General features: G+C 47.0%; 5 protein-coding genes across 5 annotated transcripts; 4 read left to right on the top strand and 1 right to left on the bottom strand.

Annotated features, from left to right (window-relative positions):
• The first annotated feature begins 7140 nt into the window (after positions 1 to 7140).
• Positions 7141 to 8909, top strand: LOC149340638 ((3R)-3-hydroxyacyl-CoA dehydrogenase-like). Its single transcript, XM_089551155.1, has 3 exons — positions 7141 to 7306; positions 7787 to 7980; positions 8496 to 8909. The coding sequence occupies exons 1-3, from the start codon at positions 7141 to 7143 to the stop codon at positions 8907 to 8909; spliced, it is 774 nt and encodes a 257-aa protein (XP_089407281.1).
• Positions 8910 to 21155: 12246 nt separating this feature from the next.
• LOC149340637 ((3R)-3-hydroxyacyl-CoA dehydrogenase-like) lies at positions 21156 to 24950 on the top strand. Its single transcript, XM_089551313.1, has 3 exons — positions 21156 to 21321; positions 23715 to 23908; positions 24534 to 24950. Exons 1-3 carry the CDS (start codon positions 21156 to 21158, stop codon positions 24948 to 24950), a joined length of 777 nt encoding a protein of 258 aa, XP_089407439.1.
• Positions 24951 to 28287: 3337 nt separating this feature from the next.
• LOC149340635 (uncharacterized) lies at positions 28288 to 55887 on the bottom strand. Its single transcript, XM_089551312.1, has 3 exons — positions 55843 to 55887; positions 29304 to 29492; positions 28288 to 28503 (listed from the first exon to the last, which is right to left on the bottom strand). Exons 1-3 carry the CDS (start codon positions 55876 to 55878, stop codon positions 28288 to 28290), a joined length of 441 nt encoding a protein of 146 aa, XP_089407438.1. The 5' UTR covers positions 55879 to 55887.
• Positions 37810 to 45165, top strand: LOC149340636 ((3R)-3-hydroxyacyl-CoA dehydrogenase-like). Its single transcript, XM_089551311.1, has 3 exons — positions 37810 to 37975; positions 41715 to 41905; positions 44136 to 45165. Exons 1-3 carry the CDS (start codon positions 37825 to 37827, stop codon positions 44550 to 44552), a joined length of 759 nt encoding a protein of 252 aa, XP_089407437.1. The 5' UTR covers positions 37810 to 37824; the 3' UTR covers positions 44553 to 45165.
• Positions 55888 to 58161: 2274 nt separating the features above from the next.
• Positions 58162 to 67625, top strand: LOC149340634 ((3R)-3-hydroxyacyl-CoA dehydrogenase-like). Its single transcript, XM_089551310.1, has 3 exons — positions 58162 to 58338; positions 64361 to 64554; positions 67080 to 67625. The coding sequence occupies exons 1-3, from the start codon at positions 58188 to 58190 to the stop codon at positions 67494 to 67496; spliced, it is 762 nt and encodes a 253-aa protein (XP_089407436.1). The 5' UTR covers positions 58162 to 58187; the 3' UTR covers positions 67497 to 67625.
• Positions 67626 to 68512: the final 887 nt, after the last annotated feature.

The following is a 68512-nucleotide window of genomic DNA, read 5'->3' as shown; positions in this document are numbered from 1 at the left end:
GGACACCCTGTATATACATGGTGTCCCAGCTAAATGTAACCAAGGTTTTCAAACAGCCGAAGTCCCCTAGCCCCGTGAGACCAACTGATGGTTGTTGCCAGTCGCGTGTCCTAGTCTGCGGTAGTTTTTCATTATCGAAAAGTAATTAATTAGCATAGACAAATTAGCTAACTTTTTAATTATTGCCTTCAGAAAGAAAGTGCCAATGCAGGAGTTGTAGATCCTATAGAAAAATAACCGGTTGCCGTGTTTGCAACCAAGTACCACTCATGCAGTTTCTTTTATTTGCCTTAAAAGAAAGCCCGCGAAATACAAAAAGAACCACGTGATAGGGGAGCAGTCTCAGCGCTCCCAAACGACCGGTCAAGCAACGACAATCGCTTATCTTTGCAACGCTGTCTCGAACGGGGTTCGACGTTTTGCGACGGTTGCGAGATATACGCCAGCAACTCTCGCATGGGCGCCAGGGCGACCGCTTCTTCAGAGCGTGATGGTGCAAGTTCGGCGGCACGGCCTCATGCCTATCACTCAAGGCAGGGTTTCGTGTGAAAAAGGACTCCATGCGAGCCGCGCTTTACGCCCGCTTACTTTCCATGACGAATAAACGGTTCCTGGCGCATATCTCGCCACGATCTCAAAACGCTGAACCCTGTTCGGGACAGCATTGCAAACATAAACGGATGTCGATGCTTGACCGGTCGTTTGGGAGCGCTGAAACTACTTCCCTATCACGTGGTTATTTTTGTATTTCGCGGGTTTTCTTTTAAGGCAAATAAAAGAAGTGGTATCAGTGGTACTCGGTTTAAAACACGGCAGACGGTTATTTTTTTAGGGGATCCACAACTCCTGCATTGACACTTTCTTCCTGAAGGTAATAATTAAAAAGTTAGCTAATTAGACTCTGCTATTTAATTACTTTTATACAATGAAAAACTGCCACAGACTAGGACATGCGACTGTCAACAATCTTCCGTTGGTCTCACTGGGCTAGAGAACATCCTATTTTTTACAAGCTTGGTTACATTTAGCTGGGACACCCCGTATATAACGCCAAGCTATCGAGATCGGAACTGGCCAAAGACTTTATATCGATCAAAAATTTTATACTCAATGCATTTATTCAAGCCGCGCGTCGTTAGCAAGAGGTTCTTTTTTTCTTTCCCTATCTTCATTGGTAAGGTACAAATTAAAAACTGTGTGTTTTGCATTGCAGTCGCTTTCTCGGCGCATAGCGAAAGTGGTTTCTCTGATTCCATGTTGTCTGCCTTGGTTCCTGTGCGACGAAATGTGACAGTGAAACATGAGAAAACAGAAAGCAGATTGAGGTTGGAAGGAACCTCTCCCGCTCCACTAAAGTGCCGCGGGTAACATGAGGAAACAGTGGGAATTAAGGAAATGCGAGGCCTGCGGCGTCGTCGTGACACCATCGGTATTTAATCTCTTTTGAACAAACCTGACATCGGCTCCATATATTTGCCTCTTTTGGACGGCAAAAGCGAAATTAACGTCTCTCTAATACAATGGTAGCTTTGGAATGCTTGGTTCATTGGGGTTTAACGCAGTGATGCAAAACTATCGATAGTACTATCGATACTATCGATAGTTGAGTCACTATCGAACTATCGATGGCAAGAAGGACTATCGATAATACTATCGATAGTTAGTACTTTCGATAGTAGTACCGATAGCACCATCGATAGTAGTTTCTATAGTTCTATTGATAGTACTATCGATAGCTGTATCGATACTATCGATAGTTGAGTCACTATCGAACTATCGATGGCAAGAAGGACTATCGATAATACTATCGATAGTTAGTACTTTCGATAGTAGTACCGATAGCACCATCGATAGTAGTTTCTATAGTTCTATTGATAGTACTATCGATAGCTGTATCGATACTTGTTATATATAGTACTGGGTGATTCCATAAAATCAACCACGCGTAGCCACTGCAACCTAAACTTGGTTTTCCGAGTGTGTGGTAGGGAGGCGATGATATACGAGTAAGTGACAGGAATCGCCCCTTTTCGCGGCCTACGCGCCACCGAGTTCTGCAGACTTTCCAGTTGCTGGATAAATGTTAGTGTGCGAATGTCCTAGTTGCAAAGCATGTGTGCGAAAAGCATTTCTGCAGCGGTTACGTCAGCAAGACGACGTCTGCAGTCCACGATAGTGTCGTGTAACCCAGCACAACTTGTGCTGTTTGTTCTTTCATCGGATGCCGTTCTAGGTATATTTCCGAACTGTACCAGTGCTTGTTCTTTCATCGGATGCAGTTCCAGGTATTTTTCCGAACTGTCCCAGTGCACGTTAATGACCCACAGCTGGTCGAAATTTATCCGGAGACCTCCACTACGGATCCCTTATAGCTTCAGCCTATTTGGGACGTTAAGCCACATGAGACCGTGAAACCAATCAGGTATCGCAAATGTTTTGGTTATATCGCTGGCCAAGAAATGCATAATATCAGTCTTGTTACTATCAATAGTCTTACCATCGACAGTTTCACTATGGATAGTCTTGCTATCGACAGTAATACTATCAATTATACTTTCGATAGTAGCACTATCGATAGTAATACTATCGATAGTGCTACTATCGAAAGTATAATTGATAGTATTACTATCGATAGTAGACTATAGATAATACTATCGATAGTCTATCAGTAGTAGCACTATCGATAGTTTCAAAAAAACTATCGATACTGTCGATAGTCAATTTTCCGATAGTTTTGCATCACTTGTTTAACGTCCTAAAGCGAGTCAGGCTATGAGGGACGCCGTAGTGAAGGGCTCAGGAAATTTCGACCACTTAGGTTTCTTTAACGTGCAATGACATCGCACAGTACGCGGGCCTCTAGAATTTCACCTCCACCTAAATTCGACCGCCGCGGCCGGGATGGAACCCGCGTCTTTCGGGTCTGCAGCCGAGCGCCGTAACCACTGTGCCACCGCGGAGGCTGCAGCTTTCGAATGCAGAATTTGGAATGCGACGAACAGTGTGCAACAGCTGGTAGAATGAAAAGTTAGAGCTTGCAGCTTTTCTCACGCGGCACAGAGAGCGCCTGGGCTTGCTAAACATTTGTGCTCCTCCCCGCAGCTTGTACCCTCAGTCACCGCTTCACCACATGTCAAATACATGCTTCCGCCGCTCACCTTGGGGACAGTTTTTCAAGCTTGGATGCAATACTAACGGGGACAGAAGTGGTGACGATGTGCTGCCGCTGGCTGAAATGAGTCGTTGTGGTGCCACAGTCACTCAGTGGTCCGAGATTGGCGCGTCCATTTTGCGCGCCAAGGGGTGGTCGTCTGGAAGCGTCTGATCTGCCTCCTTTGCGCTTGGTGTTGGAAGTAGCCGACACGATGAGCCGACAAGCTGGCGCGCTTCACGGCGTATGTCGCCATTTTGATAAGGCGTCAGCAAGCTGCCTTTTCTTATGGATCATAACAGCGTCTCGCTGCGGTCGGCGGCCGTAGAATTGCGTACCAATCCGGAAGCTTTAAACATCATTCCGAGAAAAATTCTTTGGCCACCGTCCCTCAGGAATGGAAACGACGATAAAACTTTTACAACGCCGTCAGCGATACGTATTTTTTTTTTTTTTTTTTGCGAGCGCTTGCGCGCTCTGGGCGCTTCTGTCCACGATAGGGCGTATTTCACAAAAAAGCCGAGCGTAAACCAAGACATTCATTGTGGTTCAATGTACCAAAAGCGAATTAGGCAAGGAGAGACACCGCAGTGAAGGGCTCGGGAGATTTCGACCACCTGGGATTTTTTAACGTGCGCTGACACCGCACAGTGCACGTGAGCCAAGAGAGGCAAATGACATATGTACGGTGTGCAAATTCGAACTTTTCTTTCCCCCTATGGTTTCGCAATAAAGCAGTGAAAGCATCTAAAAGACCATAGACATTTAAAATAATAACCGAAATTTTCACTAGCGTGATGCACACATCGACATCACTACGGATAAAATTCTAGAAGTGACCAATGTGTTTAAAAACACCTGACAGAAGCGTGGAAAAGGCGGCACATGTTTTGTGGAATCGTGAACCATGTACAAGACCTTTTTTAAAGGACTTACGCCAGTGTCATAATGTAATTATAGCACGAGCTGAGTCGACTGCGCAAAAAGGCGCCTGAGCGGAATAGGAGTACAAGGAGTAGAATAGTAAATCCGGCGTCGCCATCGGTGTCATCGGCGCCGTTGACTGTGAGCGAAATATCCACGCAAAATCCCCAGAGGAGCATCCTAGGAGGCAGGTGGGCCGCCCAGGTCACGTGACCTTGTGGCGTCATCACAACCTGCCCACCGGATAGCGAGGAAACTTCCCACCGTGGCAGATGGCAGTTAATGACTGCTCGCTCGGGAAGAACAACATGGGCCGCACAAGGACCAGCGCTGGTAGCACATTCCGGGGCAGTGGCGCATCGCTTAACCACTGCATCATACCGCCAAGAGGAATGTGAGGACTCCCAAGAATAGATGAACGAAGAGAATGAGCTGCATCTGTGGAAATCAACCAATTACGCTATCGCGTGATAGTCGTAAGGCAGAGCTGAAGTGTGCCCTCCAATTTTTCTTCCTCATGTGCAAAAATGTCAGCTCATGCTCGCCTCAAGCGTCCATTTACCAGCAAAAATCCCGCCTCATAATTGCGCCATATTTTCATATTTTCTAACCGGAGGCCGCCGGATGAATCACAAGTTTGCTGAAAGCACATGGACAGCTGCGCTCAAAAAGCTAGTTCTATTTATTTACTTTGCTTTATTAGCCGCCAGCCATCTGTGCTTCTCCACAATCCTGAAAAAATATCGTGTCATCAGCATTGCACCCCACAGTTCATACGGTGTTTATGACACCTGTTAAGAGGCCCCTTCAGATGGGCTGTATCGCTTTGCAATTGTTAAAAATGTGGCACTCATATTTAACATCCGATTCTCCTATACATCTATTTACAGTTATCACCCACTCCTTTCGATGACACCGGAGGCATGCGTGAGACATATAACCTCGTTGATACGCCTGCACTTAAATGTGCCGCTGGTTACGACTCCATTAAATTAAAATTCTAGAAAATGGCTGCGCTGCCAGTTTACTCACAAAACAAATGGCTTAGTAGGCAATTAAATCCTCCGTTCTTACACACAAATAGAAATATGGAAGGCTGTTATGGTCTACGCATTTTTCGAAATTTAAGTGTGCTCGCGACTGATGTTCTCGTTTTCCATATCGTGATCACTTATTATTTATTTGTTCTCTCAACCAAAAATCACACGCATTTCCTTCACTGAATTCATTTCTCGGCTCAGCCAACCGAAATTTTCGCCTGTCACGTTTGTGAGACACTGAGGTTGCTTCTTTCAATCACTCATTGTATCCTACTCAATACCGGTAATCAATTTTCTTTTTACATATTGTCAAAGCATGTAGACTCCCTGTATACGAAAGCAGCATTTTTTTAGCTTGTGAGCTAATCCTAGTCGACTCTCAGAGTGCCCTTCATAGGATCTGAATTTTCCTGCCCAAATTTTCACAATTTTTCAAGTCTAGCGATTTTATTCGTCCAATTGGTACGAGTCACGCTGGTAGGGCATGTCAGTGGCCTCTACGACTGGCCACTGCTGCTAATGTACGCAACTTATATGACGTTTCTTCTTTCTCGTACATTCATGCCACATTCCATGAAATAGTCACGATCAGCTGAACTTATTCATTCAATCTCTCAATCGAGGATGGTGTTGTCGGCAGAACTTGAGTGATGACACACATATAAGTCCATAAGATGCCTTATTAATAATATTCCAACAATACACTACACACTTTGAAGTCGGTCGTTAGGCGTGCGAACATACATTAACGGTGGTAGATTAAAGCAATCAATATTGTTGTTGAACAATTATTGTCAGCACAGACAATGAATTTTTCTTTTCTTCCTCGTACTATTGTGTGAGGCTGCAGCATGTGAAAACAAATAAGAACACACTAGAAGCGATAAAAATAATCAGCGTCATAGAGGTTTCTGATAGCCTGAAGCGGTCATTACTGACCCCTCAAAATGAAACAAGGTGCTTCAGACACAGAAGCATCAGCCCACTAGACAGCGCTTCGAAAAGAGGATTTTTTCGTTCAAGCCCCTTTGTTTATTTTTCGTTATCGAACTTCCCATCTTCCGTGCCTTCTCTTTACCGTGGATCCTCTGCACATTAGTTGTCAACTTTAAAAAGGAAATGAGCGTTAAGCAGTGATTACATCTGTGCTTCACTTTTCTTCCTTCCGCGCCTTGAAAAAACCGCCGCGTCACTTTCGTGCAGACGTTTTCCCGGTCAACTCGTATTACGTAAAGACAATTTTTTTCCGTCATTATCATTTAAGGCCATTAGTTAACTCCATTCTATCAGTTAAGTCCATTCGGTTTAGTTAAGTTTATTTCGCTGTGTTGATTCATGTAGTCCTTCGTACCTCGTGTCACTTCAGATTCAACACCGTGGAAGTATTTGTGCGAAAACAATCTTTATAAAACCCACCTAAAATTGCTATAAGGCCGACTATATTCAATATTACTCTGTATGTGTTTAGGTACCATTTCGGACGTTGCGCAATACATGGGAAATAAACCAAAAGGTAGGTGAAGTAGAGGCCACCCCTCGTATAATGCATCCGCTTGCAGGTGGTTAATGTAAACGGTGCTAAACATCACTAAAATGGTTAAACACCAACAAACGCTCCATTCCTGCTTTTAAGAAAGCCAAAGAGGGCCCGCTCGTACTCCCGAAACAATAGAGATTTGCTGCAGGAGACTTTTGCGCACATATGCGTTTTTTGTCCGCAAGCTTATGGTTTGTAATAAGTGAGTAATTACTCATTGACATCCACTATGAGGGTTTGAGGCCCAAAGCGGCTGATCGCTACCAGACAAAGCCCTACTGCATTATAAAGCACATATTTTATCTCTCTTCAACTGCAACGCCGGCGTTCTCTCGGCGCCAGCTGCGACGATCCGCTTTCACAGCAAGTGTGCGTCATTTTACATTTCCTTTTTACATAACAGCGCAGCAGATACTCCATCCCGTGCGCTGAGGCTGCCTTCGTCAACTGTGTGGTGTTCAGTGCGCACTGAAAGTACACGAAGAACTATGGCTGCTCCGGAGACGCCGTTTCGTGGAAGGCTGGCCTTGGTGACCGGCGGCGCCAGCGGCATCGGTGAAACCGTCTGCCGTGTCCTTGCCGCCGAGGGCGCCACTTTGGTCGTCGCTGACAGGCAGCTTGAAGGAGCTCGGAAAGTGGCCGAGTCACTTCCAGGTTAGTGGAGAACAAAATTATGCTTTCTGCACCAGGTCTGGTATACTTGGGGATGACGTAGACGTCGTGCAGCCCTTGGTTCAATTTTTCAATTTTCAATTTTTTTATTTCCAATTAATAAAATTCTCGATGTGCAACAGAACCTGCAGGAGTGGAAGGATCATCAATGCGCCAAAACCGTCATACGGGCGTTCGCCAAACGTACGGCTTCCTTTTCGTTATCTAGTAATGTGCAGTGCATCACTCATGCCATTGAGTGTATTTTTGCGCCTGGCTTCGTGGTGGTCGCAGGTATAACGTGCTTAATAGTTGAGAATAGGCAAAATGCCATTACACTGAATGTTTTGCACTTCTTTCTATGCCTGCCAATGGGATACTTTTGTCTGCTTCAACTAGTGTGCCAACGGGTAACTTCACAGTTACGTCACATGCACAGAAAACTTGGTTTATGAACAGAAAACATAAACCGGTTGCGCGCAGGGGACGGCAAACATCTAGCTGTGTACGTGGACGTCGGCGACTCATCTTCTGTCGAGCAGCTCTTCGACCAAGTCAGAAGCAACTTCACGCAGCCGCTTAGCGTGGTCGTCAACAGCGCCGGCATTCTGCGAATAGCTCCTCTCCTCGACTGTAGCGAGGAGCTGTTCGACGACGTCATCAGGGTAAACCTCAAGGTGAGATGTCAGCAACTGAACCTCACTCAGTGAACTACATTTCCCGTTCATTTTATCCTGCAACTAGCTACCGCGATAACTAGGCTAATCGCAGTCGCGGTCTCCAGTCCACGTGCCTTTTCAAGTTCAGCAAGATTCGGCTATATAACAACTTAGACAAGCGCGTCGCGCTCAGTTTTAAAACATCCTGAATTCTGCACTCCAGAACCCACCATCAGGCATTACTCTTGCTCCATTCCGCTTTCTGCAGAAAACGTCTGGCACACTGAAGTCAGTTTCACTAATTATTGCAGAGCTGAATGAGCAGACAAAGCAGAACTCTGTGTCTACAGAAACGGTTTTCTTTTTTCCCCATTTCAAATGAATGCCAAGTAGGCCCATTTTTGATGCGATCCCTGCCGTTAATAGCTTACCTCCGCCTCTCTCGCCACCTCCAATCTTGCGAGCAGGTGAAAGCATCGTCGCTGCAAAATCAGGTACCACAGGCTTGTCTATAGCATTGCCTTTCTTTTCAGGGCACCTTTCTGGTGACTCGTGCAGCCAGCCGATATATGCTACGATCTGGGATCCCATTGCCCGAGAGTGGAGCGGCCATTGTGAACATAGCCAGCGTCGCGGCCAACGCCTGGGGTCATGCGACCCCCGCGTACGCCTCATCCAAGGCCGGCGTCGTAGCCCTCACCAAGACAACGGCCAAGGAACTGGCGGCGCACGGGATTCGCTGCAACGCCGTGCTGCCCGGCTGGACAGACACTCTTGCGTCAGCTGGCGAACTTCAAAAGCGTAAAGAGGCCGCCGTGGCGACGGTGCCCCTGAAGAGGGCCGCCCAGCCTCTGGAAGTCGCGGAGGCGATCAAGTTCCTCTGCTCACCAGCCAGCTCCTATGTCACGGGCGCAGCGCTCGTTGTCGCCGGAGGTCTCACTATGTGAATGTCCTCAGGATAGGTGCGTTGACGCCGTAACACTTTAATGATAATATGAGCGCGCGCTTGGCACTTGACTATTGAACAAGCATAGACCAGCATGCTGCTTTGTTGAGCAATATTGGTAGAGGGGAATAAGCTTTTGATTCATCTGAATGGCATTATTATGCTGTTTATTGCATAAAAAACAAGCAACAGCGTTACGATACTGCAACCGTAGGTAGAGCAGCATACCTTCCAGAATAAAATGGGTATATGCTTCACAAAAAAATATTTTCACCCGATCTTTACATGATTCACATTACTCAAAAACTTGGAGACAGCGGTGCAGTCTGCTACACTCGAGAAATGCGAAAGCATTTGCGTTTAAACGTCAGAAACTTTTTTGCAAGTCATAGTTGACACGTCATACTTATCACGTGGCCCTTGGATGATGTCAGCAACATTTTTTTGCAAGTCATCGTTGTCTAACATCAGCACACATCTCCAACACTTTACAATCAAACACTCCACAATGCGTTCACTTCGTGCCCCTCTAACACGCTTGAACCAACGACCCTTCTAGGGATGATAGTATGTGTGTACGTCAAGAATTTGGTAACTGTCCGGGATCTCATCATAATCATCATCATCATCATCGGCAGCAGCAGCAGCCTCACTGCGCTCATTGCAGGGCAAGGGTCTCTCCCATGTCTCTCCAATTAACCCTGTCCTTTATCAGATGCGGCCACCATATCCCCGAAAACTTCTTAATCCCATCCGCCCACCTGACTTTCTGCCACCCCTGCTACGCTTGCCTTCTCTTGGAATCCACAGCGTTACCCTCAGTAGCAGCGCTTACCTTGTCTTCGCAATACATGCCCTCCTCAAGCCCTTCTTTTTTAAGCGATGTTGATTGCCTCACAGCATAAAACGGTATGTAATGGTAGAGGAGGATGTCTAAATAAATTAGAAAAGATTCGTTGATCCATTGAAATTGATGAGAGAACGATGATGCGGTCAGTGTGTCCAAGCGGTGTATGAACCTATTTTGATGGGCGAAAGATCCGCTGCCGCCCGCTAGGTGTCGAATTCTTGTCGGCTTCAACGCCGAGCAAATCCACAGCAGGTGATGAATGTCGGCCTCAAGATTTCGGTTCTTGCAGACTGGGGGGGGGGGGGGGGGGGGTATAAACATCTCAATTGCGGCCACTTTCGTGTCACGGCTGGAGTTAGGGCAACCACGACCCGCACCCTCCGAAGGGCAAGTCCGCGGGGGGAGGTTACCCCGCACGGAAGTATTAGAGCACGTGTGCGACGCCGGAGGTGCTTCTTTCTTGCTAAAAGGAGGGTGGTGTCATACAGAGTGAGGACTCGAGGCAAAGACGATGTTGGGTTCGCAATGAGAGTCGCAGAATCTGCACGGCTTTGCGAGCTCAGGAGGTCTCGTGGGGCCTACTCAATACGGATGCGTACCGCGAGACGATGGATATCTTCGCAAATTCCTGGGGAGCGACTGACGCATCGTAGTAGGCGTGTGACATGAAGGGTCTCGGTGCGAATCACAATGCGGGCCGTATAGGTGGCAGAACGGCAGCCGCAGAGCAAAGTGCTTCTTCAACCGCAAGCATCTCCGCACAGAAGGAGGAAGGAGGTTCTGTCGTTGTTTCGCAAGCCTGGATGCTTGCGTCAACGTATAAAACGATAGAGCCATGCGGCAGATGGGCGTCTTGTTCTGTAATTCACTCGCGAAACGACGACGCCGCGAGGGTAGATGATAGCCGACGTAGATCAGTTGGTTTTTTGTTGCTTAGCTACACAAAACGCCAGGGAGGGAGAACTTGCGGAGACGGCTGTAGAATGGAGTGCGATGAAGCATATGCCCTGAGTGCACACGTTGCCTGTGTAAGGTTAGGCTTAAGCCGGCGAGCATCACGTCGTTGCTGCACCAGCTCATCTAGTGTATTCAACTGCTCATGTCCTTGGCGATCCACGATCGGGATGATGCGTGGAAGGCAAGTGATGACTATCATTGCATCTCGATTAACAGCTTCAAGGCAATCCCATTGAGCCCTTGTCAAATTCTGCAACTGGGCTTGGTAAACGAGGCGCGGTTGCACAACCGCCCGCACCAACTGCCGTGCAACATAAGAGCGAGCGCTGCCTGTTTTAGGAGCAATGCGTCTAGTCAGACCTGTCTCCTGAATCACTTGCTTTTTTAGCTCGAGAAAGTCAAGCAGTCCCTGTTCCTGACTCGTGCATTCTCAAGCCTGATTTTTATGGCGGAACTTGCTTGAAGTGGAGTTCCGGATAGATGGAGACGAATTGGTGTCGCAGGGAGTTTATGACGTCTCCAGCGGTTGGCGACTGACACGTACGTAGTTTTGGTCACTGAAAGCTGAAGACCAATTTAAGAATCATAAGTCGACGTAATATCTATGGCTGATTGTAGGGCGGAGGCTTGAGTCAATAGGTCGTGGTGGGTGGACCACACAGGGATGTCATCAGCGTATAAGAAAAACTTAATTTCAGGCGCATAATGTAAGCGCCAAGCAAGGGAGATAAAAGTAATATTCAATAATGTTGGCGATAATACCGATCCCTGGTGTACGCCGCGAAGAGGCAAAAAGGATTCGACGGTATCATCACTGAGGCGTACGGCAAAGTGCCGGCCTTCTGGAAAGGATTTTACAAAATTGTGCACCCTAACGGGGAAATGTAGCATGTCAAGGGATTCCAAGATAGCAGCATGACTGATATTATCATATTATCATACGCCTTTTCAACGTTCATGGCGAGTACGGTACGTTCTTTGTAGGTGCAAGTTGATGCTACAACTGTTGACGCCAAAACAGCCAATCCATCTTCTGTACCTATGGACGTCCGAAAGCCAATTTGGGCGGGATGATAGAAACCGTGGTGCTCAAGCCACCACGACAGTCATGTGGCAAGCATTTTTTCGGTAAGCTTGCCCAAAGTGGGCGTAAGCGATATAGGCCGGAAATTACCAAGGTCTGTTGGCGGCTTCCCCGGCTTTAGGATGGGGACCACGAAAGCCGATTTCCAGGTTTCTGGTACGACGCTTTCTATCCATACCTTATTAATGGTGGCGAGGAGTTGATAAAGTAAAGCGGAACTCAAGTTCTTGTACACCTCGTACGGAATGGACTCCGAACCGGTGCAGTCTTCCGATGAGCCTCAACTTTTGCTGCAAGCAACTCGGGCATGGAAATAGGGCTTGCGATTTCATCGGTGTCGGCTGTAGATGGTAGCCTAGCCACATACGCGAATGGCAACCAAGTAGACTTCTGTGATCCCTGGAGGCAACACATCACACTTGTGGAAAAACTTCGCGCTGCTTCTCTTGCGAAATAATCCGGAGCTAAGTTAGCAGTGAAGCATGCGAAGCCCATTTTTTCCTTTTGATTCTGACTAGGATGTCATTAGCCCGCGTTTATTCCCTCACCCACTTCGCCCGCTTCCGATCTCTAACTTTACATCTATCATTTTTTTCTCCATAGCTCGCGGCGTTGCCCTTAACTTAATCTGAACCCTTTTCGTTAGCCTCCGCGTTTCTGCCCCATAGGTGAGCACCAGTAAGATACTGCTGTTGTACACTTTTCTCTTGAGGGATATTGGTAAACTGCCATTCATGATCTCAGAGAACCTGCCATACGCGCTCCACTCCATTCTTATTCTTCTAGTTATTTCCCTTTCATGACACGTGTGAGCGGTAACTACCTGCCCTAAATAGACATATTCCCTTACTACTTCCAGCACCTCGCTGCCAATTTCGAACTTCTGTTCCCTCGCTAGATTGTTGAACATTACTTTGGTTTTCTGCATGTCAATCTTTAGACCACCATTCTATTCTGCCTGTCTAACTCATTCACCATGCTTAGAAGTTCATGTCCTGAGTGACTTGGCAAGGCAATGTCATCAGTAAACCGCAGAATACTTAGGTACTCTTCATTAACCCTTATCACCAACTGTGCCTCGGTATACCTCCTGTAAACAGGCGGTGAATAGCACTGACGAGATCGTGTCTCCATGCCGGACACCTTTCCTTGTTGCAATTTTATTTCAGGATTTACGGAGGACTACGGTAACTGTGCAGCGGGATCTATTTCCATGCAATAAAGGAAACAAAGGCCCTTCATGGCACATGTGTTGCGTCCCCGCCTGGCACGCAGAGGGTCTGGGTTCGAACCCCAACGCAGGCAAATTTTTATTTCTTAATGGTGTCACATAAGAGGTGCCACCTCCTGTGGACCCATGTTGCGGACACCTTCCGGGGACTGGATTTCCTTGGCATCAGGCATATAATGCTTTCGGGTTAGTAATGTAGAACGACACACAAGGAGAAGCGCTAACGTCGAACTTAGGTTTAAAGCCGAGCTGCTAAGCCCCCATTCTTGTTTTGACCGTCGTCCGATGGTGTGTGAGAACTCAAGTAAGAGGGTTGCGGTCATCGGAGTGGACGTGGCCGTGACCGCACCTGTACCATATCGGTCACGTGGCATCACCTACCCATGACACCACCGCCGCATAACCGGTCACAGGGTCGTGACGCCACCTGAAACGAGGAGTCATCTGAGCGCGCTTCGCAAATGTGTTAGTGGAGTCTTGTCAGAGGCATTGCTGTTGAAGCCTATCTTGAGACCGGCGCGGCCCACATGATCAGCGCCGGTCATGTAGGTGACCCGGTGCTGTAACACCACCGTGAGCATGCATCCATCCGAACGCATTCTCCACTCGCTGATAGCGTGAATACCATGATTCCTCTTATCGGCTGAGCTGTACACGCCTTCCTTGCAATAGTCCCGTTGAGGTAGAAGTGCTGACAAGAGGCTAAAAGAGGAGTCGTGGGGCACAAAGGGGGAGAGAATGACGCTGCCCAGTTCGGGACGCAAAAGTATGCAACAGCTGCCATGCTCAAAACCAAAATTGAGAAAGCATATTCGTAGTCATTTTTTCTTCAGTCTGCTGCTGGTTAAGCTTATCACAGCGCAGCATCAATTCAATGCGATTAATGTTAGAGCTTTGATTTGTTTTAGTGAAATGTCGCCATGTCCGGGCACTGTATGAAGCACCTTCTGAATCAGAAAACATCGAAGCTCCGAGGCTGAGACGAGGAAAAGCAAAAAATGATCACTTCATTAAAACCTCTTTTTGAGTGAGTTCTTGCATTACAACCTCGTAAAAAGGCCCAGTAATTGTCTCACTTCTCGGTGGACATCTTAACCGCGCCATGAGAGAAGAGGGGAAGGTGGGAGTGAAAGAATAGAGAGAGTGTGTAAGGCAGGGCACTGCATTAGTGATCAGAAAATAATATGAATCGTATTCTTTCACTCCTACCTTGCTCCCTTACCTTCCCTTACGGCGCAGTTAGGGTGTTCACCGAGATGTGAGACAATTACTGCGTCACTTCATTTCCTTAAAACTCAATTTTAAATCCATCGCCTGTGGCAACAGAAAAGTTTCCACTTGATGTACCGAGCAGTTATTTACTCACGACACAAAAGTAGACTTGTCAAGATGGACGCCCTATTTTTGTGGTTTGCTTAACAACGGACAAACAAGCTGTCCTTTAATGCACGAGCACACGCGCAAAACAAGTTGATTTCACTACGGTCTCCAAGCGCGAGCGAAGGCAGCACAAGCGCGCGTACGAAACAAGTTTCTGTCACAAGGACTTCCGAGCACGAGCGACAAATAATGAGCGCACACGCGCAAAACAAACTGCTTTCAGCCCGAACACGCCCAATGCAGGATAACAGCCTCTCCCATATCTCTCCAATTAACCGCGTCCCATGCAGGAGGAGCACGGACACACAAGTCTTGGGGATAGCTAGTCGGCCTGCCTCATCAATTAGGAGAAGTCGGTCGGGGAGCGTACTGTTCACTGTCGACACCGTAGTTCACTGGCGCGCGCAGCGCCCTCTGGCCCAGGATGCCTCCCCTACAAAGAGGATGGTGGTCTAAAACAAGGAACGGCACGCGCAGGGATGCTCATGTTATAGCTTCATCTCATCATTTTATTGGCTTGGTTTATAGTCTGTGGGAGTTTAACGTCCCGAAGCAATTCAGGCTATGATGGACGCCGTAGTGAAGGGATCCGGAAACTTCGACCACCTGGAGTTCTCTAGAGTGCATTGACATCGCACAATACACGGGCCTCTAGAATTTGCTCTTTTCATGGGTACGGCGCTGTTTTCGTTCACTGGCTGCCGCTGTGGTAACTCGGGTAAAACTCGGGCAGGCGCACAACTAGGGACATAGAAATTTTAGTGCGGTAGGTGCATATCAGTGATGATAGCAGGGAATAGGTATCCGTTTTAATAACATTTATTTATTTATTTATTTATTTATTTATTTATTTATTTATTTATTTATTTATTTATTTATTGACAAATACTGCGGGCCCTTCTTGGGTCCATGCAGGAGTGGATACAAAGGAGACAATACAGGGGAACAAGTTAGGTTCATATATAATACAAAAAAACAATTCATCATCATAGCGGCATCGTGGTGGTAATGATGCCAATTCAGGGAAACGAAAATAGAGGGTTCAGCACGGAAACAAATATAGTTACAAAAAATACAAAATGAAAGTCAGTATCATAGTTTTATCACGGTGGCATTACTGATGAATCAATGCATTGACATGCTCTATGAATGATTCAACTGAGTTGCAGTTTACAACAACCGAGGGTAGTTTGTTCCAGCTAGATATAGCCGCTGGAAACAAAGAATATTTATGAGCATTAATATCGCTTATGGGTTGATGAAGTTCTTTCTCATGGTTAGTTCTTGGAGAGTGACGAAATGGTTCCTGAAGGTATGTTTCTCCTGATATGTTCAAATTGCCGTGATAAAGCAACAACAGAAATGTTAGTCTTCATGTTGTTCTACGCTGCGCCAAGCTGTGAAGATCTGCTCTGTGAAGTAGGTTAGATACGCTGGAATGTTTGGAAAAGCTTGAGTATACAAAGCGCACTGCTAAGTTTTGAATGCGTTCTAATTTGCCTATCAAATATTGCTGGTGTGGACGCCAAATAATGTCAGCATATTCTAAGGTTGGTCTCACGAGCGTTTGATATGCATTAAGTTTTACATTAGGAGGAGCGTTGCGTAAGTTTCTTCTAAGGAAATACAGCTTTCCTTAGGCCTTATGACATATGTTTTTAATGTGTTGTTCTCAGCTTAGATTGCTTGATAGTGTCACTCCTAGGTATTTCATATTTTTAGTTTTCTCGATTGGGACATTGGCTATAATGTATGAAAAATCTAGTGGCTTTTTCTTGTTGCTAAAAATTATTTTGTTTTAGTGGCATTGAGTCTCATTCCCCATCTCGTGCACCAAGTCTGAATAGCTGATAGAGATTCATTTAGTTTAATTTGATCTTCTATAGAATCTATTTCCTTATATACTACGCAGTCGTCCGCGAAGAGTCGAATTCGTACCCAGAGTGAATGCATGAATGGATATCATTGATATAAATTAAGAACAATAAGGGAGCGAGGACTGAACCCTGTGGTAATCCTGAGTAGACATCCAAGTTATCAGAATCAGAATTTTTCAGTTGGATACACTGTTTACGGTTTTTCAAAAAGCAGTCAATCCATGTAATTATGTTGTTTTCGATACCTATAGCCCGCAGTTTCGTGAGTAAGTCTTGGTGAGGAACCAAGTCAAATGCCTTAGAGAGGTCTGAAGAATGGCGTCTAACTGGCCTCGTGCATTAAGGGCATTTGCAATATCGTGCGTTATCTCTGCTAGCTGTGTAGTTGTTGACAATGGCGATCTAAAGCCGTGTTGTCGACTGCAGAAAAGGTTATTAACTTCTAGGTGATTAATAACTGCTTTATAAATATGTTCGAATATTTTACAAAAAGAGCTAGTTAGCTAAACCGGTCTGTAATTATTTAGTTCATGTTTGAGACCACCCTTATGAACTGGAATTGTTTTAGCCCTACGCCAGTCATCCGGGATTCTTAGTGTTCGCAACGAAAGGGTGAAAATTCTTGATAAATATTTGGAAACCCTGAAAGCATGTCTATTAAGGAAATTATCTGAGATGTCGTCAGACCCTGGAGATTTCTTTACGTCTAGTTTGTGCAGGAGAACAATAAGCCAACTTCACTAGTGTTTATTTCAGCCATTGGTTGAGTGATGGGGTATGAGTCAAAGGAAGCACCTGAAACCGAGCGCGAGAAAACAAACAACGAACGAGTTGAATGTTGTAGCAATAGCGTAAGGGTTAGTTATGATTCCACTCGAAGTTTTTATTTCACAAACTGTCGATTGGTCACTTGCTAAATAGCGCCAAAACTTTCACTGGTCATGTTTCATAAAGGACGGTAACGTATCCGAGAATCAAATCAAATCAAATCAAATCTTTATTTCAGTTTGTACACGCAAACTGGGGATGGTGAGAAAAAAGCAGTGAATGATACACCGCTTGACGGGCCTCACCATCCTTACAAGTCGGCAGTTGGCACGAGGCAAAAAGAGAGAGAGAAAAAAAAAAAAAAAACACTGTTGAAAAGTGGATACAAGTCCGCTTATGAAGAACAATGTATTATAGGAAACAGATATCTAGCAATTGGCAGTAATAATTATAATAAAAGACAGTGAGGTTATTACACAGAGTGGCGTAGTACACCCAGACGCTTCGCATCACTGTACCACATATTGCTGAATAAAGCTTTTCCGGATGGCAGACAAAGACAAAATATTCACTTGGTCACTGAATGAGGTATTGAGGAACTTTGGCACAATATACCTTAACATACAGAATCCATAGTTTGTTCTGCATTTTGGTAGTACAAACCTACATTGCAATCGGATGTCGTACGATGATTGGCGATATGTCAATGGCACAATCTGAGAAATAAATGAATCACCCTTTTTTACCACTGTTTTGTAAAAACATGCAAATCTGTAGTCAAATAGTTTGTTGACAGGTATAATATTATAATGTAGGTAAATGTGTCTAGTAGGTGAATCATATGACCCATTGACGATTGCACGAAGCATTTTCTTTTGCAATGTTTGCAGTTTTAGGACGTTAGATACCGTTGTGTTGCCCCAGACAAGGAAACAATAGCTTAGGTGGGAATAGAAAAATGCATAATACAAAGTAATTTTAGTTTTGGTAGGTAAAATATGCCTGTTACGCAACGTAATTCCGACGATTCTAGAAAGTGTTGATACAATGTTATTAACATGTGCATCCCATGTCATCGTACTGCTGAATATTACACCCAATGATTTAAAGGTGTCCACATATTCGATCACACTGCCACTGAGGTATAGCGAGGGGCGGTGAAATAGTTGCTTCCTTTTAGGAAGGAACAGTACTGCTTTAGTTTTCTCTTTATTTATCTTTAGTGAGTTAACTGAGAACAAACGTGTTTTCGCGGCTCGAATTTTATCTTTGAGCGTACTGACAAAGCGCACAATGTCGCCTGATAGGCATACATGAGGAGTGTACGGCTGCGCACTAATCTGTTTATATTCGCACTTTTCCTCGCTTTGTTTCATGCTTCCTTCTATGTTCCCTTCCTATCTCTTTTTTGTGCTTCACATAACTTTGTTGCTACCTAATGGCGTAGCTTAGCTAGGGCTTCTCCTTCACTCTTGTATTCATACAGCCTCTCATCGCGCTCATAGACCTCGAATCTGAACAAATTAATCGAGTTTTACACCTCACTAAGTTCATCAGGGATTATGTGGCCTCCCTCCCCAAGAACCTCCGTGGAAGCACAGCGTCGTTTTTACGGAGCGTGTTTCTGCATTTGTAATAGTGCAAAGACATGGCATTCAGCGATAACGCGGGCAACCCCTATTTCACAATTAGAAGGACGAGACGGCGTCACCTGATGTGCTGCAATAACAGTTCCTTGAGATATGCGGCCTTACTGCGACGACACTGAAAACACCGCCCAGCGTAGGTTGGCGCAGAAGTCTTGCAACAGTTCATTGCGTTCATTGCTGCTCAAGCCCTCTTACATACTTGGAAATAGAGCTTTGAAGACCGCCAGACGAGCGCTTGTGACTTCCACACGCGCATGGCCTCCTCGACTGGAATTTTCTCCTAGGCCGGTTGCTAGGTAAGGCGAAGTACATAATTTGAAGGGTTTGCACAAGTAGTTGATTACCTATTAAAAACACAGATTTATGCATAAGAATAAGTTATGTGCACTTGATGCTAAAGATGTAATCTTTCATAGAACACCATGCCGACGGCAATTGGGAATGCGCCCTTTAATTGCTTAAGCTGCAGAGAAATGGTCTTTTTAGTGTGATTGATCTGCGAGGCGTTTAATATCAGCTCATTTTACTACAAAAAAACGTCCTTGTGGTGACGAATGATAATGAGTTTCTGATTTGTAAGATCCTTGAATTAACTGCTCGTTCCTACTTCAATTTCTTCGTTGCCATCTGCAAATCATACGGTCTCATGTTCTTATCAATGCCCTTTTGAGAACGAAAGACCTCCACTTGTAGTTCGACATATTTACCTTTTCCCCAAGTAAACTGAAGGCACCTGTACACATGCACTTAAAAACGCTGGTTCTATTTTTTTTTTTTTGTGCGTGTGTCGAATATACTACTCGACCATGTGTGCTGTAACACAGCCTTGAAAATTGCTACGAGACCATCCTTGCGTCTGCAAAGTCATATGGCGTAGAGAGTAGCTTGGGTAGCTCCTGCAGTGATACAGATTTGCTCAAAATGTTGCAGTGGCCTTCACGATGCAGTTTTTCTAAATATATAACTATAATTTCCACCCTTTCGATGATTTCAGAACCACCTGTGCATGTTGAATTCGAACTCGAACTCGAACAAGTAGACCGGAAATTTAACGGTGCTAAAACCTCCTTCTTAGTAACTCCCTTAACGCGTACGTCGAGTAATCTATCGGAAGCACAGCTATTCACGATCACAACGCCTTATGCATATGTGTCATTACTGTCGCCATTATCAACGCTATTGCACTTCCCATCTCCCATAAGGTACGCGTAGAGAGCCTCAAGTCAGATGATTTCGTGGACTTTCTGCCTAGCAGATAACTTAAAATTCTTCCGGAAGGAACTGCTTCCGGGATAATTCAATGTTAAGTAGCATCTCCTAGGATTACTTTTAGATCGGCACTGACTATGTTTCGAAAATGAAAACTCCTTTTGAGGAACGTAAATGACGCAGCAACTGCCTCACATATCTCGGTGGACACCCGAACCGCGCCTTAAGGGAAGGAATAAAGGTGGGAGTAAAAGAAGAAAGAAATATGGGCTGTAGAAGGGGTTTCCAGAATAATTTCGACCACCTGTGTATTTTAACGTGCACTAACATCGCACAGCACAAGGGCGCCTTTTGCGTTTCGCCTCCATCGAAACGTGGCCGCCGCGGTGGGGTTCGAACTCAAGTACTCCCGTTCAGTAGACGAGCGCCTTAACCACTCAGCCACCGCGGTGGGTGCTGTGCTTTGCTTTTTTAATTTGCTGTTTCACCGGGATCCGTTTGGTTGTGTAATTTCACTAAATGGTCAGTGCATTTATTCAATAAGCTCTCCGGACATCACTCGATTTCCCCGAAGCAAGGCAAAATATGGACACTTTTTCCCACTATCAAAAGCGTACAATATGCATTTCATTCTCACAGAAGTTAGAGGAGTGCGGGAGTAAAAATTGGCACTGAATAATGAAAGAAATGAGCTCACTATTCAGGCGCTTTACTTCACTATATAATAGGACACACTCGTGTTCCATAAACAGGACGAGCAGTGACGGTTGGCCGAGGCGACATACTGACCCGCCGCAATGACCAGTGCTTTTGGTGTTCGGCTGCAGATCCCGAGGTGTCGGGATCGAATCCCGGCTACGGCGGCCGCGTTTCGACCAAGACAAAATGCAAAAACACCCTTGTGCAGCGCCATGTTAGTGCGCGTGACCCCAGTGCAACCCAGATGGTCTAAATTAATACGGAGCCCCTCTACTACTACAGCGTATATCATAGCTTATGTGCCACTTCAGCACGTTAAACTCCATAATTTATATTTGATTTACGCACGGTATTTTTTATATTTCTTCAACTTCAATATCGCCGTTCTCCCCAGCTGTGATTCATTCTGGTCTCACAGCGAGGTTGTGCCATTGTGCTTGCCTTTTTTTCCAACTAACAGCGCAGGACCTACTTCATCTGGTGATAAAGCCCTCGTCATCGATTGCGTATTGCTTAGTGCTCACTGAGATAAGAGGCACCAGTATGGTTGGTTCAGACGCGTCGTTTCATGGAAGGCTGGCGCTGGTGACGGGCGGTGCCAGCGGCATCGGTGAGGCTGTCTGCCACGCCCTCGCTACGAAAGGTGCTACTCTGGTGGTCGCCGACAAGCAGCTTGAAGGAGCTCGAAGAGTTGCCGAGGCACTACCAGGTCAGTCGAAAATAATTTTATCTACCTTAGTTTAAGTTTAGTAGGAAATGTCGTTGACTCCTTACGCAGTTCGTGCATGCCAACGTTTCGTTATTTTTAATATTTGAACTGTAAACCTTCAGGCAACCTGCAGGGCCGCTGCGGGCCTAAAAACGAAAAACGCCAGACCTCATTGTGCGCGCTTACACGCGCACGTCTGACAAATAATATTCCTTGCCTAGATGCTTCGACGTACTCCAGTTAAGTGCCACGCGCCACATGTGGCTTCGACATGGCTTCATGAAGAGGCTGTATGGCTCGACAAAATTTGGCTTTTTTTTACTAGTTACGTACACTGAAAAGGTTACTTTGCCTGCGCGCTTTTCAAAGCGCATGTATTTCGGCACAATGTAGACCAATTTTGTCGAGCCACAGTGCCGAGGGCAATTTTTTAAATTCTCAAAACAGATCTAGCTAATACTAACGACCGGCTACAGATCTCTAATTGCAACTAAGGGCCTAACTCTCATAGTTAAAGGTTAATTTTTTTACAATTAGCTAACCACCTTTCTACTTAAGGCAGTTCACCGGTTTTTTGGTGTGCACTGTCTATCAACACTAGTAATACTATGCTGAAAAAGCTCAATTTTTACCTCAAAAGGCCTCTTTCGAGAACTACTGAAAGTCTCTGAAACACCTGGTATGTAGCGATGGCGGTAGCAGATCTTGGCCACGCTATGTATCAGACTGCAAATAACGGCCATAGCCTTGCGAACATCTCTATTGCATCTTAGATTGCAGGAAAAATTAGTAATGCGCTAACAGGTAAAAAGCAATGCTCCCCGGTGCACGCCATCTGATGTTATGTACTGGTTTCTCTAGGTATTCATTCCCAAAACTAAATCCAGACTATCTGACATCATCGTGAGGCTCCTGCAACTACTATTATTCAAACAATTATGGCGACAGCCAAAAAAGGAATCAAAGAAACACAAAGTACAAGTGGCTCTTAAGACGGGTTGTATTTCGGGAAGTTTCTTGTATGCACTAAAAGAACATGCGCACCGCGCTCTGCAGTCCCGCACCAAAATTCACAGTTTTTAGTAAAGTTTCAAGTTACTTTGAAACTGAAAGTTGATTACTCGAACTGCATAACTGAGGGTGTAACAAGTCTAAAAGTTCATTGGTTGCATTGTAATAGCGCGCACTATATATGGGCACGGCAATGGGCACAGTATGGAATTACCCGCTAATTGTGCTGTTAATTTTTGTCTCGTGAACCAACTAGCACGGCTAATCCTTTTCTTTGGTATGGAATTAGTTAACCGGAGTGTGCAATTATGAAGCTGCTAAGGGAATGACGCTGGGGCAATCGCGAGCCGAACAATGGGAATGAGAACTGTCTTCTTATTGTACACGGCAATACATTCCTGTAAAGTCGATTGCGCGGCCTCCAACGACGCCTTGCATGCAGAGTGGCGTGGGTCGAATTGAAGACTTTCAGTACTGCATACCATAGATCACCCTCGCGCAACTTTGCTCGGAGCCTCAAGATGCGCGAAAAAAACTGCTATAAATTTTCCGTGTTCTTTATGCGACGCCGCCGCCAATGAAAGAAACTGTCGATTATGATAGGTTTTATTGTCGTGAGGGCAGCTTTGGACAAAGAGCGGATGTCACAAAGTATTTTCGTTTACTCAAGGTGGGTTCAAAGACGCATTTCCAAAACATTTTACCCCTGTCTCCACATAAGTCGAGCACCAGACAGAAGGAAAGCTTGTATCATTGTATCACCGGTGGGTACCCGGTGGCCCTGAGGATCGAACCCAACACCTACCGCATGCGAGGCCAATGTTCAAGCCACGAGGCCGCCGTTGCGATGTAAGAAACAAAAACTCGAGGCAACTCTTGTTGGTGACGCTTAGTTATGCGGCACTACTTTCGGAGTTTACAGGCCATCTTAACGCATACTGCTGCTGTAGCAGCCAGTTATTCCCAAACTCTTTCAAGTAGGCAGGCCAGAACTCCTCCTGGCTGCAACACTCCGCGGCTTAGATCCTCGGCCCCTTACTGCAGCCAAGATTCTGGGGCCTTGGACTGAACTTTGACCGCAGAGGAGAGCTGTGAAGGCACTTTTCAAGTTCTTTAAGGACTCAGGATTGAGTGCAAAGTTATGAGCTTTCAGAGTGTGCCCTGTGCACTCTGTAAGTAATGGCCAGCGGACACGGAAAAAGTGGTCTCCCTTTCCTCTCTCCCCTTTCTGTCGCCCCCTCAGTTCCCCTTTCCACATGTAGGGTACCATTTTGTGTGTCATCTAGTTAACCTCTCTGCCTTTCCGTTCATCTTTCTCTCTCTCTCTCTCTCTCTCTCTCTCGTATGAATGCTACGGTTGAATATGAACTCCTGCCACGCAGGAGACGCTAAACATCAAGCCATATACGTGGACGTAAGTGATCCGTCGTCCGTTGAACAGCTGTTCAGCCTTGTCCGAGGACTCTTCACGCAGCCGCTTAGCGTGGTCGTCAACTGCGCCGGTATACTCCGTTCAGCTTCTCTCGTCGACTGCAGCGATGAAATATTTGACGACGTGATCAGCATAAACCTCAAGGTAAGATGGCAGCCGCCGAACCTCCAGTGAAGCGTGCTGCCTGGTAATTTTGTATTATAAGAAAAAAATGGCAGTAACGTGGCAAGCCGCTGTTTCGGTGGGAAGTCTTTTTCAAGATTTCCAAAATTTTAGCTATACGAAATGCAATACCCGTGCATCACTGGACCTGCTTTCAGACACACGATTTACGGCGCTGCCGTAAACTATTCCTCCAAGAACAATAAAACGCTGGAGTTACAAATTCGACTGTATATGAACCTCGTACACTAGTTCCCGGAGAGCTTGAAACTCGCGTCTGGAATAAACATGGTCTTATTGATTTAGTTATGTTTATTTATTTATCTGTTTGTTTGTTCGTTTGTTTGTTTGTTTGTTTGTTTGTTTGTTTGTTTGTTTGTTTGTTTGTTTGTTTGTTTGTTTGTTTGTTTGTTTGTTTGTTTGTTTGTTTGTTTGTTTGTTTGTTTGTTTGTTTTGCTTGGGAACGAATGTCGACGAGCTTCACTTTTAAATGCGAGTAACTATCAAATGATAGTCACACCACATCAAATGGTGTGATCATCGGAAAGCGTTTATTCCCGAATGGAGAACCATAGGCACCTGTGCCCTCAATTGTCTCCGTTTTCAGGGCACTTTCCTTGTCACTCGTGCCGCCAGTCGGGACATGCTGCGCTCTGGGATACCCCTGCCTGAAGGTGGAGCGGCCATCGTGAACGTAGCCAGCATCGCAGCCAAAGGATGTCCACCCAAGTTTACCGCTTACGCCGCTTCCAAGGCCGGTGTCATAGCCCTCACCAAGAGTGCGGCCACGGATCTTGCACCGCACGGGATCCGCTGCAACGTCGTGCTACCCGGCTGGACAGACACTCCTATGACAGCCGACGATGACCAAAACCGCAAAGAGTGGCTCCTGTCGAAGACACCTCTCAAGAGGGCCGCTAAACCTCAGGAAATCGCGGAGGCTATCATGTTCCTGTGCTGCTCCACCGTCAGTTCCCACATCACGGGCGCAACTCTCGAAGTCACCGGAGGTCTCCACATGTGAATGAAGTCCTTGTGATTGCTGCGCTTAGCAGGTCGCATTTTACGTTAGAGATCAGACAATAGTCAGCTGAACGATCACATATGCTTTCGAAAAATCTAGAAAGATTCAGTCAGTTTTAAGGTTATTGCACATATTAAAATGCAGATCAGTAACGTATTCAAGTAATTGTGTTTCATATGACAATCAACCGTTTCATAAAGCCGCGCTAATTAACAACAAATTTATTAGACTTCAAATGGAAGTACATGCAACAGACAGTTATGTGTTCGAGTAGCTTACAGCATGCACAAGTCAATGAAATCGAACGTTAATTATCAAGTGGTTGCCAGGGCATTGTTTTGCGTGCTGGAATTGCCTTTACAATCTTCCAGTCAGCTAGTAGCGGCTCGTAAGATAATGACTGCTGAAAAATAAAACATAAAACCCGACTAGAATTGGAAACAGCTTTTTTTTATTTTCAAGTAAATGTTATCTATGCCTGAGGAAGTTAAAGCTTTCACTCTGTAGTGATATTCAGGTGCTCCATAAATGCGCACTCCGGTTTTGCAGATGGACTGCTGGAATGATCATCCCTGATAAATATGAATGCGATGAATGTGTTTATTGCGGGCGAGCACTACATATGTGTAAAATTGTTATTATCATCGCCATGCAACAAGGTATGATCACCGTCACGTTCGCGAGATATCGCTTTCCATAACTTCTGTGGGTTGGATTTGAGAAGGAAAGGTAAGTCATTGGAATAATATTATTTTCAGAAGCGGATATTGCTAACCAGTATGGTTCGAGACACTTTATTTTTGCCTAGAAGTTTTATCACAAACGAGCTTTGGGCTATTTTGCAAGCGCATATTGCTGTTACGAGAGATTACTCTTATCTTTAAAAAATGAAAATCAACGGCCCCACTTTTAAGTTATTTCGAAAATTTTATCCATAAAGACCATCAGTTGTCTTCCCCAGACCAAGCGTGAAATGAAATTAAGGTTTGTTCACTAAAAGGGCTCAATCCCTTCCTCACGGCGTAAAAGTCACCTTTGCTGTAAATTCTCATTTCTTTAATGCCTACGCCTGAAGGTGATAACAGATTGTTAATTGGTACCTGTAGAAGCTTATGCTCACTGAAGCAATCAAGATATGAAACTGACCCCATTGTGTTATAAGGAGCTTAACCCTATAGCTGTTAAGCTCCCTATAACAGCTTTTCGATGTAAAAAAGATATCATTTGGATAGATACCAATGGTACGCAAAAAGAAAATGTTCCTAATACAAATCCGGGCAAGCAAGGTTGCTTAACAAACTTCAATATCCGAGCGATGCTATACTGAAATGCTGCGGTTTGCGGTAACCAGGGCATTGCCCAGTGTCATCTAGGCATACCCAGAAGCTCTTCCAGCGGGCTTCAAATGCGGGTGCATCTTGATGACTTACATATGCCATAGATGGCAGGTACCACGCATGCGCACATGCATATGCTTGCAATAGCGTTGTGCATTATACACACTGTTAAGCCGGTAAAATTTTGAGTTTATCTCCCAAATTCCCCTCCCTACGCAGAGTAGCATGCCAGCGATTTTTAAAACGCCGGCTAAATTCTCTGCTCTTCATTAAAGAGTCTCTCTCTCTCTCTCTCTCTCTCTCTCTCTCTCTCTCTCTCTCTCTCTCTCTCTCACACACACAAACTCAGGCTATGAGGGACGTCGTAGTGAAGGGCTCGGGAAATTTCGGCCACCTGGGGTTCTTTCATGTGCACTGACACCCCACAGTACACGGGCCTCTAGAGTTTCGCCTCCATCGAAATTCGACCGCCGCGACCGGGACCGATTCATTGTCTTTTGGGTGAGCGGCCAAGCACCATAACCATTGAGCCACCACGGTGCTGCCCGTAAAAGTGGTTTCTGGATAAAATTCTAGATTCGATGAGAAATTCTATCCGGTGCATTTCATTCTAGTGCTGAAATTCACCCATCTAGCTTTTTGACGAAGCAAGATTGATCCAAAGAAATGATGTTCTCTGTGGGGATTAACCTTCCTAAGCTGCATAAGGGTGATAGAGGGCGCTGTAGCGCTGACCTCCAGACTAATTTCGACCACGTGGTGTTCTTTTCACGAATTGGCATCGCACAGCAGATGGGCATTTTCACATTTCCCCCTCTATAGAAATGCAATCGAGGCGTCCGGGATTCTATTCTGAGACCATGGAGTAAGCAGCCAAGCGCACAAGTGAATGAGCTACCCCGCCGGGTCCACGGATTGAAAATAGTGCATAATCACATACGGGGTAGTATAAGTCAATTACGTAGACAGAAACACCGAGAAAATAGTTTCATTTTTGGCCAGGAGCCGCGAAATATCTAATCTGTTATCTAAAAAGCCGAAGTCCCAGGTACCTTAGATGCCTTATATTAGGTGTAGGCGTCACCCTTTGCCACCAATCTACGACCTTCGCTTTACTTGGGCTTTTTTGTCTGCGACGGCTGTCTCATCGGGACCATCCACACAATCTCCGTCTGTTGAGCGGAAAGAGGCCTCAAGTAGTGATAGCTCCTTTCCGCCGTCAGTACAGCAGCAGCGCAAGAAAGCAGGCGTAACATATTCTATGTGAGCGTTTCACACAAACTGCCAAAACGGCAGCTCTGGATGTTCAAAAAGATGGCAATGCCTTACCGCAGAAGTTCAGGAAAGCAGGCTGCCGGGCTAGTTGGTGCTACGCGATGTCAAGAAGTGAGCACAAATCGGGACGAGGAGCCGAAGACACGTAAGATATTCACCAGAACTGGTGAATGTCCGACGTGTCTTTTCTATCCTTCGTCCGCTTTTGCGCTGACTTCTTCACATCTCAGGGAAAGTATTCCTTCTGCACGTAGGTGGCTTTATACCTTGCATATTTCTTCACTGTAGAGAAGAGAGAAATAAACGCGAAAGGCCATGTCGTTGACATAGGTGATACGTTTCAACCGCCATTTATCAACCGCCACAGAAAAAATGGGGCACGACACATTAAGACAGCACTACCACTAAATTAAAATGGCATTTTACTCCACTTGATAATTGTCAATGATTGTAAAATGCACATCTCGTGAAAGAAAGAGTGGTTCTCAAGTTTTTAAACACACGCATAAACTAACCTAACCTCTGCTATGTCCTACGTCGCCCTGCGTCTACGTTATGTTCCTCTCTTATCATTTCCCTGCCCGAAGGGCGTCAAATCGATTGAATCTAGAAATCACCGGTTGTGCTTGCAGCGTCCCTATCAAACAGCAACTTTGCGTAGTTCGTGCGGCTACCGGCCCTTGTGTTCTGGCATAGCAATGCAAGTCTCCCTTTCTCTTGCCGCTTTACGATCCGTGGCGCGGATGAGAATGTGGAGAGGAGGTCGCGCTCCCGTGTGGCGACTGGTTCCAGTGTACCACGGCAGTTGCTTCCCGTCGTAGGCAGTCTTCTTGGCAACTGCTGGCGCCGTCGTACGGTGGACAAAGCACGATTTCAGGCAAGTTTGCTGAATGTAGTGTGGTTGCGCACGCCACTGCGACCGGCGTATGGGGCGCCACCATCTGCAGAAAGTGTGAAAAACATCGACAACGTTAAATTCTCGCAGAGGTGGTGCTTACTGGGAAAGAAAAAGCCATGGTAGTTCAGTGTGTCGAGCAAGGCACGTTAAAGATGGGTGACAGCTTGAATGATTTAGGCTAAGAGAAAGACGAAAAATGTGAAGGCATCAGAAACGCTTTGCGGACAGGAGTGATGCATTGGAAACCCACTGTCCTTTCAAGCTACATTATTAACTTTGGGTCTCTATTTGGCGTTACGAAATAGGGCGCGAATAGCTTCCTATACGAATCACGAAATCTACGTACTGTAGTCAAGAAATGAATGTCAACCAGAACCAAAGGGAAGCTCTCGAATAAGCTATCGTTTGAGGTTCACCGCTTTATACCACGCCTAAGGAGCTGCCCGTCGCCAGGCAACCAGGACAACAGGGATCCGAAAAATCCCTGTTCCCCTTATTCTCCTGCTCTCATCCGTGCTTGAAAGACGGAATACTGGAGTATTCTTGAGGAAACACATCCGTAAGTACCTGTGAAGCCTTGCACGTGACACTGCAAAGCAAGAATCACGTAAGCATCGGAACATCGTAACACAGTGCCTTCCAGTTGTTAGCACTCCTAGCGCACATGTTCTACCTACTGACTGCACGGAGAGGAGAATGCACGCGGCATTTTGCTACAGGGGCTAACAGGAAAAACTAAGGACTTCCCTGTCAAAGCGCAGTTTTTTTTTAATGGTGTGCTCTTATGCACGTACCACATTCTATTTTGAGTCTGCAGAATCGAAGGAATGCAAATTGACGTACCTGCAGACGAGGATTCCTGCGGCGCTTCTGGCAAAGGCACAAGACAATCGAAACAGCCAACACCGTCGCAAGGGTGGCGGCGAGGAGCAGATAGGGCAGGTAGCGCACATCCATAGCGTAGAAGCCGGGCCGTAACAGGTACTCAGGGTACTGAGAACGCAGATCCATTTCTTCAGCCGCAGTCACAGCCTCATCGGAAAAGGAGAAGACAGGAGTTCATCTGTTCCAAAGAGCTCCATCAATTCAAACGAGGCGTGCGCATGTTGAAACTAAAAGAACAGGTGATAAGTTTATGCTCTCTAAAACATCGGTGCCCTTGCTGAGAACTCACTGTATTACATACCAGCAGAGGTCAGGCGCAATTTAATGCTAGTATTCTTCTCTTACATTCAACTGTCGCTCATTAAAGGGTACAAAATTAATGCATGAGAAACTCCATGCATTTCGACCTCCGTACGCTACTTCTAGCTGTGGTAGTGTTGAGAGACTCAGAGCGCCCTCTTTTAAGGCATCCATGTTTAAATTGTACTGATAATTCTGCGACTCCACTGTGCATCACAACAGAAGCGCATATCTTTACATAGCATAAGCGCTATTGTTGCTTGAGCGCAGTGTTACGCAGAGTCACAAGCTGGCGGCGGAAGAAATGAGCCGCCGTGGCTTTTTCGCAAGTGTGAACTCGTGGACAAATTCGCCAACAACAGTATACTCGATGCAACTATTAATTATACAGAGCCTTCATGATGACTAGAGCGCACCGTATCTGTTCAAGCACTGCACGTTTTAGTAGTAGCTGCGCTTTGATGTGTATGCCTGACCGGTACCAGAAAGATACTATACATGAATAACAATAATATTTTCATGGACTTCATATGGCGTAAAGTGCGTTACCCTCGTCGTATTTCGCAGCCTAAAAGGAGGGCAGTCATCTGCTGGCCATAAATGAAGAGCAGTAGGCTCTATCGAGACTGTAAAATCAATGATGATGCGACCGGGGCCTCTGAAAGAACGCTTTCGTGGGAGCTGCGATACAGGTATCGCGGTAAATCGCTCCTGATGTGGAGAATGATTAACCTTTTTTTTTTCGCATAAGAAACATATATTCCCTACACCCTCTCCCCAAACCCTCGCCCTTTCCAAGCAGTGGTCTCCTGAATGGAAATTGGCGCCCACTGTTTAAGCTAGGCTTGCAAAAATAAACGAAGTTGACGGCTACGGCCACAATGTGTACCTCAGGATCTCGCCAACGACCTTATGTCTGCAGCACGCGCCGTGAAAATAAATGCCACGAGCACTGCAGAATCCTTCCACTTCCCGACATTTATTCCCGACATATGCTTTTGTTTAGATTTTCTATTGTTTTTATAACGGTGAAGTACGCCGACCCTAAAACTGCTATTTTGTCATCTTGGGAAGCGCCCATATCGCGTCAGCTTACGAGAGTATCCTTGGCAGAATTAGCTTGCAAGTTAAAGTTTTCGCTATAGGTAGAGTACGTCTCTCCCAAACTTCCTACAGGTAACGTATACCGCCTTCTTAGCCTATTGTTCTCCGTCGCAAAATCTAGACAGAGCAGGCATGGTCTGTCAGCATGGCATGTGCCGTGTGTTTCTTGGCAGACTGGAAAGTTTGAAAACTTGTAATAATATCAGACTCAGATATTAACATGCGTGTTTTTTTTTTCTCAAGTAATTTGAAATATCGTCTTCACCATCTTGTCATCACACAGTGCAGTGGTTTAGCAGTCGTCGGAGAATAACTTTCATGAGCAAATATTGATTCCACTTTGGAAACCGCGCTTATTTATATTTTCATCCTAGTTTTAGGCTATAGCAATTCTTGGCGAGGAAACCCAGCGTACCTGCGTATGTTTGCGTCACAACACCAGTGACTACGGGTGAGGTATGAATAGGGAAGTCTGAGGAAGCCGCTGCAACGGTGGTGGCGAGAAGGCGGGTAGAGGTCATAAATAGGGAAAAAAATACAAGCATAAGCGGTGGTCCTGGGTTCGAACCCCGTACCAGGACGAATTTTTCTTTAACTACGAAGTTTCTGAGAAAGCTGTACAGCTTTCCTTTGTAGCCGTATGACTGCGTTCGGGTGGATGCCAATGAGTAATTACTCCCTTATTACAAATCTACTCCACCTTGGGGGATTCCCCTAAACATTTGACCAACACAGTTCCCACTTCGAGTTATTGATCAATTCGCTCTCGTCCTACCATAAGCTTGCCGTCCCGGTTAGCTCAATTGGTAGAGCGACTGCTCCGATGAAGCGGTGGTCCTGGGTTCGAACCCCGTACCAGGACGAATTTTTCTTTAACTGCGAAGTTTCCGAGAAAGCTGTACAGCTTTCCTTTGTAGCCGTATGGCTGCGTTCGGGTGGATGCCAATGAGTAATTACTCCCTTATTACAAATCTACTCCACCTTGGTGGATTCCCTTAAACATTTGACCAACACAGTTCCCACTTCGAATTATTGATCAATTCGCTCTCGTCCAACCGTCTCCGCACTCGACGCGGAATACAAAAAACAGATAGACGTGCTCCGGGCACAGAATGAGCTTTTGCTCAACAAAATTCAAAATTTAGAGTCAAAATTGGCGTCCGCCGCACCGAGCCCGCAGAACTCGGACGCAATCGAGAGCGACGCGGAGATCTCGCCTGCCCTCGTGACAACCATCTCTGCGATGGAGGAGCGCTTAACCTCTAAATTGCGATATATGATCGAGACCGCCATGGACCAGATCTTGACAAAGGTCAAATCTGCCGTCCCCGCGGTGGTCTCAAAACACATCTCGGACAACCCCCGCCTCCTCCGTCGGACGGGCCCCATTAGGGACGTATCCCGCCCTTCAAAATTCAACCGTCTGATTATTGATTCGGACAATGAGGACAGCTGCCCCGCTCCTTCCGTCATCACCCCCTTGATGGCGCAAGTAGCTGGCTCTGAGGCAGCCAATCCCTCCTCCTCCCCCCCCAAGAATTTTAAATCATGGCGAGACACCTTAATCAAAGGAGTTCCGCCATCTCCAATTCGGCCATGTCAACTTCAATAACACAGTGGAACTGTAGAGGCTTTAAGGACCGCACTAAGCGGGCCAATTTCCGCCTCTACCTTGAAACTTTCGAGTCCTTACCAGCCGTTGCCCTCCAAGAGCCAGGCCTGGGCGCCACAATTTCAAATTACACGACGTTCCAACAGGATCCCGCGTCTTGTCTTCTCGTTCACAAAGACTACACAGCCAACCTAGTGGATCTCGACCTCCAACTAGAGTACTCTTATGTAATGGTGACCCTCCTACCAGTCCGCCGCAGGGACCCACCGTTGCATATACTCAACGTGTACTGCTCTCCCAAACTAAAGCGAGCGACTTTTGCGGACCTCTTTAGCCGCGCGCTAAGAGTAGCGGGCCGCGATCCCCTCCTGATTGTGGGCGACTTTAACGCTCCCAGTCAGCAGTGGGGGTATCGCAAGGAGGAGTCGCGCGGGCGTAAGCTGGCGGAGCTTGCGTCCACGTTGGGCCTCACCCTCCACACGGACCCTGTCCAGCCAACCCGGCAAGGAAATTCCGTGACACGGGATACGTGTCCCGACTTAGCCTTCACTCGCAACATACGACACGCAGACTGGCTCAACACCGAGGAGACCCTCAGTAGCGACCACTGCATCATTAACACTACACTATGCACACGCCCCCTCAAGCGTCCCAGAACACAAGCCCATATCCCAGATTGGACGAAATTCAGGCACAATTTTAACTCACTTGATAATACACCCATTTCCGCGCAAGGCTACAAAGCATGGTCCCAACAGCTGCTGGCACACCTTTCCTCGCATGAAACACACATCCAGCTCTCAGAGGCGGTCACGGACGTGCATAACCACCTTCTACACCTCAGGGAAGCCCGTCGCAGCCTCGTCCGCCGTTGGCGACGCCAGAAACACAATAGAAAGCTTAAAGCTCGAATTGCCGAGCTTACCCAGAAAGCGGCAGAGTACGCGGCCCAACTCGCCGACTCCAACTGGGTAGATAGATGCAACACGGCCGCGCGACAAATGTCCAGCCGAAACACGTGGCGTCTCTTTCGAGCCCTAATCGACCCAACCCAAACACGAACCGAAACACAAAAACATTTGCAGCGAGCCCTGCACGCTTTTCCTGGCAACACGACTCAACTGGCACAGAAACTTCGGGACCACTATCTGTGTACAGCCCAAGACCCCCGTGGATCTGCGTACTCTTATGCAGGCAGAGAGAACACGGAGCTGGATCAACCTTTCCAGCTCCATGATCTGCGGGCGGCTCTCGCTAAAATGAAATGGGGCACTGCGCCAGGACGGGATAAGGTCACCGTCAGGCTTTTGACGAACCTGCCCGACTTGGCATACCAGTCCCTCCTGGAATACGTCAATGCGATTTGGCGCGGGGACACCCCCTGCCAATCGAATGGAAAACGGCTTTGGTCACTTTTATTCCTAAAGCTGGCAAACCAATTGACACAGATAACCTCCGCCCCATCTCTCTCACCTCATGTGTGGGCAAACTAATGGAGATGATGGTGCGGGATCGGTTATCTACATATCTTGAACACAAACAAGTCTTTGCGAGCACCATGTTCGGATTCCGCCCACACAGATCCGCACAGGATGTCCTCCTGCAACTCAATCCGGAAGTCCTTGACCCCCTCGAATGCCCCTATAATGACCGGGTAGTACTCGCCTTGGATCTTAAAGGGGCATTTGACAATGTAACACATGAGATCATACTCACTAACCTAAGTCACACCGACTGTGGCCTCAACACATTCCAATACATAAGCCAATTTTTAATGGATCGTCAATCCTACATTCGAATTCAAGATAGAGACCATGGTCCTTACCTACTCGTCACGCGGGGAACCCCTCAAGGCGCGGTACTTTCCCCGCTGCTCGTCAGTCTGGCCATGATGCACCTGCCGGCACAGCTGAGTGGTGTCGCCGGCGTGCAGCACGCCCTGTACGCCGATGACATCACTCTGTGGGCCACGCAGGGCAGCACAGGAGACATTGAAACCAGCCTGCAAACAGCGGCGACGATAGTAGACCGCTACGCCCGCCGCTGCGGTCTTCAATGTTCCCCTAAAAAATCGGAATTTGTGCACCTCCGCCCCTCACAGAAGTGCACAACTAAAATATATATCTCTCTTGAGAGTGGTCCCATACGCGAAAGTGATGAGATACGGGTACTCAGACTCTACATCCACAAACACAGGCGGCCAGACACTACATTGGCCAAACTCCGTAAGGTGGGGGACCAGGTGGGCCGCATGGTCCGCCGGGTTTCCAACAAACGCGGAGGGTTACGAAGTAAGGATGCCTTGCAGCTGGCAAACGCCTTCGTAACTAGTCGAATTCTCTATTCGACTCCTTATCTCCACCTACGGAAACAAGAGGAGGACGCCCTTGAGGTCATCCTTCGCAAAATTGTTAAACGTGCCCTTGACCTCCCCATCACTACTTCAAACAGCCGACTTATGGCTCTTGGGGTGGTAAATACTTTCCGGGAGCTCCGGGAGGCGCACCTTACAAACCAGTACACGCGCTTGTCGCTAACGGAGTCGGGTCGCCGCCTTCTTGCTCGACTCCATATCCAACACACCCCTCCAATGGAAGACAGGTTTCGCATCCCGGAACTCTCCTCCCCATCCGATTAGGAACCCGATTGTAATCCGGTATATACATTCAAATATATTACAAAATATTATCAAAATTGTCATCGCCTTTACCCTAGCCCATGTAAAGGCCTGAAGAAGGCGGATGAGCGGCTCCTTCTCCGCCTTCTCACCAATACATTGCTGTGCCTGGCAGCGCTAAAACATTTTGGCCCCTCCTTTAGCGGCAGCTGCCCACACTGTAGTGCAGTGTCTTCTGACACCTATCACATGGTGTGGGCCTGCCCCTCCAACCCCGCTATTCCCCCCATCCCCAACCCAACCCGGGAGGACTGGGAGGCGTCCCTGCTCGGCTGCCACGACTTACAGGCCCAACAAGCCTTAGTCGGGCGCGCCCGGGCGGCGGCAACCGCCACTGGGGTCCCATACTAGGGACCTCCACCTAGTGTTTGTAAGAATCGGTCCCTTACGGGCTGATCCAAACATACCTCTTGTTCATTCGTAATAAATGTTTTCACCACCACCACCACCACAATAAAAGGACAACACATGCGTTCTTTTCTTATGCCGTCGTCGTTGCGCCGGCGTTCGTCATGCATTAACTCGCCCCACAGGCCGTTATTCTGTGGTTAGATGAAGAGATCAGCAACCCTTGTGGTAATGAAAAACGTAGCTGGCATATTTGATCTATTTACATTTTTGAAGTCAGTGTATCTGTGCTGTAAAAAAAAAAAGTGGCAACTAATTTTTACCGGTTCTCTGCAAACAAGAACAAATGCCTTTTTTTTTTTTTGTAAAGCAACCACAATAAACAGACCTGCATACTCTAAAAAAGAACACTTGCTTTGAAAGAAATTGTTCCAAATACTGTAACCTCAATGGAAACTGCCAAACGTTTTGCAGTGCCCTGCCGAGAACAGAAATATTCGTCTCAAATCAAATTATGGAAACAACATTAAAAATCAGAGGAACGCTAAGCTTTGCCTTAAGAGTGGACGCGACAGCGCCTTCTCCTTTCTTTTTGTCTTTTATTTTTCTTTCTAATTTTTACTCATACCCGTACACACCATTTCTTTTAGTACAATAAAGCACCATAACACCAACTTTTTATTTCATGCAGTTTGTGACACTTCATTAGCGTATTTATATTTGGTTTTATTTTTAATCACTATACAAACTCGAATTCCGGCTAATTTATTTTAATGAATTACTTTTTATTCTGAAATACCTCCGTTAGAGGAACCTTCCCAGCAATTTTGGCTCATATGGGCCCTCCTCCCATTCGTTATCTTGATACGGAACTTCTGGCACTTTTTCCGATTGACGCAGTACGACGGACGACGGCGCCGGGTTTTCAGCAGAACGAGCTCCTTGCGCTATCGCGTGAAATGGGCCGATAAAGTGGACCGTGATGACGTTCTTTCCTCAATTAAGTATCCTGTGCAGACATACCATATACAGTGCTTACCCATTACTCATGGATGCTCAAAGTTAGCGGCATCCGTAAAAGCTGAAGTTTGAAGGCAAGCACCAGAATAAAATTAAATACAGGACCTATTGGCATACAGTGTGCCGACACTGGACTGCTTTTACTTGATTGTGCATTTAGGATGGCAGGTGTGACATTTAATGGACGCAGGTGGGCACACGGAGGTGGGCTAGAAATCGGTCGCAGTAATGCTACGAATGTAGATGGCATGTAAAGTTATGAAAGAGCAGAAAGAAATGCAATACAGGCCAGAAACTGTGATAGTTTATTTAATATTATCCTAGGGATAATTAACCGGAAAAATTTACGAAGAACAGCAAAAAGTGGTACACATGCGACGAAAGGGCTATCAAATTTGGTTTATTCAAGAAAATAAGCAATGCTAACAGGGCATGCGCCGCGAAGCCAGCATCAATCACCCGACAAGGACAACACAAGACGACATCAAATCTATCGCCAATTATCTAAAAACCCATATTCTTTTCCCACCAAGCAGACCAAAGTTGGGCTATTGCGATCATGGTCATGCATCCTGCTAACGCATGCTACGAGAATTTCACGCCCTTCATGCCCTACCACTGTCAGTAAACTTGACATTGCTGGACAAGGATTAGAATTGACACTCACGGGAATGGCGAGGCAAGGAATCCTATATACCAGACGTGTGGCACATGCTGTGTCGGACACGCAAGATTCCTTGACCTGTCTCGTGATGTACACGAGCACAAGGCGGCAAGGTTAGAGGGAACCGAAAAAAACAACAATTAGACACTGATTTGCAGCGAGCTTCTTCATGTGTTGGGCTGTCATGTCCTGTGTATAACTTGAAATTTTCTCTCTTAAGCTCCCACAGCCTCCACGATATTCAAACAGTCCTTCTTCACCGTTCAAAGCACTGACCAAGCCATCACTTTCAGAAGAGCTCAAGGGAACTCCGCGGCTTTGAAACGTTCGAATTGCTTGTCAAAGCTGCTTTTTATGGCATGGTGGCAACTTACTTGCGGTGCATTTCAAAAGCAATTCAGTACAATTTCTCTCATCACAGCATTTGAGTGCGCGCAGTTGTAAGGTAACAGTGCATTCTTTTCTTTCCCTCCGGGCACTCGGAACACACACGCGGTGCGATATCGCCGGCCGGAACAAGATTCTAGGGCCACGGCGGCGCCGACTGAAAGCGCCGATTCACCTAACGACAGCCAAGGCATATAGCACGGATCCTTGTACTAGCGGGCCGGCGCTGGGCTGTGATGATTGTGCGGAAGGCCACGCTTTCCGCTGTTCGCGTTTCTTTTCATCGCGATAGTACGATAAAAGTGACTCCGCGTTTATAAAGGGTTACGCTTCCCCGCCCAGTAGCTGGCTGAAGCGTGCGACAGAAATGGCTCTCAACGGACGGCTGGCTGTGGTCACGGGAGGAGCAAGCGGCATTGGGGCGGCCGTGTGCCGCGCTCTGGCCGCCGATGGAGCCACCCTGGTCGTCGCTGACAGACAGCTGGACGGTGCGAAAAGCGTGGCCGACTCGCTACCAGGTAAGCTCCTTTAAAGGTGCACTTTTAGAGCACAAATGTCAGTAAGTAACGTCAGTTGAATGAAGCAAGGCGTGGGTGCGCTCGAGCAAAGCTTCAAGGCGTCGGTGTTTAACTTCTGTTCTATATGTCTTTCGTTAACTTTTGTGTAGCTTCTGAATACTAATTGCAATTCGTGTACTGCAATTTTATGATTTTTGGAATTCAATTAGGAAATGTTGAACGCTAATCATTAGTCCACAACTGCAATACCCCTGCCGCGGTGGCTCAGTGGTTACGGCGCTCGGCTGCTGACCCAAAAGACGCGGGTTCGATTGCGACCGCGACGGCCGAATTTCGATGAAGGCGAAATTCTAGAGGCCCGTGTGCTGAGCGATGTCAGTGCACGTTGAAGAGCCCCAGGTGGTCGAAAATTCCGAAGCTATTCACTACGGCGTCCCTCATAGCCTTAGTTGATTTGGGACGTTAAACCCCAATAATCAAACCTAAAAGAGCAACTGCAATACCGTAGCCTGGCTCTGCAGATGCCGATGAACATACTTAGGAAGTCCCGTGCATTCGCACACCTTGAGTCCTCATGTAAGACGTTATTTATGTAACCACCTTTAATAAGATTAAAGGAACATGACTTGAAAATTTAGGCGGGTCAATTTTATTTTCCGCAGAAATTGCAGTAGTGCTAAAGCGGGTGCTCTACAAAACTGTTCAAGTCGTACAGCGATGTTCTATTCCGGGAGTTTTCGGCCTACAGTTTACAGTAAGGAAAAAAACGGGAGTGCATTTACGAGGTTTCCGGGTATTTGAAGAATGGCCAGAAATCAGTGGGTTGCTGCCTGGGCAAGGCACGAACCAGGTTACAAACGCAGAAAATAGAGAAATGCGCGTTCGATGTCATTGCGTAAAGCCTTTCTTTGCCGCCCTCTTCGAGTCCCCTCGATGAACACAGGTTAGCTGGCTTGTCTTGGAGCGCTGTGCTGAGAAACAAATAGCATGAATGCTTATCGTAGTTGATTTGTTGCGAGCACTGCGCTTTTGTTATCTTTCTTGTGGCTTTATAGCAGTGCTTGAGCATCAATTTTGCCTATCAAAACAGCTGCCTGCATCAAAATTAGGCAACTTTTGGTCCACAGGCCACAGCTCGAGTGCTCTGGACAAGCGTGATCGTGTCTGTACGAATGTTGCTGCCACTAGCACTGCACAAAGGTTGCACGTGCCACTTTTTTTTTTTTTTTTTAAGAGCGGCGATCCAGATATAAGGTCAAACCGACGATCAGCACCTAGCCCCCCTCCCCTTTTTGGCGTCACCTTTGCTTCGGTGCTCAATAAATTAGTGCCTTACAGGAGCACTACAGACTTATAGGCTGGGGCGCCTGATAGCAAATGTCATTTTTACCGAAACCAACGTTTTTATAAGACAACAAAATTACGTTAAAGCGAGGCACACGTGGCGCCGCGACTTGAAAATTTGTGAAGTGGTGAGTGACGAAATACGAAGAAATTGGTGCAGAGAGCATAGACACTACGGAGTCTCGTGATTAAAACAGCCCAAAACAGACGACTGAGAGTAAGGTTAGTCGCAAACACGAACTCTGAGTATTTAGTCTCGCATTTTGTGCTCCTAGGCTAAGTGTAGCCGTTGTACGCAGCCAGTTCAGAACCGCGAGCTTTCAACGGCGTTCACGATGTGTGCATGCTACTCGGGCAGTAAAGCGGTTTCGTTCTCGCTCGGCCGTCGAATCGACTACAGTTTGGGCAGGCTGCGGGCATTGTGAAGTAGCACGATGTTTATTTATTTATTATTAATACGCACTCATGCAAACACGCATCCGCATGCGGGTCTTCAACGTGTGAAGCGCTATGGGAGCGCGTGGTCTTCTATGTTTTTTGCGCAGTGGAAAGAGGGATATGCTTTTAGACCTTGTACTTCTCAGATGTTCTTCAGCACATGTATGCACAATCACATCTCACTCTGCTGATTAAAGAAAGGTTTCCCAGCGATGGTCATCATACACGCAGTACTTGAGGCGCCGGCACCCAAGGCAGGGTTTTTCGCGAGGAAAGGGGTCGACAAGCTGATGCGTACTCATTATTATGCGTGCAGCTCATGCAGACAGCTGTAGCCATCAGGTGGTGGACTGCAGTTGGGTGGAACTTACTCTGATTCGTTTCCGCTTACAACCCACAGAAAGTAATTCACGAACGTAGAAACCGCAACACCCACAGAGGAGGCAGTCGCAAGGGCCGTCAGCGATCATACTTGCTGTGTAGTTGGCAAACGCGATGCAGCTCATTAACTATTGCACAGGAAGTGATAGGGCCAGCGTTGTCAAGCTGCAAATTTCCATGCATAGATAGAAGTTTACGCCGCTTTGTGTCTATTGCACGTCTTGGGTGGTCCTTCAGGACCTCTCAATAAGCACTTCATAGTGAGTGTTCCCCACCTTCTATGCAGACAGCTGTGCCCGAAACTGTTCTGGCTTTCGGGGATTAAGAATGAGATGAGTCCATGCTCTTCATCTGTTTCCTGCATTTGGTAATGGACCCATGTTTTCTCCCCACTAACAAGTCCAGTAGGCAGATCACCTTCTTCAAAGCACCACTCAAATTCTTCAGACGTCTTCACGTCACTGTTAAGCTCTGCTGTCAACTGCTGTGGCATCAATCCTGATGACGTGTACTCTAACTGGAGCACGTCTTGAGAATAATTAAACGTCCTGAGCCATGCCCTTTGGTTACAACTGTAGTAATTTTATCTACATTAACTCGGAGATTTTGATTTATTAACGCTTAGACAGCGCCAAACCTCTACGTCGGCAGAACTCCATCCCCTTGATCCAGCCGAGGTACGTTGTTCTCACACATCCCCCCCCCCCCCCGTCTGTGGGTTTTCTTTACTTCGCTCGTAGCTGCCAAAATCTTAAGCATAAAAGCATAAATGCCAAAACATTTCTGCAGCACATTTCTACGCCTTCACTGGTCACGACTCCAGTAACAGTATGTTGTTCTTCTTTGGTGCATATCCGAATTCGGGCGGCCATCTTTACGCTCCTACTCTGACAACGCTTCTTCCTCCTCACCTTTATGCCACCTACTCTACATTCGTTACATCATAGCAAGAACTTTACCCACCTAAAAGAAAGTGGCATGAAGTGACTATTTTTATAACCTACTTTCGGTCTTTACTTTCCTGATGTACGTACGATGTAGACAAGCTGCACTTAATTTCAACCCTTCGGAAAGCCTATTTTAGTTCTTTAATTTATGGCTTGTAATTTTGTTGAGTGATACAACTTAGGTACGGTTACGTAGATATTTACACAAAAGTTAGTTGCAAAGGCCACGAAATTGGCAGCCGTAAGATATGGCTAAGGCAGCGGATTGCACGAGAAAGCAAACATAGCAAGAGTCAGGTGGGCGGATGGCGTCTGCATGTTAACGGAGATAAGGTGGCTGCGACAGGCGCAGTTGGGACCTTCGCCTTACAGTATACAGATTTAAGCTGGTAATGTTGAAACCGAAGAAAAATATGATAAAGGAAGAATGTTGCTGCAATTGTGCACCGGTGTGCTCGAGCGTTGTAGTAGTAGCCAACGGTTAATTGCGCAGCGGCAGCTGGGACCACCTCATGTGCATCGCGCTGAAGGCTAAGGTAACTTCGCCGTAAAGACTAATGGCTACAGCTGCTTGAACATGTCTCCAGACAGCAAATGAACGCCAATGTTTTTCGGCTCGTGCTGCGCAGGTGACACGATTCACTTTGCCCTGTTTGTGGACGTACGCTGTTCCACATCCGTGCAACGCTTCTTCAACCTCGTTGAGGAGATTCCTCTGCCACTCAGCATCCTCGTCAACTGCGCCGGCATTATCCGTACGGCTCCTCTCGTCGACACCAGCGACGAGCTCTTCGATGACGTCGTCGGTGTCAATCTCAGGGTGAGATGCAAGCACGTCGACGTATCGTCTTTTAAACTGTCAGCGCAAATTACCGCGCCTACACTTCCAGATCTGTCTCTGTCTACTGTAAGATCTGCCCGCTCCCCCTTTTTGTTAGTACTTCACTAGACGGAGATGACCCTACTTAATCTTGATTTCAGAACACAGTTCGGAACGCATTTGTGGTGTGCTCAAGACTAGAATTATTGCCTTGCGCTTTTCCAGACGTGGCAGTTACGGAGGCTGCACGGTTATAATATGGCTACCCCCGAATGCGGCTTGCGCTAGCGGAACCTTAGAGCTCCGAAATTTTAGTCTACAGTCCAGCCCCCTTACAACGACCGCAGATATAACAAACGCTTGGTTATTACGAAGGATTGCGGTGCTACCGTCGAGAGAGAGAGAGAGAGGGGGTTTATTGACTTGAAAGGGAGAGAGGTTAGCCGCAAAAATGAATATCTGGCCTGCTACTCTGCACTGGAGAACGGGAAGAGGAGAAAATACAGGGTCACTGTCAAAGTACTCATTAGGTGAATGGTCATTCGTCTCAGATACAGCGACCAACTCTGGCCGCACCATTCGGTTATAGCGAACGAGTAGTTATAAACTCTCCCCCCCCCCCCTCCCCAAGTTTGACCCCCGCGCTTACTGGAAGCGCGAGTTCTCCAAGGGGGCGCGCCGATTGGCTTTGTGCCCGCCTGTTCTCCGGCTGGGCAAATGAACCAAACTACATCGTCAACATCGAAGCTACTGCGCATGCTCGGAGGTCAGCTAGCAACAGCGATTTCAGTTTTCACGTCATGCTGGTCTCGCGGTATGCATAGCATGCCCAGTAGGCTCCACGTTTTTTGTTGCTACCACGTGCAGGCAACATCAGAGAGCGGAAAGTGCAGTTGAAACGTTCTGTGCTGCGAGGGCCGTGCTACCTTCGTCGCTGCATGGGCCCACGATGGTGGTGGAAAACGTTTATTTGGTCTATTTTACAATATGTTTTTGCTTCAGATGGAGTCTTCGATCTTATCATCAGGGTCGGTTCCCCTAGTCCAGGGATCCGCTAAGGGTAGCTGCCCTGCGTGCACGCCTTACCAGTCCTTGTTGGACTTTCAGGATGTCGCTGGATAGCATCCTCTCCCACTGTTCCGCACTCGGGTTTTCCATCATGGGTAGCTTGTCTATTTTCTGGCAAACCCATTTGGTATGGTATAGGGTTGGTTTGTCTCCACACCACGGGCACTCGCTCTTGTACTGTGTGGGGTAGATTTTACATAGGATGTTTAGGCACGGGAACGTTCCCGTTTGTAACTGCCGCCATGCTACGGCGTCTTCTCTACTGAGTTGTTTGTGTGGGGGCGGGTGTTTTCGTCTGATCCCTCTGTAGTTAAGAATGTCTATATAGCTTTGGGCTACCGGCTCGGGTTCCTCAGCGGGGTCGGGATTGCTGGATGCTCGGTTTGTTGCGTTCCCTCGAGCTATCCTATCCGCCTCCTTAATTCCCGTAATGTCGGTATGTCCCGGCACCAAAACTATCGTGTGTTTGGCCTGGTTGTTTTAGGTTTTGCCACTTGTCCTGTCATGATGGCTTCGTGGCTTGTACTAAGCAACACCCCGCTCAAAGGAGAACACATCATCATGGCACTGGGCCCACGAACGATAGATGAAGCTATCGAAAACGCACGTGTTCAGATGCGTGTAGATTTGTGGATGACCACTTGCCAGAGAAGTGTTCTGACGAAGTAAGAGCACTCCGCGAAGTAAGAGCACTCCGTTACCGCTACGAATCTGATTAATGTGGCCGACCTGCCACCAGCTTCCGGGGACGCTCCAGTCTCGATCAGTTATTTCTCGTCCCTAAGGTTGCTTGTTGGCAACCAGGGGGTCGGCGAATTAAGAGAACATGACATGCCTGGAAAGCATCGCGTTTGGTTTTTGCTTTGAACTAGTATAGAGGCACGTAACGCAGCGTTTAATAAGCGCCACTTCTGGCGTACGTAATATTCATGGTTGTAATACCGATAGTCCACTTAATATGAACATCGGATATTACAAACAGAATTTGCGTGACCGTCAAGTCCGTTATAAGTGAGCTCCACTCTACTTGTTTCGACTGCGCTAACAGTCGTCGAGGACACCCTTTCGAGCACTAAACAATGAAATAAACTCTCGAAACTTAGTCTACCTGTGGTGCCGTCGAAATCTAATTTTGTCATTTTGGTTCCATATGTCAATGCAGGGCACTTTCCTGATGACACGTGAAGCCAGCCGTCAGATGACCAGGCCTGGGAACGTTTTGCCAGAAGGGGGCGCCGCCATCGTAAATGTGTCCAGCATCATTGCCAAGACCGGCGCTTGCCAGAGCAGCGCATACGTGGCTGCGAAGGCCGGCGTCCTGGCCCTCACCAAGATGGCGGCCCAGGAACTAGCTCTGCAAGGCATTCGCTGCAACGCCGTGGTGCACGCCTGGACGGATACCCCTATGACTACCACGTTGCCCTTAGAGCACAAGGTGATGAACGACAACATGACGCCTCTTAGGAGGTCTGCTCAGCCCCGTGAGATTGCCGAAACGATCAAGTTCCTTTGTTCGCTCAACACAAGTTCCTTCGTAACGGGCGCCGCAGTAGAGGTCACCGGAGGATTCTGCATGTGACATTCCGTCATGGAGCAATGTATTGGAAATATTTTGTGTATTTAGCACTGTTAATTACCGGTTGGGGTTGCTGCTCATGCTCGTGCTCAGGTTACTCGAACCACGTTCTCCCAATTCTCTGCAAGTCTTTCGCTTTGTCCCTGTGACGCTTTGGTATCCCTGTGACGATTAAGGTGTGACCGCAAGATTATAGCGATATACGACTATGAACCCACCTCCACCCGTTGCGATGTCATAGTGCGTAACTCTTCCAGTACGAGTTTCCCCAAGCGATAGCTACATGTTCTAAGCGTCAGGATAACATATTACGAGCGCCGCATTTCTACAAAGGCCTTTATGCTTTCGAGTTGTGGACGTGTGGTCTCGGTACATAAAAACAGACGGTAAACTTAGCATGTATGGGGGGCTGCCTGAAGCAGTCTCCTGCACGTCGCATAGAGTATAATGGGCAGAAATTGATGAGTACTGAATCCATAATAGTAGCAAAGCAGATATCAAAGACAGCCAAAGCCACAAATGAGCAGCAGCATACCTTTCCGTGAGCAAGCAGTCGTACCTTTCTCTATATTTTCATGTATATCAATGAAATAAATGTCTTCGTTTCAAATCCAGACGCCCTGTCTTTGAATCTTTAGTGTCATTTTTTCAGCAATCTTGGCATGTTCGACTGAAGCCACGATTCTAGGCGACCAGTTACTATCACCTCAGCTTAAAACCAGTAATGGATGCACACAGAATGATCACTAGGTTAATCCAACCTGTAGCATTCGCCAACCTCAACCACTTAAAGCTACAGGACAGGTATATACCCTGAATACAGGGTGGCGCTCGCAACGTTTTTATATATTTAGCCTCTTCTCGTTTTTGATTTAGCCGTTTCATGTGTTTTAGACGCATGAAGTTTTCAAAACTACGCTTTGAAGTTAGTGCCTTTAAATAGAGAACTTGAGACGGATGAAAGAATGGAATGCGACTGCCATCGGATGCTAGTTCATTTATCCGATGACAGTGTTAGTCCATATTACCACACGCTACCGCATTCCTCACAGCCGTGGTGGCATGGCTAAAACAGTCCAAAATTTCAATAAAAAAAGAAATGCTCTTTGTGAGCTCAGCTTCGCGGAAAGAACGAGAGGTGATGTGTTTCCTTACCAGGCGTATGTGGATGAATCTGCTGTCCAGTATAATTTGTACGCCAAGTGCAATGTAGTACTAGCAGTGCAGGCAAACATGGCTCGGAAGTAGGAGCTCTAAAGTACCACGAGCTTTGAGGGGATAACATCAAATTTCCTTTCCGCTAAACGTGTTTTTCTGATGCGCCAGGTTCCTTATCGTTAGCCAAGGCACTAAGAATTACGCAAGGATTTGGTAAGGATTGCGAAGATAAAATTCGCTAAAGATTGTTTGTTGCTTGTTTATTGTTTGTTGTGGTTTATCGTGCCGAAGCAACTCTGGCTATGAGGGACGCCGTAGTGAAGGGCTCCGGAAATTTCGAAGGGGTATTTTAACGTACACTGACATCGCACAGCACACGGGCCTCTAGAATTTCGCCTTCATGGGTAAGGTCTGGTCCGCGATCCAATCAAGCCAACTGTAGTGCTGTTAGAAGAGCTGTGGAAATTGATATAGAGGAATTTCGCGTCACGTAAGCCATTGCAAACGACCGTTCAGATATGATGCAGTTCGCTAACTTCGAATGAATTGCTTTTATTCACCTGCAAGGAACACGTGTCACAGCAAAGCGGCACAGTCTAGAAAAAGCGAAAGGCAAGGTGACCACAGTGTGCTACAGTAAATACGCCCCCAACTTGCAACAAATGTGCGGCATTGAAGTCAAAATTCTAGAATAGGCCTATGTAAAAGGAAAACAATTGGCGGGGGCTTAGCTTTGGTTAAGCGTGGTACGTTGCGAAAGCGCGCAGCGCCTCCAACTGAAGGAACGCAGTGCGCCGCGTCTACAAGTCACGCGTGGCTACCGGCTTTGTGAGGAAAGGAAATGGCGCAGTAATTCTGTCATCTAGGTGGACACCCTAACCGCACCGTAAAGGAAGGAAGGAACGCCACCACCCGTTCGGTGCGTAGCCTTGTTGTTGGGAATGAAAGAAAGAGAACTTGTAGAACGCCGCCGGGCTCGCCCTTCTGCGGCATAGGCGCGTTGCTTAGCCAACCGCTCTTGCCTTTCTCTTTCTTCATCTGTCTCCTCGGCACGGCGCCGGCGTTTGCGCGCAGCACGCCGCTCCAGCGACGCCTTGTACTACAGCTCCTCAGACATCACTAAGCGGAGCGCGCCTGCGGCGCCCCGTGTATCCTCTCCTAGCGAGCGCCCTCACGTAAACAGGCGACAAGCGCGGGCTCGGGCTCTTGAGAGACAACACGGCTCCCGACCTGGTGTATATTATGTAGACGTGGCAGGCCCATCGCCCACGGGATTTTACACGGCCGCTGTCGTTCACCAGGAAATGCACGTTGATGGACTCTCTTTTCGAGCCCCGAATTCAATGCGAGCCGAGGAAGTAGCAATAGCGCTTGCTGCCGCCCACGCCAATTCGAGAATCATCATTACGGACTCCCGAAAAGCATGTGATCATTACTTGGCAGGGGAGATCTCCCCCTTAGCTGCTTGTATTCTAAGACGGACTGCCACTGATCCCACACCCAAAAGAATCATTTGGGCTCCTGGCCACCAGGGCTTACGAGGTAATGAGGCCGCTGACGCGGCTGCCCGAGCGCTTACTCACCGGGCTCCTCATCCCAGCTCTTCTGGCTCGGAGACTAACCAGCCGCTGCTGCGATTCAAGAAAATTATAACGCATTATAGCGACATCCACCGCCTTTTCCCGGCCCCTGCAAAGGGGCTGAGTAAGACGGAGGAGCGAACTTTAAGGCGCCTGCAGACAGGTACTCTACTCTGTCCTGCAATCTTAAAGCATTACGATCCTAACACGGATGGGCGATGCCCACACTGTGGGGAGACCTGTGATATCTTCCACATGGTGTGGGCATGTACTCAAAATCCCCACCTCCCCCCTTCCCCTACCCCTTCCAGAGAGGCATGGGAGACTGCCCTTCTCAACTGTTCCTCGCTTCAGTCCCAAAGGGCTCTGGTGAAACGGGCTAGAGACGGGACATTGTCATGCGGTGTCCCGGACTAGGGACGCCGACCATGTAGCGGGGCCACTCTGTGGCTCCCAAACTCTATTTCAGTAATTAAAAGTTTTCACCACCACCACCACGCGGCGGGCCGAGGAGGCCGTCACGTGGTAGCAGCCGCGCCGAGCGAAGGAACGACTACGGCCGAAGTGACGAATTGGGGCCCCTGCTCTCCTCTGGTTGTGACGTCACGCTGTCACGTGGTCGTGCCACGTGACAGCGAAGGCACGACCTCCGCCGACGTCAGAAAAGTGCTAGCAATATTGCTTTCGCAATAAAAAATTCAGGGGGGGGGGGGCGGGGGGGGGGGGGGCGCTTTGTTGACCTAAAGTGCAGTGAGGCGAAGGCCATAAGCGCAGTTTTGCTGCTTGTGTCACTGAGTGGAACGCGACAGCGCCTTGAAACGTTGCCAGGGAGTCCACAGAACGCCATCGCCCGTTCGGCTCTACGCCTTGCTCGACGGTAAATTGGTTTTTGAGGAAAGGAAATGAATCTGTATGGCATATCTCGGTGGACACCTGAACCTCGCCGTAAGGGAAGGGAGGAAGATGGGAGTGAACGAAGACGCCGTATTAGCTAGACGCGCCTTTGTTCATTCCAGACCATTGAGCTGGTATGGCGGAGTGGTTAGCGTACTCGTTCCGCACGTAAACATTTCATGCTTACTCTACTCTCGGCTACGGGAGGCGCAGAGGTTTTTTTTATTTATTATTGCAAAAGCAATACTACGCTCATGAACGGCCTTTCGCGTAGCGGCGGCCGGTAGCCACGTTTGACCATTCGAATGATCTCTGACGTCATACCAGGATGAGAGATGGGCTACCAAGTCGAGTCGTCGCGCAGCGGCGGCCGGTAGCCACGCGTGATATTTAGAATGACCTGTGACGTCATGCTATACCTAGTGACGTCATAGCGTGACGTCATACCAGGATGAGAGATGGGCTACCAAGTCGAGCCGTCGCGCAGCGGCGGCGGGTAGCCACGCGTGACCTGTAGACGCGGCGCACTGCGTTCCTTCATGGGACTTCATGGAGCAGTTCACGGAGCCGGTCACGGTCCTTTCCGCCCCTGCCACCCCCGGCCATCAAGGGAGGGAGCCAGCAGCAGCAGCAGCAGAACAAGCAGAAGCAAACCCGAAAGAGCGGCGGCGTCAAGGTGAGCTGGGGAGCCGAAAACCCCTGGTTTGCTCCGCACTCGGGAGGGATAACTAACAAACAGAACACAAACACAAACAGCAACCGCGAACAACCTAGACAGGAGGACGCGGAGAAAACAGCGCTGAGACGCGAATTAGAACTATCACGCGCTAGGCAGACAGAGCTAGAGCGCCAAATAGCAGAGCTCACGAAGGCAGTACGAGACCTTAAGTCGAACAGCCCTCCGCAGCCACAAACATTACAAACCCAAGCCCAGTCGCAAACAGGCAACGAGGATCTCACTAAATTTAAGGCAGAAATCCAGCAAATGATGCAGCAGATGATGCAGCAGATGATGCAGCAGATGATGCAGCAGATGATGCAACAAGTGCAACTACAAGTCACAGAACTCCGGAGCAGCATCCGCAAGCAGAAATTCGCCGATAACATTAGAGAAAAGGCCTACCACCGCCCCGCGCTAGCAGCCCTCGCCAACTCGGCCACAAACAACACTGAAGCTTAAATATGGCCAACAAAACCTTAGGCAACAAAGAAACCCTAGACATATGGCAATGGAACTGCAGAGGCTACCGCAAGAAGCAGGGCCTCCTCCAACAACACATTCATACACAACAAGCACCGCCCGACATCATAGCGCTTCAAGAGACGGGCACTACGCCAACACTCTCAGGATATACGTGCTACGAGACTCAAGAGAAAGGAAGAACGGCAACCCTAGTCAGTAAGGCGCTCATCGCCATAAACCATGACAAGATTGCCGACACCGACGTAGAACACGTGATAGTAGAAATTATACCAAAGAAGAAAAGAAAGAGGGGCAGCATCTTCCTTGTGAACGCATACAGTCCTCCAAAACAGAGGAAAGCAAAATTCCATGAACTTTTCCATGGCGCACGCAAACTAGCAAAAAACAACACGCTAATCATACTAGGAGACTTCAATGCCATGGACAAAAGCTGGGGATACCAAACAGCTAACCCAAAAGGTAAAGCACTAGCAGCGGCAGCAGAAAACACTGACTGCACCCTCCTCACAGACTCAGACACTCCAACCAGAATCGGAAACAGCGTCAGTACCGACACCTGCCCCGACCTCACATTCATACGGGGAGCGGAACAGGCAGTGTGGGAGAACCTGCTAGAAAATCTGGGCAGTGACCACTATATACTTAAAACACAAGTAACCTCAGACAGGCTAAAGCGCCAGCTGGGATCGGCAAAAATTACGGATTGGAGCGCTTTTCGAAAGGCATGCGACGGAAATCTCGCCGCTAAAGGGATCCAATCGATAGAAGAGTGGGGAAACATGCTGAAAGAAAAACAGCGCAAGTACACTAAAGAAATCGCGCGAACGACGCAGACACCCGAGGTGGACGCCAGGCTGCTCAAGCTATGGGAAGCTAGACGCGGGCTCACCAAGAGGTGGAAGAAACAAAAGTACAACAGAAAACTAAAACTTAAGATCGCAGAAGTCACAACGAAAGCAGAAGAGTACGCGGCGCAATTGGCAAGGCAAAACTGGCAACAATTCAGTGACTCCCTCAACGGAACTTTGAGCACATCGAGGACGTGGCATATACTCAAGGCTCTCATAGATCCAACAAAAACCAAGGCAGAAAACAGCAAAGCCATCTACCGGTTAATCCACCAGTTCAAGGGACCAGATTCAGCACTCCTGGAAAGAGTACGCGTTAAGTGCTTCGGGGACACACACCCAGCAGCTTACGCAGAGCGCTATCGAGGAAGTGAAAACAACACCTTGGACAGACCCATCACGCGAGAAGAGGTCTACGCAGCGATTCGAAACACAACCAGAAACACGGCCGCGGGTGCAGATAAGATCAATAACGCACTCATCCGCAACCTCAGTGATGAGCTAGTCGCAGAATTAACGGACTTTCTCAACAAACACTGGGAAGCGGAGACCGTCCCCGAGGAGTGGAAGCATGCGGAGGTTGTCATGATTCCTAAACCAGGCAAGAAACTACAAATTGAGAACCTCAGACCGATCTCGCTCACATCGTGCCTAGGAAAACTGTACGAACGAGTGGTGACGCTGAGATTACAACAGTACATGGAGGACAACGAACTGTATCCCGACAGCATGTTCGGTTTCAGAGCAAAACTATCGACCCAAGATGTACTACTTCAAATCAAAGAAGAAGTACTTGGGAACGTCCCCAAGAGCGGAGAAAACATAATACTGGCATTGGACATCAAGGGGGCTTTTGACAATGTCAGTCACGAGGCTATCCTTACGGGCATGAACGACCTGAACTGCGGAAGGAGAATCTACGGCTACGTCAAAGCCTTCCTCTCAAACAGAACGGCAACGATTGGCCTGGGGGAGCTCAGATCAGACAAATTTCTTACTCCAAATAAAGGAACACCTCAAGGATCGGTCATCTCCCCTACGCTCTTCAACATAGCCATGATTGGCTTGGCAAAACAGTTAAAAGCAATCGACGGCATACACCATGCCATGTATGCCGACGACATCACCATCTGGGTCAACACAGGCTCGCTCGGAGAGAAAGAAGAGAAATTACAAAAGGCAGCCACCTGCGTAGAGAACTACGTCAGAGCAAGAGGGCTAGCATGCTCCACCGAGAAATCAGAGCTCCTAAGAGTTTGGAGAGGAAAACAAAATCACACAGTCCCCACTAGCGACGACTTAAAGTTGAACGTCTACCTCGAGGGGAAGTCGATACCGGAAAAAACACTCATCAGAATCTTGGGGATGTGGATACAGTCAAACCAACGCTGCACTCACACTCTCGCCCTACTCAAAGCATCCGCTCTACAAGTGGCCCGCATGATCACGCGCATCTCACACAGACGTCATGGCATGCGAGAGGAGGACACACTCAAGTTGGTCAGAAGCCTGGTAGTCAGCCGAGTGACATACAGCCTCCCCTACTACAATCCCATCAAGAGTGAGGTACAACAGGCGGACGTGATTCTACGCAAAGCCTACAAAACCGCACTCCACCTTCCTGACAGCACTTCAACCGAAAAGCTCCTAGCCCTAGGACTACACAACACTTTCGATGAATTGAGAGAGGCACAACTAGTCTCCCAACTGCGCAGACTACAACAGAGCCCATCTGGCAGGGAGCTCCTAAAGAAACTGGGCCGCGCCGATCAAATTCAAGAAATACAGAGGACAGAAACAATTCCGGACGAATATCGCAACACACTTAAAGTAACGCCAATACCCCGGAACATGGATCCCAACCTACACAAAGCACGCAGAGAGGCAAGGGCTGAATACCTACAAAAGACATTAGCACCCCAAGAAACGACGGTATACGTGGACGCAGCCACATACACCAGAACAGCGGGGCAGCACAACAGCAATGCGGTAACAACGGTGATTGACTCAACCCTACGCGAGATCACCAGCGCATCACTACAAGACTGTACGATAGTCGAGGCTGAGGAAGCGGCCGTCGCTCTAGCGGCAGCGGAGGGCTATCGGTCTAAACGGTCTCTAAAAATCCTTACAGACTGACAAACAGCATGCCGCAACTACCTACGCGGCAGAATAGGGCACAGAGCGCTCCGCATACTCCGCTCTGGGGGCCACATAACACAACGACAAACAAACGAAGAACCAATCAGGCATACGATAGTATGGACGCCGGGACATACGGGAGTAACAGGGAACCAAGAGGCGGACAGAATAGCTCGAGGGTACACTTATTACCGAGCATCCAACGTAGGCGACCTCGAGGGGAACGAACCTGTACCCCAAGATTATTCGGCGATACTAAATTATTACAAGGGCTGCAGAAAGCGGTATCCACCACCGGACAACTCCCTTAGCAGAGAGGACTCTGTCGCATGGAGGCAGCTACAGACGGGCTGCTACCCGAACCTACACGTACTCAACAAAATATATCCAACACAATACAATGACAAATGCCCTTGGTGCCAAGAACCCCCCACGCTGTACCACATAACGTGGGCATGCCAGAGGATAAGCGTGGTACTAGTGATAACAAACCCGATTGCGGAGCAATGGGAGAGAGTGCTCTCCAGCGATCGCCGGGTCGACCAAGAAGGTCTGATTCGGCGAGCAAAACTGGCAGCAGCATCCAGCGGAGCCCTGGACTAAGGGCAACCGACCTTTGAGCAAGATGGACGAAGCCATCTCAAAACCGCCGAACACAACCGAATCTAGAGCTAATAAAGTTTTCACTCACTCACTGCGTTCCTTCTGTTGGAGGCGCAGAGCTTTTGCTTTCGCAACCTACCAGGCTTAACCAAAGCTAAGCCCCCGCCAATTTTTTATCTGGTCTGACCAGAAAGGTTTATTATCATTGTTCTAATGTCATCCATCATGCCCTGTCACTCACCTGTCAAGTGATTAAACTCTCCAGAATGTTCGACACAATGTCTATGAAACTTCTAAGAACCTCTAACCATTACTGATGGTTAAGGATAGTTAAGCATGACTTGCACATTTCGTGATACTGATTAATGTATGGTTAGTGATAGTTAACGTGACCTTAACTAGTGCACTGATTAATTAGTGTTAGTTAAGGTACATGCGCAGTGCACAGTCCCACATGCCACCACTTAACTACTAATTACCAATTAGTCATTTAGTGGTTAAGTACAATGATATAATCATGAAATCACTTTATATCATGTTCCGATGTCTTTGGATTGCACCCGATTAAGTATCGATTGGCTATTGATTGGCATATGCCCATATAAGGAATGCATCCGAAACGCGGGCACATTTGCTAACACGTCTTGGTCACGACAGTATGAGGCATTAAAGGCTTTCGCCTTAAAATTGACGACGATTATGTCACTTCTTAATGCGAAATTTGAGCACAGCTCATCATCTCCCACAGCTTCTCGATATATTGAGGCAAAGAATTCGAGCAAGACATGTATGTACAATTACGAAAACATTTCACTAACGGTTCGTGATTAGAGAGTTTTAGTATTGCGGGCTTTGCGTAATTGCGTGCATAGCGGAATAGCGGGTCCAGAGTGCGCATGCGCAGAACGCTAACGGGGAAATAGCGCTAGCGTACGCACGCAATTTTCAGAATTTAGCGTTGCGGAAGTTGCGGCTTTTGCGCCCTTAGCGTGGAAACATGGCGGCGTCCTTTCAAGCGACAGCCGCCCGCTTCAGCCGATTCAGCAGCTCTTGCGATTCCGGTCGGCATGTTTACCGGCAACTACTGGTGTTTTTGCTTTTCGCTATGACTTACCTTGTTTCGACGATAAAGTTTAAGCTGCAATTCAGCCCAGTTTTTGAGATACGCTCTCGATTCTGGAGCGCGCAAGCCTAATGGAACCTCAAACTGCACTGCTACCGTCTGCAACGGCCCGAAACGCAGCCGAAACCTAGCAAAAACGTTTGGAACGAAACAAAAATAGATTTGGAGGTTTTTTGCGGGGTTTTATGGACTTAAATTATGTAAAGAGAGTTTATATTAAATTTACAAAAGTTTTTTGAACATTAGAAGTCATATGATGTCAAATATTCTTGCTAGAACGGCTTGTAGTTAACATTGCCTTTACTAGATGGCGCCACTGTTTTAAGTTTTTATTTCATTTTATTTCAATTTCGGGGTCAATTTGCAGACGAAAATGAACGCTGCACTAATAATTCGTTCAAAAAACTCGCTAATATTCTACTTTGGCAAGTTAGCGGCAATGTCGACCATTTTAGAAGGACCGTTTGCATCAATGTCAAGCAGATGGCGTTTAGCGTTTTCAAAACGCTACACTAAAACTGTCTTTGGGGATAAGTTGCTTGCGGCACGCTAACGTAATTTCCCTTAGGCCTGCTATCACGCTAACGCTATACTAAAACTCTCTAATATACGCTTCGAATGAACGCTGCAAGGGTTCTCTTCTGAATTTCTAGCAACTGTTGCTTGAGCTGAAAGGTTTCCTCGAACTAGGACAAACTTAACCGGCTTGGGTAACCTCTCTACTGCAGTTCTGAAACAACAAAACGCGGTCGTTGAAGCGCATAGCCATCGTCACACTCTGCGCCTTAGTGGAGCGTGAAAAGGTGTGATGCGCTCCACAGTAAGCATGCAATCTGCACACTGTCCCATCACTCTTTTCTAGCCATCGATGAGGGAACGTGTCAACATCACACCATCATCACGCGATTTCAAATAGTCTCCTGGACGCACTGAAAGCGATCCCTGTGCATTTGTCCCCTGTCTGCTAACGATCACTTCACTTCACTACCCCACATTAGAGTGCGTGGGTCCAAACTTCACCTTCACAAGTGTGGTCTTAAGCCAACCGCTAGGAGGAAAAGCATCGGCTTCAGTTTCCGCTCCTCGTCCTGGAGACTTTTAAAAGCCCCCGATAGCACACGCTTATCGCATGCTTTACCATTGTACTTCGTTAGTCAGGTGTCCAGGAAGTAGCGCGAACAAGTCAACACCGCACGAATTAAGATGCCTGCACTGAAGCTTCAGGCCGGAGTGATTACTTCGATCAAACTTTACTACCGAGCACGAACTCCCGCCCCTGGCCTTTTGGTCTAATTACCTAAATTTCCAGTCATACGCTCCTGGAGAACAAAAAACGAAGCTTGTTTTCAGCAAAATTTCTATGCAACTGTTCAGACCACTCGCTGATTGCTTAGACTGTGCTCTACAACGGCAAATAAAGGAGAAGAACAAATCTGATAGATTTATGAGTCAGAGATATAGAAAGACAAGGAGTGATGACATTAAAAACTCATTGTTACTTTGCTTTTTCTCTTGCGGCAAACCTAACCATCGCCCGAGTTGTGAAACCTGCAATCTTTGTTGACGCACATTTCTTTACAAACGCAAGTAGCGAAATGCGCGGCAGAAAATTCCATCCAGAACGTCTATACGCCTGTTGTTCAGAATACAGCTGGTTCCAGACACAGCTAACAGGCCAGCAATCAAAATACCAGGAACCAAAACACGATGGAGAGTTTTAAACGGTGCAAGTAGCCCTTACCAGTTGAGGCTTCCTGGCAGGGCCGCATAGAACCATCACCAGCCTAAGCACTGCCTATCCCGCTCTGCTCAATACCCACTTGTGCGCCACGGCAGCTGTTCCCAGCGGCCAGCTCTGTTGTGGAGGGAAGGTACAAGCCGCGAGTTCCGAGTTGTCCGACGATCCAGAAGAAAATGAATACACGATGATAGTATAAACAAGGTGGCCTGATATGCGGGTACATTGTTTATAAGCCAGGCACTGTAGGTCAAGGACTTCATTTTTTGCCTTCATATAGTCTTCCCTGCGTCGCAGAGCACAAAGATGCTATTTGGGCTAGCTGGCATTCTCGCTCCATGTATCAATACGCGGTAGCCTTCGTGATTCACGTGCGTTTACTTCAAAATAAAATTTTGTTCTAGCAGCTAACGCTTTCCTTTCTGTTTCTTTTTTGCCGCGTCCGGGCAATTTTTCAGCCCACCATTCAGAACGATAAGGTTGGCCTCGAGTTTTCTGCATGCGTGGGTGCGTGCATGCGTGTTTGTGTGGGTGTGTGTATGTCTGTGTGAGCGTGTGTATGTGCACGTTGCCCTTATGTGCGTGTTTGTGTGTGTGCGTGTGCGCGTGCGTGTGTGTGCGTGTGTACGTGTGTGTGCGTGTGCGTGTTTGTGTGTGTGTGCGCACGTGCGTGCGTGCGTGTGCGGGTGCGTGCGTGCGTGCGTGCGCGTGCGTGCGTGCGTGCAGGCGTGTGTGAGTGAAAGAGAGAAAGACCTGCGCGCGGAAATTCAAGCTAGCGTTTACTCGTTCTTTAAAACTCTTCTTTATTTCTTCTTTATTACTGTCCTTGTTTAAAAATTTTTTTAGACAATAAAATAACTTCGATTCACTTCAGGCTGGCCATTGGCATCTTTTCATTCGAGACATTAGTGGGCAATGAACGGCACCATGCAGCGTTTCCGTCTTTGTTCTTTGAGTGCTTTCAATGCCGTTTGAACAAAGAATTATAATTAAGTACTTGAGTCCGTGATCGCGCCTACCATGTTACTTTCTTATCATAAAACCTAAGCTTCGGGACTAAGGCAGAGTTGGACGGCTGCGCAGAGATGTTTTGCAGATGAGACCTCTCCAGATATGGCACACAGACTGAGCAGCATGGAAAGAACAGCGTTCCTTATTCCCAGTTGGAGCATTAGAAAGGACGAAAACATGTTTTGTAGGAGCAACTGAAAGTGAAGGTTTCTGATGCTGAAGGCCACTTCATTAACAAGAAATTCGACAATTTTGATAAAGCCGCAGCTTCTGTTGAGATCATGATTGACGTAGTGTGTTTCTCAGTGTTTGAGAGCAACGATTAATCGTTTACATAGTGCATCAGCATCATGGCTTCGTTCTGCACCCTGTGGAGTCATCCAATGGGTGTTCAACTGTTTTCACAGGGCCGCATTTTCACAGTCAACACCTGTCCGAACGAGCAGTTGAAACCTAACAGAAACAAACGCGAGGTTTCTGACATTACAACGAAAAGCAGCCTTGTGGATGCTGAAGTCTACTGATCAGAAGATGAAGGCTTTTTCAAATAAACACCAGCCTCACAGTGGCGTCACCTTCATGCAGGAACTTGTAGGGAGTGGGTCAGAATATTCGTCTCCAATGCACAAATGGAGCTCTATCTGTTTCCTTTTTTTTTTTTCGATTAGCCTGCCCCAAAATGCATCACACTTTATTGCTTATCAAAATAAACCCCAAACAATTTCAAGAACATTCCCTCTACACGGTTCTTGTACATGTAATGAAGGCATATCGCTGTTCAGTAGACTGGCGTACAATAATTGACAGGCGCAAGCACAGGACAAAAGGGGGAAAGTGAGCCACAGACAATACTAAGGCAGGAGCTATTTGTGCCTCGGGTCTCCTGTTGTTCAGTGTTTGCGCTGTTACAGGGTGTAAGTTTACCAGCTCATCCGGCTGCAGAGCTTAATGGTAATGTACGTAATGCTCGACGGGCAGGCATGGCAACTTTTTCCGTGAACCTAGAGCATTTAAAACCACTGAAGTCTCTAGTGGCCTCCCGTTGTGCGTTCCTTTCCGCTTGTTCAAGCAATGTTCCCCTTTTTCCGCCGCATTTATTCGATTAAATATAAACGAAGTAGCGTGACAACAACAAGCCGTAACGAGGAATTCTTTTCGCCGTGCGAAGTACAAAATCGACGGAGATATCTGCCCACGGGACGCGCAGCCATCTACCAGGTAGGCGTAGGCTGCCAGCGGCTTGATATCACTGTAATCTCTCGGCAGCTGCCGCGATAACTGCTATAGGCTCTCACTGCAGTTCGAGTCAGTGCGCTTCCAGCAAGAAGCCAGCAAAGATGTCTCTCAGCGGGCGACTGGCACTGGTGACGGGAGGAGCGAGCGGCATAGGCGAGGCCGTCTGCCACACCCTCGCCGCGGATGGTGCGACCGTGGTAGTAGCCGACAAGCAGATCGAAGCCGCACAGAAAGTGGCCGGAGCTTTGCCAGGTCAGAGGAAGATACTTATTCGCCCAACTTTCTTTTTTGTTTTTAGCAGAGACTTCAGTTTAGCGAAAATTAAAGCTCAGATTGTTGGTCAATAGTCTTTTTAAGGATATTTTGCAACTCGACAGGACGACACAGAGAGTACACACATTACTCCGTTGTTCTGCGTCTTCTCTCAGTGTCTTTCTGTCCCGCTGTGAAAGATCCTGCAAAAGACACCTTAACAGGTAGCAGGAAAAGGAATCGCCTCGCACATCTGCATCAAAAACTGTGGATCCATTTTTTCTTCTTTGTCAAGCCGCTGGAATCTATGTTAAAGCTGCATTTATAGTATTGATTTTGTAATCAAGATCATCAAGCTCTCCATGGCTATTGTTATTTCGTCTGTCAAACGTGATTGGCAGGCCTTCTTGTAGAGTTAGCGTAGCAGTTCAGAGAAGTTACCTTGATAACGGCGGCTGTTCGGGGCAGTTGGTTCATACGACGAAACTTGTAGCTCTTGAAAGACAAGAACAGATATGAAGAGCATAGAGCACGTGTTGTATGCTTAGTGTCTTTCTATGCCTTTCAAGTTATAGAAGTTTCGTCAAGTCAACCTGAGTTGTAACTCCTCGTCCACATCACCACATAAACCTCATGAACTCATCACATTCAGTTCCGGCACATACCGAACAAATATCTATTTTTGCATTTTTTTTTTTTGGAGGAGAAATTCTAGAGGCCCGTGTACTGTGCGATGTCAGTGCACGTTAAAGAACCCCAGCTGGTCGAAATTTCCGGAGCCCTCCACTACGGCGTCTCTCATAGCCTTAGTCGCTTTGGGACGTTAAACACCATAAACCAAACCAAACCATTTTTTTTTGTGACAGGCTGGACGCAATCACATAATTCAATCGTACCGATTCAGCCGGCATTTCTTTTTCTTTCTTTTTCTGGCAATAAGCCGTCTTCTCGTATCATTAATAAAATTACAGCGCCTTTGTCTTCTTTTTAACCAGCAATCGCTGCTCACCCTTCTTTTGTATTAAGTGTAACAACTGAGTGCACTGATGCATTAAGCAATTTGAAGGTTTGGTTCATTTTGATTGGTTTAAAGTCCGAAAGCCACTCAGTCTATGAGGGACGCTGCGGAAGCCACCTGGGCTTTATTAACAAGCACTGGCGTCGCAAAGTACACGGCCCTCTAGTATTCCGCGTCCATAGAAATGCGACCACTGCGGCCGGAATCGAACTCTCGTCTTTCGAATCCCCATCCGAGCATCATAATCCCTGAGCCACAATGGCGGCTCAGCACATTGAAGAATAAGCTTCAATGTAAGGCATAGAAACGTGGGCCTTTCGGCTCAACATTTTTGTAAACGTCACAGTGAACAAGTGTTAACGTCAAGAACAATGGAATGGCTCAAAAACAATTTTAATTAACTGTTAAATATGAGTTCCTAGACAGCGGCCCTTTATTGGCGACCACTTCAAATAAATGTTATTTTGTTCCGTGTATACGTTTACTAAATGATCAGTGAGCTTCCCGCTCAGATGACTTTCGACTGAGAGCAAGTTGACGCGTTCGACTTTGGTTCCGACGACCTTAATTTGATGAATACCAAGCCCTAAAACATTAATGAATAGAGGCTTTACTTCAAGCTTTATTGCCGGAGCTAGTCGGGGGTCAGTATTTTTTCCACAGTGGCTCTCTGCATCACCAGTAGGTCAAGTATGTAAGAATGTCTAATTTTCCCACCACGCTTCAGTTGTGCGCTCACGTCACACCTGACAGGGCTCCGTAGAATTCCGCCACATTCGCAATAACCGAGGGAGAATTTGCGTAGATATTTGCTTGATTTTCACCTTATCCGGTAAGAAAAACCGAGGATGCATTTTCATTTCGCATCACACATCAAATAACGTAAAACATAGTCAAAAGAACAGTGATTTAGGTCAGCTCGCACATGCAGGCAAGTACGCGATATCTTTGTCAGTGAGAACGGAGTCAAGTGCACTCCAAGAGCAGTTCTTATCTCTGCTTGAGTGACCTGCTTCACGAAAAAAAAAGACTGCAAGTGTGGAATTTTTGCTTCCAGGCTTACTGTATACCTCAGCTATTGGCACGATAATCATCGCTTTCCTTGTGCCGTCTTGTTTTGGCGTTTCTACCCTGGCTCACTGTATAACGCACTGACTACTCAAACACTGTAGCATGACCGGCCGGATAACGGTGCCTTAAGCTTTCAGAAGATTAGCAGATGCGGCAGACCATACATATACATGGCCCAGGTCGGAGAGGCGTCTGTGACAGAATGTAAACTCATACATAACAACCATAAGCCAGTATAAAAAAGAGAAATTGCGTACAAGACAATGAAGAGAAATGGGAGAAATGAAAATAAATTTCACAACGAGCGAAATAAAATCAACAATACAAGAATTCGCGCTAAAATTATTTGACAATGTTGCTTGATGCAAAAGCATGCGAAGGCAGAAAATTCCACTCCCTGATAGTTGTGGGGAAAAAAAAACTGCGTCTCATATTGTTTTTTGCCGCGAAAATAGTCTATGAACTCTTATTATACTCATGTCATTTAGTGCAAAACACACACCAGACAAAAGATGAATACAATGGCTGAAAACCAATTAGCCAGTCAGTTCACTTTTCTGAAGTCTATGAACTGGCTTCTACCTGTGACTAACTATGCCCTAGCATTCCCGTTTCATAAACACGTCACGTTGGCGTAACGACAGGCACTCCATTGGCGAGACAGCTAGGTCCCGAGCAATCTCTATACTGATCGATCTTATGGCCAAAACCAGGATTTGACATGGGCCTTCAGCGAAGACTAGAATGCCTGTCTTTATCAGCCGCACTCAATTTGTAGGCAGCGAAGAACCTTCGAGATAAAGCACTTACAAGACGCACCACAATCTCGAACTTCTCAGAAACGGCCACATGCAATTGTGATTTTTCCAGAGCCCTCTTGTCGCGCCTCACATAACAATAAGATAAGGCTTCGTGCTCCCAGCTAGCCAAATAAGTTCTCTCAACACGGAAGACAGATGGCAATATCAGAACAATAATCGCCACCTTCCCGCCGGCAATGGCCAAAGAGCGTACTGGAAGAAACGTCACGTGTGCATGAGTGTCTCACCTGTTTGACATACAACCTTTATGTTCAGTAGAGAAAGGCGGTGCTGCTCATTTCAAAATGTTAGGCGCCGCCGTTAACTGCGGCGCCTTCAGCGGCCCTCCAGACAGCAGAGAAAAGACGTTCTTCACTAGAGAAGTGCACAACGCTTAAACGCATGCTCATGACACCGAAATTTATAATGAAAGCTCTCAGCAGTTGCCTTCCTGTGCGCACAGAGCGGCATCGCGGCGCATCTGAACGTATTACGCTGACCCAATAACTAGCCAAGCAGTGGGCTTGAGAAGGAACAGCCGCAGTTTACCGAAGTAAGTTACCATTCAGCGCGGCTATAAAGAGATTAGGTGTGTGTACGCAAAAACGTGATTATTGGGGTGAATACATTGGTGATAACGAAGGCAACGGCAAGCGTTAAATACCTGTGAAAGTGACTGCAGCTATCCCCACATCAGGACAATTTTCCGATTTTTTACCTAAAATATTGTTACAGCGCACAGTCCAGAACAATATTTTAACGCGATACCGTTAGGGACCTCGTGCCGCAGATCCGGCGTCGTCGTCGGTGTCGTTGACCATGAGCGAAAAATCGAGCGAAAAATCCACGAAAAATCCCCATAGAAGCAACCCAGAAGGCAAATGGGCCATCTATAGGTCACGTGACCTTGTGGCGTCATCACAACCTGCACCCACCGGGTTACGAACAAACTGCAAACCGTGGCAGGTGGGAGTTAAATTAATGATTGGTCACTCGGGATGAGCAACCTTGGTCGCAAAAGGCCCACCGCTGGGAGCACCTGCCATCGCAGGGCAGTGGAGCATCGCTTAACCGCTGCACCACTGCGCCAGGAAGGGTACGAGTACTCCTAGGGATCTATGAATGCAAAGCAGAGAATGACTAATTCTGCTTATATGGGAACTGACCCACTACGCTATCGCGTCATACCTTTGAGGCGGAGCTTAAGTGTCCCCTACAATTTTTGTTCACATGTTTATCGTCTGCTATAACTTTATCGTCTGCTATAACTGCTATAACTGCTATAACTTTATCTGCTATAACTTTATCTATAACTATATCGTCTGCTATAACTTTATCGTCTGCTATAGATGTTTGAAATGCTAAAGCATTTCAAACATCTTCCAGAGCCCTTCATTACGGCGTCCCTCAAAGCCTGCGTTGCTTTGGGACGTTAAACCCCATAAACCCATAAACCTATTTCAGAAATCCGTTGTCTATGAAGTCTGATACAAAAAAAGCAATGATGAGAAACAGCATTCGACAATGCAGTAAAGTTGAATACTAAAATATTTCAGAAGTAGCAGGAAAGTGGGTGGGGCACAAGAAAAAAATAAATACAGTAAAATGGAAAACAAGAGAAAATGAAAAAGCTGGAACGTAAGAGGCGCTACAGTGGACGAGTTGGTTACACATTGCAAGTCACAACCATATTGAAGGTTTTATGATTGGTGTGTACGCAGGAAGTTCCTAGCAAGCCACAAATGAGCCTGAATTTGGGTCTGGATAAAGGTACAAGATCTTCTCGTATAAAGCGTATTTCGCCGTACTTCAGCCGAAATGGCATTTTTTCTTTTCTAACGGGAGTACAGGTTCCTTTCATAATTTTCTACACATTACACTGTTGAAGCGTGTATGATACAGGCCAGTAGATACCGAGAACAAAGTTTCGATAGGAAGCGCTGAATGCTGCGCAATGGCTGAGGCAGATCTCGAATATCAAACGCGCACGCAAATGTTAAAGCGCATTTGCTAAGAAGAGTTTGAAGCTTCAACTATGTGATGCCATCAGGTCACATTCACTTTTGCCCCAGACGCGCACTGTAGCGAGCCGTTCCATGACATCAATTCTCACCACGACGTTAATCTCATAACTGCCTTGCAAGGCGGGAACAATCTTAGGCAGACTAAGGTCAGTGACTGCTGCAGTTTATGCCATATTTCACTCCTACCTGCTAAGTTAACTTTTTTAAATGGCTGTATAGATTTTCCTCCTTTTTGGCCAAAGCGCTGTTTCGTATAACTCAGATGGATACATCTATTTAAGGTATTTTTAACCCTATTAAACATATTTTATTAAACACATTATTGTTTCCGTGCATTCATGACCGATTTAATTTAAGCGTCTAGTGTTAAGCTGTCATGCACTGTGCACTTATTTTTAAAACTTCCTGACACCATTGTTTCCTTTTTCTCCTTTTATTTACAGTTCTGTTATCGTATTTGAGTTTGGTTTGCCTATATACCCTAATTTTGTTCCAGCTCACTTGCCATGTTATTTGTTACTCTGGCTTATCCTGACAACACCATATCATATATTGTTCGCAGATATGACTTTGTTTTGCTTTCATGTTCCCCCCTCCCTCCTATGTAATGCCCTGCTGGGCCTTTAGAGTACTTCAATAAATAAATTATATAAATACATAAATAAATATAGAGTGATTACGAGTAACATTGTTGTTCAAATAACAGACAATCACTTGAAAATTATCCCATCACGGACTGCCAAAAATGGTAATAGTATCTGTTGCGTAAATTTCTGATGCTGTGCTGTGCCGCATCACTACTATTCAGTGCATAGATGTTGCTGTGGATAGACTTTTGAGTGGAGGAGCCCGGAAAATTTTAGACAAAAGAGAGTTTTTTTAACGTGCTGTAACAGCACGCAGAACTCAGGTGCTTTCGTATTTCACATCCATCGAAATGCAACCTCACCAGCCCCGATTCCATCCCACAATCCTCCGCTCAGTGGCCGAACGACACAACCGCTGGGAAACAGTGGCAGGTAAATTCCGTTAGTATTGAGCTTCCCCGCTACGTCCTCAATCCCCATCGGAGTTTCTGCTCATTCAGCTGTGGCGCTGCGTCTGAACAGGGGACGCCAAGCACCAGGCCGTGCACGTGGACGTGGGCGATTCGTCCTCCGTGGAGCAGCTCTTCAGCAGCGTCAAAAGTGCTTCCCCACTGCCACTCAGCATCGTCGTTAACTGCGCCGGCATCCTCCGGGCATCTCCACTCGTCGAGTGCACCGATGAGCACTTCGATGAGATCATCAGAGTCAACCTCAGGGTGAGGCGGCGGCGGCCAGACAGGCAGAAGAATGAGGAGATAGACTCCTGCCCTGCCCGCTTATTCCTCTCTTTTGACTGTGTAGCGTCTGGAGGCCTTTATCGTGAGAGGCTGCAAAAATAACTTTAAATACGGGATAACAGTAGCATGCGTGAAGCTTATACAGCAGAACTTCCGGTTGCATGCAGCCTTTATTGTAGCGCACCGAAAATGGAGACAACAACACAGAGGAAAAGGATGGTGGTTAACCATGCATAAATAACCGGATACGCCATATGGAGAGGCCGAGCAAGAACGCCTTTGGGCTCCAGTGCGCGATAGCTAGCAGGTGATGCTGACGACAATGGAGAAGGACGTGGCGAAGGAGAGGAGAAAATTTAATTATAAGAGTTCTTGTTGGTTGGTCGGTCGGTCGATCGGTTGATCTGAAGATAATTGACACAAGGTATCCTAAATGATTTCCCGAAAGCATTTGACACAAGTGACCCAATAATATTTCCTACAAATTTACAACAGCATGGGCTTCGTGAAGTATATGCTAAGAGTCTTTTTATCGACGAGTTCACACATTTCCTAAATTTTGAACTACCGAAACTGTCTTAGTGGACTCAGACATATAAAAGTCGCAAAAGAAGCAAATATGCTCGAAGTGGCCTTTATTCAACACCGAAATTGGAATGCGCATGTCGAATGTCGAATGCGTGGCAGGAAACTTGGCAACAGCTTGAGGCATACTATAGCTTCAGACAGATGTCTCCTGCTAATAATAGAACAGTGCGTTATAATGAAATCTGGGCTTCTCTTATTAATTCCTGTAACCTTGTTTGGACAGATGCATCTCAGACGAACATTACCAAATTTCTCATATTGCAGAAAAGAGCCCTTCTTCATGTAGGCAACGTCCCGCATAGCGCTAAAACAGAACATTTTGCCTCATTTAATGTACTTCCCGTGCGGCAGTGCCCCAGATTTAATCTTTTATGAAATATAAACAAAACCTAAGAAATTACGAAACTACCTGCCTTCATTTATGTCGTTTAAAAATAACTTAAGAAACGACCTATTTTATCAGGAACAGAGACTGACCATGGCCTACAATTGTGAATGAATCAATCAATTTATGAATACTGGCTTTCTACTACGCTGCATTGCCAGGCTCCGAATTGAAATCGACCACCTGGGGTTCTTTGGCGCGTGCTGAAACCGCAGGCGTACACCAAACTCCTCCCGCCACGGTGGCTCAGAGGTAAGGCGCTCGTCTACCGAGCCGGAGTGCCCGGGTTCGAACCCGACCACGGCGGCCGCGTTTCGATGGAGGCGAAACGCAAGAGGCGCCCGTGTGCTGTGCGATGTCGGTGCACGTTATTAAAGATCCCCAGGTGGTCGAAATTATTCCGGAGACCTCCACTACGGCACCTCTTTCTCTCTTTCTTCTTTCACTCCAACCTTCCTCCCTTCCCTTACGGCGTGGTTCAGGTGTCCGCCGAGATATGTGAGACAGATACTGCGCCATTTCCTTTGCTCAAAAACCAATTTTATTTACACCAAAATTCCAGGTATTTGGCATCCTTCTAAATACAGCTTCCGTGACCAGGGTCGAAGCCGCTTAGCAACCGAATGAAACAGCTCCTGTGCGCACTTTTGTGCGTCAAAAGTGGTTAGAAATACCAGCAGTCCTCCAAAACAGACAGGAGGCGTGAGAAAAATTGTTAGATGTAGGGAGAATGACTGCAAAAAATGCAATTCATGTTCTCTCCTTAAAACGCGCCCACTTGAAAACCAACGTGTGATTGTCGTATTATCCTGGCTCTTCAATCCGCCACATTCTGTCATGTACTGCACGCACTCGTGTGGGCACAGACACAGAACTTAGACAATGGCAGCGTTAATGATGACTATTAATTTCTTGCAACCTTTACATGTTAAAAAGCTCACTTCCTAATTATTGTATCTCTGTATGGCTTAAAACAAAAACTGCGCTTTTCTGACTAATTAATCCTGATCGGCATGCTGCTGTAGTTAGTGCAGCACTTTCTCTTGCTGACGAAGTCTCAAGTGAATACACACTCTGAACAGACAGGAGAAAAATGGGAGTAAAGTTGTCCTCCAGCGCGCACCCTAAAGGAAGGGCGTGTGCTAGAGGAGAGCTTACTCCCTCTACACTCCCAAATAGGTGTATTCGCGTTTACAGTGAATGATAGCAAGGATTACAATAGAGCCTGGAAGCTGTGATGCATACTCGAGTTCGCGCTTTTCAATTACATTTTTTTTTATACTTCCCCGTCGCAAGGCCCTAGCAGCTATGGCGCTCAACTTTTGAACACATGGTCGGTGGCGGGCTCATATTCTAGATTGAGCTACGTGACTATAAACATTGAATAATAACGCAGAGTTTCCTTTTCTTTATAAAACCACGACTTCGCTCAGTACTCAATTTGCAATAACCACCATTCGCGTCACTTGATGGTGCGCACGCCGAAACTGTGGCGCTAGAATAATGTTACTCGGCGTACGGTCTTTCGCAGGGAACATTCCTGGTGACCCGGGCCGCTGCTCGCGAAATGTGTAGTGCTGGCCAAACGCTTCCCGAGCGAGGCGGGGCCATCGTGAACGTGGCCAGTATCTTGGGCAAGACCGGCTGGCCTGAAGGAGCCGCGTACACCGCTTCCAAGGGAGGCGTCATAGCGCTCACCAAGACGGTGGCCCAAGAACTGGCCTCACACGGCATCCGTTGCAACGCCGTGCTGCCAGGAATGACAGACACACCCCTGTCGGCTCCCGTTCCCGAAGAAATCAAGGACCAGGTGCGCTCAGTGACGCCGCTGAAGAGATCCGGCAAGCCGCACGAGATTGCTGAAGCCATCAAGTTCCTGTGCTCGCCCACAGCAAGCTCCTACGTCACGGGCGCGGCCCTGGAAGTGACTGGAGGCTACTTCATGTGACGCTTCGTCCGTTACCGGCGTAGCAATAGCAACGTAGTCTGCTCTGGACTTGATGTCCGCACAGCGGCAGCAGCCAGAAGTCGCACAAGATGCGAGTATTTTGGCTAGTGGATACCTACGTTCGCTCAAATAAATATACCAGATGCCTAAATATTCTTACTACTCTCTCTGTGGTGTGCTGCTGTACGTGATGTCGTGTGCATTGTACCGGGTCTCCCAGATAAAAGCAAAAAAGGGTTTTAAAAATACATAGCTTCTAGGGCGAGTGAAATCGTTCGAGTGGTGAAGAGTGTCGCATGGCCGAGCCAGCAATATTTTTTTTTTATCTCTAGAACTTATTATTCTAAGCTTTTTAAATATTGATGTAAATAATAAAGAGTCATTGTAGAAGTTGTAGATCGCCTTGAAAGAGAGCGGAACGAAATGTTTGCACCAAGGTACCGTTTTACGTCAAATAGTTTTCGTTACTGACCTTCAAAGGAAGCTCACAAAATACAAAAGATTCTATCTGACTTTGGTGCTGCTTGAACTTCCCGGCACCCGAGGTGCGTCTCGGAGAAAAATATCCGGTTTTCTACAGGGCGTTCTTCTCGATCGAGCTTTGCATGTGGACTAGGCTAGAGATAAGTGCCAGCTGCTGTCACCTAGTCCTTTTTTTTTTTTTAACTGGTAAAGAAAGCTGCGTAAATAGTACCTTGATGCAAACGTTTCAGCGAACCCTTTTTCAAGACGGTCTACAGCTTGTGAAGTGACCCTTTTTTCTGACTCCGAGTATTTAAAATTAGAGACTTACTCTTTACTAATCCTTAACGAGAACGAAAAAATGCCAGTAGACTTTGCCATGCGACTCATTTTCATTGAGCTAAGACACGCCATTTTTTCCCCTGGCAGGACGCCGGACGGCTCTCGAAGGCTTTATAAAGGTGCCGTCAGACGGCACTCTAGACTCTGCAGCTTCAAAACCTTGATTGAACTTAGCTGGGCCCACTGATATGCTCCAGCAGGAATTTTGCTTG

This window comes from Amblyomma mixtum, chromosome 6 (genome assembly GCF_055824585.1).
Source record: "Amblyomma mixtum isolate Tamu chromosome 6, ASM5582458v1, whole genome shotgun sequence".
Taxonomy (NCBI): domain Eukaryota; kingdom Metazoa; phylum Arthropoda; class Arachnida; order Ixodida; family Ixodidae; genus Amblyomma; species Amblyomma mixtum.
The sequence above is the reverse complement of the archived record's forward strand: the minus strand, read 5'-3'. Positions and strand labels throughout refer to the sequence as shown.

Coding starts and splice junctions, on each gene's coding strand:
- LOC149340638 (XM_089551155.1), top strand. CDS start 7,141: ATGGCTGCTCCGGAGACGCCGTTTCGTGGAAGGCTGGCCTTGGTGACC. Junction 7,307..7,786: donor AGTGGCCGAGTCACTTCCAG/GTTAGTGGAGAA, acceptor GGTTGCGCGCAG/GGGACGGCAAACATCTAGCT. Junction 7,981..8,495: donor TCATCAGGGTAAACCTCAAG/GTGAGATGTCAG, acceptor CTTTCTTTTCAG/GGCACCTTTCTGGTGACTCG.
- LOC149340637 (XM_089551313.1), top strand. CDS start 21,156: ATGGTTGGTTCAGACGCGTCGTTTCATGGAAGGCTGGCGCTGGTGACG. Junction 21,322..23,714: donor AGTTGCCGAGGCACTACCAG/GTCAGTCGAAAA, acceptor CCTGCCACGCAG/GAGACGCTAAACATCAAGCC. Junction 23,909..24,533: donor TGATCAGCATAAACCTCAAG/GTAAGATGGCAG, acceptor CTCCGTTTTCAG/GGCACTTTCCTTGTCACTCG.
- LOC149340636 (XM_089551311.1), top strand. CDS start 37,825: ATGGCTCTCAACGGACGGCTGGCTGTGGTCACGGGAGGAGCAAGCGGC. Junction 37,976..41,714: donor CGTGGCCGACTCGCTACCAG/GTAAGCTCCTTT, acceptor CGTGCTGCGCAG/GTGACACGATTCACTTTGCC. Junction 41,906..44,135: donor TCGTCGGTGTCAATCTCAGG/GTGAGATGCAAG, acceptor ATGTCAATGCAG/GGCACTTTCCTGATGACACG.
- LOC149340635 (XM_089551312.1), bottom strand. CDS start 55,878: ATGGTTCTATGCGGCCCTGCCAGGAAGCCTCAACTG. Junction 29,493..55,842: donor CTGCCAGGAAGCCTCAACTG/GTAAGGGCTACT, acceptor TTTTCCGATGAG/GCTGTGACTGCGGCTGAAGA. Junction 28,504..29,303: donor GCAGGAATCCTCGTCTGCAG/GTACGTCAATTT, acceptor CACTTTCTGCAG/ATGGTGGCGCCCCATACGCC.
- LOC149340634 (XM_089551310.1), top strand. CDS start 58,188: ATGTCTCTCAGCGGGCGACTGGCACTGGTGACGGGAGGAGCGAGCGGC. Junction 58,339..64,360: donor AGTGGCCGGAGCTTTGCCAG/GTCAGAGGAAGA, acceptor GCGTCTGAACAG/GGGACGCCAAGCACCAGGCC. Junction 64,555..67,079: donor TCATCAGAGTCAACCTCAGG/GTGAGGCGGCGG, acceptor GGTCTTTCGCAG/GGAACATTCCTGGTGACCCG.